Source organism: Apodemus sylvaticus, chromosome 4 (assembly GCF_947179515.1).
Source record: "Apodemus sylvaticus chromosome 4, mApoSyl1.1, whole genome shotgun sequence".
In the NCBI taxonomy this organism is placed as follows: Eukaryota; Metazoa; Chordata; class Mammalia; order Rodentia; family Muridae; genus Apodemus; species Apodemus sylvaticus.
The window spans coordinates 95,573,581-95,645,669 of record NC_067475.1 but is presented as its reverse complement, the minus strand read 5'-3'; positions in this window follow the sequence as shown (position 1 = coordinate 95,645,669).

Genomic DNA, 72,089 nt, shown 5'->3' with positions numbered 1-72,089 from the left:
AGTAAACATCTTCAACAAAATTATAGAAGAAAACTTCCCTAACCTAAAGGAAAAGATGCCCTTGAACATACAAGAAGCCTAAAGAACACCAAATAGATTGGACAAGAAAAAAAATTCCTCCTGTCACATAATAATCAAAACACCAAATTCACCAAACAAAGAATATTAAAAGCAGTACAGTAAAAAGGCCAAGTAACATATAAAGTCAGACCTATCAAAATTATTCCATACTTCTCACTAGAGATTATAAATGTCAGAAAACACTGGGCAGAGGTCATATGGACCCTAAGAGAACACAAATGTCAGCCCAGACTACTATACCTAGAAAAACTCTCAGTTAACATAGATGGAGAAAACAAGATATTCCATGAAAAAATATACACAATTATCTTTCCAAAAATCCAGTCCTTCAAAGGATAATAAATGGAAAACTCCAACACAAGGAGGGTGTTTTTCTATACCCTAGAAGAGGCAAGAAAATAATCTTCTTATAACAAACCAAAAGGAAAAATAGTCATATAAACAGAATTCCAACTCTAACAACCAAAAATGACAAGAAGAATCACTTTTTCTTAATATCTCTTAATATCAATAAATTCAATTCCCCAATAAAAAGACATAGGATAAGAGACTGGATATGTAAACAGGACCCAACATTTTGCTGCATACAGGAAACACATTTCAGTGACAAAGACAGATACTACCTTAGAATAAAAAGTTGAAAAACAATTTTGCAAGCAAATGGACCCAAGAAACAAACTGGAATAGCCATTCTAAGATTGAGTAAAACTGACTTTCAACCTAAATATATCAAAAAAGATAAGGAGCTTGAGAGATAGTTCAGAGGTTAAGAGCACTAACTGCTCTTCTGAAGTCCTGAGTTCAAATTCCAGCAACCACATGGTGGATCACAACCATCCGTGATGAGATCTGATACCCCCTTCTGAAGATAGCTACAGTGTACTTAGATATAATGAAAAATAAGTGTTTAAAAAAGAAAATGATAAGCAAGGACTCTTCATACTCATCAAAGGAAAAACCTACCAAGAACTCTCATTTCTCAGCTTCTATGTTCCAAATTCAAGGTTACCCACATTCATAAAAGAAATTTACTAAAGCTCAATCACACATTGCATCTCACACAATAATAGTGGTAGACTTCAACATCCCACTCTCATCAATGGACAGGTCATGGAAAAAGAAACTAACCAGTGATACAATGAAACTGACAGAAGGTATGAACCAAATGGATTTAACAGATAACTATAGAACATTTTATCCTAAAATAAAAGAATATACCTACCTCTCAACACCTCATGGTACCTTCTCCAAAACTGGCCATATAATTTGGTCACAAAACAGACCTCAACAAATAAACGAAGATTGAAATAATCCCGTGCATCCTATCAGATCACCATGGATTAGGGTTAGTCTTCAATAACAACAAAATCCCACATATATGTGGAAGCTGAACAACACTATACAAAATGATAACTTGGTCAAGGAAGAAATAAAGAATGAAATTAAAGAATTTTTAGAGTTTAATGAAAATGAAACCACAACATACCCAAACTTATGGGACATAAGCAGTTCTAAGAGGAAAATCATAGCTCTGAGTGCATAAAAAAGAAACCAGAGAAAGTGTATACTAGCAGTTTGACAGCACATCTGCAAGCTTGAGAACAAAGGAGCAAATATACCCAAGAGGAGTAGATGGCAGGAAATAATCAAACTCAGGGCTAATATCAACCAAGTAGAAACCAAAAGAACTGTACAAAGAATCAACCAAACCAAGATGAACCCTTAGCCAGACTAACCAGAGGGCATAGAAACAGTATCCAAATTAATAAAATCAGAAATGAAAAGGGAGACAACAGAAACTGAGAAATTTAAAAATTTATCAGATCCTACTACAAAAGCCTATATCCAACACAACTGGAAAATCTGGATGAAATGGACAAATTTCTAGACAGATACCAGATAACAAAGTTAAATAAGGATCAGATGAACCATCTAAACAGTCTCAAAACCCCTAAAGAAATAGAAACAGACATTAATAGTCTCCCAACCAAAAAAAAAATCTAGGACAAGATTGGTTTAGTGCAGAATTCCATAAGACCTTCAAAGAAGGCCAAATACCAACACTCTTCAAACTATCCCACAAAGCAGAAACAGAAGGAACACTACCCAATTCTTTCTATGAAGCCACAATTACTCTGATACCTAAATCACACAAAGACACAACAAAGAAAAAGAACTTCAGACCAATTTCCCTTTGAGTATTGATACAAAATATACTCAATAAAATTCTCGAAAACTGAATTCAAGAACACATCAAAATGATCATCCATCATGATCAAGTAGACTCCATACCTGTGATGCAGGGATAGTTCAATATACAGAAAAGCATCAACATAATCCACTGTATAAAGAAAAAAATCACATGATCATTTCATTACATGCTGAGAAAGCATTTGATAAAATCTAATATCCCTTCATGATAAATGTCTTGGGTATATCAGGAATACCTAAAAATTCTAAAAGCAATATACAAATCAGTAGCCTTCCTCCACTGAAAGGATAAATAGTCTGAGAAAAAAATAGGGAAACAACACCCTTCACAATAATCACAAATAGTTTAAAGTGCCTTGGTGTGACTCTAACTGGGAAAGTGAAAGATCTGTATGACAAGAATTTCAAGTCTTTGAAGAAAGAAATCAAAGAATATCTCAGAAAGATCTCCAATGCTCATGGACTGGAAGGATTAATATAGTAAAAATGGTCATCTTGCCAAAAGCAATCTACAAATTCAATACCCATCAAAATTCCAACTCAGTTCATCATAGAGTTAGAACAATTTTCAATTCATCAGGAATAACAAAAATAAACAGGATAGTTAAAACTATTCTCAACAATAGAAGAACTTCTGGGGAAACATTATCCAGAACCTCAAGATGTACTAAAGAGCAATCTTGATAAAAACTGCATGGTATAGTTACAGTGACAGGCAGTTGGATCAATGGAATAGAATTGAAAACCCAGAAATGAACCCACACCCATATGGTCACTTGATCTTTGACAAAGGATCTAATACCATCCAGTGGAAAAAAAGATAGTATTTTCGGCAATTGGTACTAGTTCAACTGGTGGTTTGCATGCAGAATAATTTGAGGCTTTTCCCCATGAAGATAGCATATGAGAGGCTATTGCTGAAGCCTACTTGCAGTAGAAGACCCCAACATATTAGAGATGCCAGTACCATGGTATGATCATGAAAAATAGTAGCAACAGTGGAGTAGATCAGCCTGAGCTTAGCTACAGAAGATAGAAATGGAGAAGTGATGTTAGCCCTTTGGAGGAGCCCAAAAGATCATATGTGCATCCCAGATATTGCAACAAAAAGGTGTAACATTGAAGTTGCCTTGGAGACATCAAGATATTCTAGAAGCTAGAACTGTGATCTATCTGCTGAGGAAAGCTCCTAATGGACTGGAGAAAGAAGTATGTTGCAGTTGACAAAAATGAAAAAGGAGTTGGAGATCTGAAGACCGCTTTAGCATCAGATACAGAGAAGCAAAATTTGGAGTTTGCCCAGCTGTTTTTCTGTCTTGCTTTGAGGATTGCACTTAAATGATCGAATGAATTTTGGAAGAAAGAGACTTTGATCTTTAGACATTTAACATTTTTTGATACTCCTGTAGACCATGGGGACTTTGGAAGTTGGACTTAAAGTACTTTTTAAATTATGCTATGGATAGATATGGCCCCATAGATTCATGTGACTGAACAAGTCTATGGGAGCCAGGGAGTGGAATGTGATGGTTTGTATATGCTTGGTCCAGAGAGTGGCACTGTTGGCAGATGTTGCCCTGTTGGAGTAGGTGTATCACTGTGGGTGTGGGCTTCATGACCGTCATTCCAGCTGGCTTGAAGCCAATATTCTGCTAGCAGTCTTCAGATGAAGATGTAGAATTCTCAGCTCTGCCTGCACCATGCCTGCCTGGACACTGCCACATCCCTACCTTGATGATAATGGACTGAACCTCTGAACCTGTAAGCCAACTCCAATTAAATGTCACTGTAAGAGGTCCCTTGATCACGGTGTCTGCTCACAGAAACAAAACCCTAACTAAATAAGACAGGTGTTTTCTAAATTTTCTTGTAACTCTTTCCCTCCTTGGTTAGGTTCATTTCAGAATTGCATTTTAGTAGTTTTATATGTTTGGTTGATTGTTTTGTTTTGCTTTGTTTGATTATTGGGTAATGTTAATACTTTCTCAACATATCTTACTACATTTATTTTCACTTACAGAAAACCTACTACTATTTGCTTGTTGTTTTGTTTCCTGATACATTGCTGAAAGTATTTATCAAATTTGTAAGCATTTGGATAGAAATTTTTTGTCTTTAAATACATAAATATACAAAATATTTCAATATAAATTTTTTATTTTAGTAACCATTTCCTCTTACCCTTTCTGTCTGGCCCAGCTTTGCTGTATTTAATTAGTGGAAAGGGTGGACGCCTTTATCTTTGGGGACATTTTACAAAAATTCCTTACAGTCTTTTGTATTTAGTGTTACATTTTCTATAGGGTGGTCATATATAGGCTTTCCTCTGTTGAGAACACCTCCATATGTTCAGGTTTTTTTCTCCACAGTATTTTAACATGATGTGTGTCAAATTTATTCAAAAGTATTTTCTGCATATCATGGGAGTTTAGACATGATCATGGGATTTTTGTTCTTAATTTTTCTTACATACTACATTAAAATTTTTGAGTGGCATATAATGAGCTATCTTTACATTCATGGAATGAAACTCTATTTTTCTTTTAATTTACATTTTATACAATATATTTTTATTATATTCTTTCTCCTATCTTAGGTCCAAAATCCTACCTACCTGCCTGGTTCTATACAAATTTTGTTCTCTCTCTCTCTCTCTCTCTCTCTCTCTCTCTCTCTCTCTTTCTCTCTCTCTCTCTCTGATACACACACACATACACACACACATTCAAAATTAATACAAAACCAATAAAAAATAAAACAAAATGACAATCAAAAAACTGTTGATTTATTCAGTGACACTCCATTGGAGATTATTGCTTTCTATTTCCTAGGAGATATAAATTGCAAATAAAGTATTGTTTGGTTTGGTTTGGTTTTTTATTTTGTTTTTTGTTATGATTAGGAGTTTGTGTCCTCTTCCCCTTTGCAATGCTGCCATTTGGTCTGCTTTCAAGCTCTGTAGGCCTAATGGCCCATCACAATTTTCCATCTCTTTTCATATTGATATCCACTAGTCTAATTAGTGTTGTTTATAGGGACAAGGAAAACCTATCAGTTGCTATATTCCCCTACCCCCATCCATTAGCTCCTCAATAGGGAATCAGACCTGGAAAACTAAGTATACTTTCTTTGACAGAATTTGGAGGTCTTGATCTAATGTAGGTCTTATACAGGTTACCGTATTTATTATGAGTTTGTGATTGTGATAGACATGTCAGCTTTTCACAGTATGCCTCCTATCTTCTTACTCTTACAGTCTTACTCAGAGCCTTGTTGGTACTGACTTTCTAGTCCCATACCAATTTTAGAATCTCCTTGTTACTTTCAAAACAAACCTAGAATTTCTGAAAATAAGAAAAAAAAGAAAAAAAACATTAGTAAAATAAATATATTCATAGAGCAAAATGCATGTACATTGCAAGTTCTTTAACATAAAACTGGATATAGACATTTTCTTAACATAAGTTCTTTCTTACTGGTTTAATGGGAACTTGATTTTATTATGTAGAAATTTGTTGTATATGACAGAAACACTGGTCAAAATTATTTCAATTCTGTCATATGCACCTCTTCAAAATATTTAGCATTTTAATCTATTTTGCACAAGTATTGGGATAAAGTAACAAGATATTAAGGTAACAGCAATAGTTAGCAAGTAATTTATTAAGATCACCTGAGGCAATGATTAGAGTGATAAAAATACATAATAATCATTATTCAAATATAGGAAAGAGGAAAATTAATTTTTCTTGTGAGCCAGTTTCAATTGCTGGATATATATTGTATTTGTTTTCATTTCTAAGGCTTGTTAACATACATCTTGATACTTGTAGTGAGTGTGTTACCTCTCCAAGCTTGCTTAAGCCCATATATTCTGAAAACTTAAATGCTATTTTTCTGCTTGATTAATTTCTGCAGGAGAGCTAACATGCAGGCAGTCATCCCACAGCGCCTGTGGATTTTGTTATGTCATTCATTGACAGGTTCTGCACGGGGATAGAGCATTCCTGCCCATCCTATGCTTCTGTCATTTACTTCCACTGACTTTACCACCAAGCTCTGTGTCCTGTGAAGAGAACAACCAGCAATAAGAAACAAGTATTTTTTTGTACAGACTGACAAGGTTGTGCTTTAGCCCCATTTTGTTCCTTACAATAGAAGGCTTTATAACAACTCTGCTGACTACCAGATGAGTTTACACTACTTGGGATACAATGAAGATAATACAAAAATTTTAGACTCCTTTACATCTAGTTGACAAGAAGCAGACAAAAACTAAAAAGTATATACTATAAAATTTGGTTGTACATTGATTCCTTGAATGAACTATGTTTTTCCCTGAAAACTACATATTTGTAGAAAGTTGTATTTTTTCTCTATTTCTGAGGACCATGAATTTGGCAAACTCATGAGGTGAAAGTGCTAGTTTCTAAATTAAATGACTTCAGCACATTTTAAACAATATTCTTCTTTAATTTCTAATTAAATTTCATTCTACTCTAGGCTTAATTCCAATACTACATTAATGATTGTTACTCTTCTTGATGGTTATAACATTGAGGAAAAACATCTTAGTTTAATTATTAATTAGAAGACAGAAGTAGTGTTCATGCAGTAGATACCATAGTGCAAAATATTTGTTTATTTTCAATTTTCTTTTAATTTGCAAGACTTTCTGTGAGGCTCAATTAGTGACTGACCTGTATACTCATTTAGTATAAATCAAGAATCTTACATGTGTTGTGTATTCATAATACAGTTTAAAATGGAGACTAATCCAGTCACCTGGCTATACCATTCATTTTGAAAACAGAACACACACACAAAGGCTTGAGCACTCAATTTTTTTCAGAGAAAAAATGTTTGTTCTTGGTTAGCTTTTACATGTTATGTATTCTGATTAGCATTATTTTTGCAATTGAAACCTTACATGATATGTGGCTGTGAATAATGTCTCAATGGTTGTTTTCTTTAAAAAAAATCTACACCCATGTGAATTAAAACAGTAAGTTGATATCCTTTTTTGCTATAGTTCAACAGAGAATACCTCTCAAGATACTATCAGATGAGAAGGTGGGATAGCTGTAGAGGTATAGTAGGAAATGCATCTGTATCATTGAGTAGCCATTTGCCTTAACTTTAGAACAACAGCTCCATTATGCTATTCTCAGTATTTCATATGACAGACTGAGTTGCATAGTAAGAACTCATCAATTAACTTTGGTTCTTTTGCACAAGGTGGATAGAACTAACCCAAACTGCAAATTCCTATGCTAATGAGTGAGATTTTCCTAATCTTTACGCATAACTACTCAAAGCAGAAGTTTGTTAGCTAGAGGCCGTTAAAGCAATTGCTTATAGAAACTATTATGGAAAACTAGAATGAATGTTTAAACCACACAACATGCTGACTTTTTAAATGGGACATTTGTTCTCCATAATTTAATTTTCTGGTATATGTTGCCGGGGAAGGCATATGAGTGTCCTTGTATCCAATGACTGTTATGTCTCTTTATATTTTAATGTGGAATTATATTTGGATAATTCTGATATAGTATGACTCACACACTATTTAAAATGCCTTCCTAAAACTAACATCTTACATGTTCATGGACTATATAGGCTCTTAATCCTTATCTCTATCAAAACATTTATAACACTAATATGAGATAATTATAGCCTTAAAAGAACGCAACTACTTTGAATCTTTGCCAGGGAATTACTTATAGAATTTGTAAAATAACTTTTTTACTGACAATCACCATTTCCAGTGATTTAGTTCTATAATCTTGGTTTATTCATCTATACATGTCAATAGAACAAAACTAAAATATAAAGCTCACTTGAAAATATATGTTTTACATTGTGTGACGTTGCAAACATTTTATAAGGTTAACTTCTCATACATAATCATTTATTGATATAGAGACAATTATTCAGCATAATACTATTTAGTTAAAAGATTTCATTTTGTCACTACATAAAAAAGTCACAAGGGTATGCAAAAAGTAAATTTATATGTTATAGTAAATATTTGATCTCAGTTGGGGGTTTTGGCTCTGTTTTCAGTCATTCAGTTCCCAGATGATAGACACAAATTTTTTATATTTTAATGAGGCTTAATCAGCACTATAGCTGAGCAGAATCTACCCTCGATGCTATTATGTCTATTTTCCAATAAATCACCCCAAAATATGACTTGTCATGTTCTGTCTGAGTTGCGAGTACTCTGACTGGCCAGCCCTTATGGCTAATTCTCACAGTTCTTTACCCAGTAGCATCTCCTCCTCTCTCTAACTTCAACTTTCTTCTGGTCCTCCTCATGTCCCAAGCACAGGAAACAAAATCTCACCTACCTATTTTCTGCCCAGCTGTAGGCTACAGACATCTTTATCTAAACAATAGTTTTAAACTAAGGAGCAAGGTTCCATAGCAGCATTTGGTGTACATACAGATTTTCTTGTTCCTGAGGACAACCAGATCTTCGGGAACAGTATTAGTAGGATAATACACAGCAGAAGACCAAATCTCAATAGTTTTAAATTAAGGAGCAAGGTTTGCACAGCAAAGGCTGGTAGACCTGAGAATTCACTCATAGGCCTAGAACTTTTGGTACAGAATTCAGCTTTAAAATACACAGCAACAGACCAAACTTCAACAACTAAGGGTTAAGCAGATGGCTCAAAGGGTAATAATGATTGGTGTATAAGAATGAGGACCCCAGACTTGAATTTAAATGCAGAATATCTATGAAAAAAGCCAGGCATGGTTGCCCATACATATAACCATAGCATTAAGTGACAGAGACAGGCAGATCTCAAAAGCTCACTATCAAGCAAGAATGTCAGGTAGAGGCAAGTCCAAGTTAAGTGTGAGATACTGCTTGAAGGTACTTGACTCCTATGTCTATCTTTCCTCTGGTTTCCACGTGTCATGCATGCAGTGGTACACACTTATGCCCACACACAAAAGAAAGAAAAGTAAAGTTATATATTGTTATTAAGGTAATTATTGTTGAACTAACTTATAAGTGAATCAACTTGAGTTAAAATACAGTAATTTTCTTATGCACCTTGACAAGAATGTCCAGGATTGGTTGTGACACAGAGCTGCCAAAAAAGTAAGAGCTCTATTACCAATGACATGAGTAGCACAAACTCCACTTCTCCACTGTACCCTCTATGCCAGACTTTGTCCCATTTCTCTATTTCTCCTGAATTTGTCCATCACTTAGAGCCATCATATATATAACACTTAATCTTAAGTAAACATATTCTATATAAAACTGCTTTTTCTCATGTGCTGGGTACCATATTCACTGTATTTAGAGTGGATCTTCCTATTTCAAGTCATCTGAACAATATAAGTCTTCACAGAAGGACCCACAATTAACCATCACAACTTATAAACTCATTTTCAGTTCCAATGAGATGTTTGTGCATATGTGTGTGTTTTGTGTGTGTTATGCATATGTTATATGCCTCTATCTCTCTTTCTGTGCATGTTTGTGTGTATTCATACATGTGTGTGGTTTAACCTTAATTGTGAATTTGGTTGGCTCTAGAATCAACTAAAATGGAATCACTTGGCAACTCCAGTTTGTGATCAACCCTTTGTGATCAGATCATTTAAATTAGGTGACCCATCATAAATGTGGATGGTAATTATGGGTGGCAAAGGATAAGTCAAAAAAAAAAAGAAATAAGGAAAGAAAGACAAAAGGAAAGAAAGATGGAAGGAAGGAAGGAAGGAAAGAAGGAAGGAAGGAAGGAAGACATACAAAGAATCAGCTTTAGCTTGCTTGCCTCCACTCATGTTGGCAAATTCATCTATCTTTTGCAACATTTCTTCACAGTAATTAGATACAACTCCTGCAGACCTCCAGTGCTCACTATATGAACAGCTCTGGAGGATTCCTACATAGCACTGAGCTTTTACACTGCTGGAATTTGATTTTTTTTGGAATGATTGTACCCTCACTCTTCCCTCTTGCAATAAGAAAATATGTAACTTCTTTTGATTTTACAGAAACCCACAGTTCTGCGACCTCGAATATTTTAGAGCGATTGTAATGTGGTGAAGAGCCTTTTGATATCCTAAAAGAATGAGCTTTTAGAATGTTTGGATTTTTAGGCCTATTAGACATTTCAAGTTTCTAGCCTTTATATTTTGATAGTAATGTTAACATGATATCTTGGGAATAAGTAGAACAGAAATGTTATTATTTAGTAGTTTCTTTATTGATGTGTCAAATTGACAAGGAGTCAGTTGTCTTAGAAAGTTTTATGTCAACTTGACATAAGGTAGAAACAAATGAGAAAAGCAACCTCAATTGAGAAATGCTTCTATTAGATTGCCTTTAAGCAAGTTAGTGGTACACATTATTTTAATTTTTTATTAGATATTTTATTCACTTACATTTCAAATGTTATCCCCTTTCCTGGTTTCCCTTCCTCCTCCTCCTCAATCCTATCCTGCCTCAACCTGCTCACCAATCCACACACTCATGCTTTCCTGCCTTGGCATTCCCCTACTCTGGGGCATCCAGCCTTCACAAGACCAAGGGCCTCTCCTCCCATTGATGTCCAAAAAGGCCATCCTCTGCTATGTATGAGGCTGGAGCCATGGGTCATTGCATGTGTTCTCTTTGGTTGGTGGTTTAGTCCCTGGGAGCTCTGGTATGTCTGGTTGGTTGATATTGTTCCTCTTATAGACATATGTTCCACTATGTTCATAGCAGCCTTATTTATAATACCCAGAAGCTGGAAAAAAACACAGATGTCGTTCAACAGAGGAATGGATACAGAAAATCTAGGACATTTACACAATGGAGTTAATGGCACATTTTTGATTGCTAACTGACAGAGAAGAACCCAGTCCTGGTGGTCCTGGCTGGTATTAGACAGTGTGCTGATCAAGCTTTATATAAATATACTAAGTTAATAAACAGTGAATGAACACACATGTACATACCACAACTGCACAGTGTGCCTCCATGTTTATGAATATGCAAACACACAGGAACATTCATTTGTATGTTACATATGAATAAATGAGAATAAAAAATCTATATTTTCTAAGTGAAGAAAAATAGGCTTGAGATAGATATGTTACTTGAAAATTATGAAGTTTGATAAATTAGACATTTTTTTATTGTGGATATTTTCTGGGGCAATAATTATATTGAGTGTTTGCCAGCACTAAAATAATTGTTTACCTTCATTAGTATATCAATATGTATCTGTTAAATCAATAAGTAAATGAAAAATGGATTTGAAATTTGAAATCCTTTTGTGTAAACACAATTTATTTATTTACTTACATATTTACTTAATGTCCCAATCACTGCCCCCCCATCTCCTCGAAGTCCCACATCACATATTTTCCTTCTCCCCTTCTTCTCAGAGAAGCCCCTCCACAGGTACCAATACATCCTGGCACATGAAACTACAGCAAAACTAATCACATCCTTTCCCACTGAGGCCAGACAAAGCAGCCCAGCTAGGGAAAGTGGATGCAAAGGCAGGTCAGAGACAGTCCCCACTCCAGTTGTCAAGGGACTCACACGAAGCTGCACATCTACTACAAATGTGTAGGGGGGCCTAGGTCCAGCCCATGCATGTTCTTTGGTGGTTTAGTCTCTGTGAGCCTCCATGTGTCCAACTTAGTTGACTCTGTAGGTCTTCTTATGGTGTTCTTGTTGCCTCCTGCTTTCCCAAATTCAAATTTCCACAAGTCTTCCCCAGTTCTGATTAATGTTAGCTTAAGTCTCTGCATCTGTTTCCATACGATGTTAGATGAAGCCCCTTAGAAGACAGTTAAGGTAAGCTTCTGTCTGCAAGCAGAGTAAAGTATTATTAATAATGTCAGGTGCTTGCTCTCTCCTATCGGGTGTGTCTCATGTTGGGTCAGTCATTGGTTGACAATTCCCTCAAATCCTGCTCCATCTTTATCCATGTACCTCCTGCAGCCAGGACAAATTTTGGGTGGAAGGTTTTGAGGATGTATTGGTGTTCTCCTCTCTCCACTGGAAGCTCCACTGAGCAGAGATCTGTTATATTTCTGTGAGCAGTAGACGATTGGGCTGAGATGTGTTTAGAGTAGTTTATTTTCCAATGGATGTGTGCATTAACACTCAGGGAAAATTTTTGGAGCACCATTGATGGAAATATTTCTTGGACATGTTGCTTAAGTGAGCTATACTTTGAACATCTCATCAGCAATGCTTTCAAATGCAAAAACATCTATCATTAAAACCTTATCAATTGAATCAGTCTGACATTTGTGCTTCATGATCCCTTGCTGAGTTATCTTAGCATGTGCATTATACATAAGCAGTGAACTAAGGAGGAAAAGCTTTGGATCGACTGCATTTGGAAGCACAACTGCAGGAAACAAAGCTCTTCCAAGTATGTACTAAAGTTAACAACAATATTTCTGTGCTTCCAAAGAGGTGGTTGATGTCAAAGGGAAAAAAAATAAGGCTTTAAGAAAATAATACATATACAAAAGACAAACTTATTAATTATTTTAAAAGCACTGAATTATTTTTATCTTCCTATCATAAATATGCTCATCAGTGTAAAGTCTGACTCGTTCTACAGACAGAGGCTCCATTTCAAAGACTTGCCCTGGTAAGGACTGTAAAGAAAAAATACATTTCTTCTTAGTATGGTTTTATCAGTCTTTTATGGTACCAAAATATTCACATGTACTATATTCTAGATGCCCCTATCTTTCTACTTATCAGTAGAAATTACTGACTATTATATGGGCAATAATTATTTTGTTAAAACTGATAACTGCATTTCCTCAATGTTTTATAAGTTTCTATGTTTTACATGCATATTTCTGTTATCTTCAGTACACATGCTGCTATGTGGATTATCTTCTCTTTGTCTAATAAGAATCAGAGACAAAGGACAATTACCTCATCACTCAGTCATTTCAGAAATAGAACACCCAACTCTTCATTTGCTTATTGTGCCGTACTATAATATCATCAACTCTACCCCTCTCACTATTTCACTTTTCCTTGAAACTTCTTTCATCCTTTATCCACTAGCTCAAATAAAAATTCCTCATTGTGATACTGGTCCTTTACAAATATTGATCAAATTGAAAAGATAATTAGGTGATTTAAATATTAGAAGGATCTACCATAACTAATTGATAAATATTTGAATTATTATACTGCTGACATATTGAGAACACATTTTTTTGAAGCCTGATAATTTCTACATTAAAATGGATAGGAACTTAGAAGCAAGAAAGAATCTGGATATGATACAAAATACTAGTATCTCTACCACTTTGGGAAATGAAAGTAGGAGGATTAGGAGTTCAAGACCATCCTCAGCTACATGAGACAATCTCCAATATCAAAGAAACAGCACAGAAAGGTCAAAAGAAACAGGAAGAGAAAGAGCAGCAGCAGCAAGGAAGGAAACATAAAAGTATAATTTTGAAAGATTATTTTTCATAAAAATATTTTAATCCACAATAAAAATCCTTAAAAGTATTTTTTTGAAGTTTAGTTTTAATCTGCAAGTGTTTCTAAGCCTTGACACACAAAAATATTATTATTTCCACTTTGAGACAATTTGAGATAATTAATCCTCAATATATATTTAGTTATTCTATATGACTACCTTCTTTACTCTTTTTGTGTACTTAGACTAAACAAATGCAAAATGTAATACCAAATTTAGGGGTATCAAGTACTCAATATATTCATAAATAATAATACACTATCAAAAATATCATCTTGTCTTTGATGTCTCATAATCTTGAATGTCTAGTTTGGAATTTTTGTGATTTCATACCATTAAAAATTGTGCAGTTTTTTTTCTCATTTTTTTATTCAATATATTTTTATTTACATTTCAAATGATTTCCCCTTTTCTAACCTCCCACTCCCCAAAAGTCCCATATGCCCCCTTCCCTCCCCCTGTTGGGGAGGGAAGAATTGTGCAGTTTTTTTTAAATGCCTCAAGCTAAATCATAGTTCACAAAACACCTGTCCTCTTAGTCATGCGACTGAAATACTTCTTGAGTTAGGGTATTTGATTATCATAGAGTACTATGAAAAATAAGAGGAAATCATTCTAGAAGCATAAAGCTATTCCAGGCAAAAATTTAGCTTCAGCTTCACTATTTAACATTATTACCAAGATGTGCATTTCTCCCAAGATGTTTCCTGGATCCTAGCTACATCAAGAAAGTCAATTTGGATCATGTTCATTGAAGCACTAAGAGATTTGTTTGCTAGTCTTAATACCCAGGAAAAAAAAATCAATATTTGAGTTATAAATGAATCAAGTTGTCTAAGAACAATTATGCTTTTCCACATTCAAACCACATAGTAACTTTTCTTTCTGATTCTCTGCTCACCAAAGACATTGCTGATTGTAATTTTACTTTCAGCCCGGCATATGTACAGATTGCTTCTTAGTCATATTTAAGCCTTTAGCATAGCTTTCTGAAAAAGATAAAATGTGCTGATCTACCTTTGAGTTCAGGCATTAAACATCTGTCTATGGGGACTTGGTTAATGTGAGCCTGTTCCCCTGAGACAAATCTATTCTTAGGATGTTGATACATACAGTCCTTGTGCTTGCCAAGGCTAAAGAGCTGACTGCAGGCAGCTGCAACAAACACTCCAAAGTAATGAGGACAGATGAGGCAGCCTGGAGAAAGCCTAGACCCAGCTTGCAACTCTCATGCCCACAGCAACTTTTATTTCAACTTCAATAGTAAGCATTTACTATGTATTCAGAATCACACTAATTGTTCCTGGGAATTCATTAGGACGCTTAGGCCTCTTTCAAGGAACTTAAAAATTGTGTGTATGAAATAATTTTATTATTGTCCTATGAAAGGCGGTGATTGGGACCTATAAAGATGAAAGGCAGTGTAGTGCTGAGATTTGGATAAGTCATGAGTGGGGAAGCATGTAATTCCTGCATTTTATATTAACAAGAGAATAAAACTGCTCATTTTTGATTTCCGGTGACTAGAGTCATCATCTGAAATCGCATTTCATAATCCCTCTTTCAAACTGCTTTAATGGCCTCTCACTATGCTTAGAAGGAAATATATTTATTTGTTTGTTTTCCTTTTTAGTGAAACAAAGTTTCATATAATATATTCTGATCATATTTTCTCTCCTAAATTCAGACCAGATCCTCCCAACTTGCCCATGCATTCAACCCAAGCCCCCTTTCTCTTATTTGCTCTCTCTCTCTCTCTCTCTCTCTCTCTCTCTATCTCTCTCTCTGTCTCTCTGTCTCTCTCTCCTCTCCCTTCCTCCATCCCTCCCTCCCTCCCCCTTCCTCCTTGTCTTTCTTAATGGCAAAAACAGGGTGTGTGTTTCTTGCTTAGCTTAATCTTCCAAGCCCTATCTTCCCACTTACTACTGTTTTGTGGCAGTCCTCCAATCAACTACACTGGCCTTTTTCTGTCTGAAGCCAAGTTCCCTGGCAAAGACACAGCTACGTGATCAGAGATTGTGCTGGGGTATTTTTGAAGCTATAAGGAGAGAAAGGAAGCTGGAAGAAGCAGGTCTGGGCCACAGGCAAGTGGAAAAGCAGTTACAACAAAGCCCCTGGTGGTCCCAGAAGCACATTCAGATCTCCATTGATCTGCCAGAGTTTTATCAAGTGAGTCACAGTTTTCAGACCTATGGGCCATCTGGAGAACTTCTTTGAATGTGTTTGAATGGCTACACTGACCATCTTGCAAAGCTGAGTTTCATTGGATTTTTTTTTTCTTCTTTGTGTCATAAAACTAATTGTTCCACACAGCCACCAAGGCCTAAATGTTTTAATTTTACTTTTTTATCATTTTGGAAACAAAAATGACTTACAAAGCTCTTATCCAACTTCAGATTCTAAATTATACTAGTCAAAACCCTCATCAGCCATAGCTTATAATTTGCTTTCATAAACCTTTATTAAATAGTTAATTTAGCATCCTTGTATTTATGTTAAATGTAGTGATTTTCTACTTCTTTTATAACGTTATCTCCAAATGGAAAGCTGCATCACATCTGCCCCAGCTCACTGAACAGAAGCTTAGTAAATATTTTTAAATTAATCACCAAGTCTTGGTTCTTTTCTATAGACCCAAGGAATGACTGGTATTTGCTAGTAAAATGATTATAAGTTAATTCTTTCATTTAAAAAAAGGTAACAGTAGACTTTTGTATAAGACTGTATGACCAACATTAACATACATACATACACACACACACACACACACACACACACAGAGAGAGAGAGAGAGAGAGAGAGAGAGAGAGAGAGAGAGAGAGAGAGAGAGAGAGAGCGCTTTAGGTCCTTTTTCAGAACAGTGGTTCTTAGTCCGAGCATTTCTGCTCTATACAACTGAGCTAGGTACCTGGAATTTGTCTTGTTGGTGCTGTCCTAGACTTTGCAGTTTGAGAACTAATTCAGAGTTCCATAAACATACACTGAAATATTTATTTACTATTAAATGAAAAATCAAAAAGAGTTATTATGCATTAGCTTAGTCTTTAGAAACTAGATACGATTGAAATAAATTCAATTGAAATATTCTGCAATAATCTAGAAAATCTACTCCTCATAAGCACTAATTAACATGAACCAGTGGGTGGCCACTTTAGCTAGAGGTAGTCAGGACAGATAAGACAGTCCTCACAAGCACTGTAGAAGAGCTTGGATAGCACTTCAAGAGTAAGGGAAAGTAGGATAATATGAAAAGTTGGTATATTAAAATGTCTATACTATAAGTGATACCTTCCAGAGGATGGTACCAATCACTTTAATAAAACTAGATACAGTGTACCATCTTCAAGTGGCACAGGAAGCTAGTTAACCACCCAACAGCACAGAGAGGACAATCAGCACAGGTGAGACCTGACCTGCATCTCAGAGGATCACATCCGAAATCCTTCCACTTTCTGTCTCTGGCTTGGGACCATCCTCTGCCACAGCTTGCCATATCCAAGTGGCACAGGAAGGTAGCTAACCACCCAGCGGCACAGAGAAGACAGTTTGCACATCTGAGACCTGCCCTGCAGCTCAGAGGATCCCTTTCAGAACCTCTGGCAGAAGCTTTCTGGTTTCTGTCTCTGGCTAGGGACCATCCTCTGCCATAGCATGCTATATCCAAGTCGCTCAGGAAGGTAGCTAACCACCCATCAGTGCAGAGAGGACAGTGTGATACCTGCCCTGCTGCAGAGGAAGCAGCCAGAAACCCTGAGGACACAAGAACCTAAGAGCACCCTGGCACAGGAGTATTCTCTTTTCCAGCCCCACCCAGAATTGATCAGGGCTACAGAGCTACATACCCAAAAACAACCACATGAGAGCTGGTCTCACAGGAGTACCTACATACCTGTGTATACAGAGAGAACTGGTCTCACAGGAATACCTACATACCTGTGTACACAGAGAGAACTGGTCTACCAGGAACACAGATACAGAGGCTTGTATGACAGACAAGACACTGTCAGAGACAGCAACACCAGCTCACACCAAAGATAACTAAATGGCAAAAGGCAAATGCAAGAACATCACCAATAGAAACCAAGGTAACATGGCTCTGTCTGAACTAAGTTCTCCAACAAAAGCAAGTCCTGAATACCCCAACACACCACAAAAGCAAGATCTGGATTTAAAATCACATCTCATAATGCTGGTAGAGGATTTCAAGAAGGATATTAATAACTCCCTTAAAGAAATAGAGGAGAACATGTGTCAACATGTAGAAGCCCTTTAAAAGAAACACAAAAATCTCTTAAAGAAATACAGCAGAACATAGGTCAACAGGTAGAAGCTCTTAAAGAGGAAACACAAAAAACCCTTAAAGAATTACAGGAAACAAACAAAGAAGTAAAGGAACTGAACAAAATCATCCAGGATCTAAAAACAGAAGTAGAAACAACAAAGAAATCACAAAGGGAGACAACTTTGGAGATAGAAAACCTTGGATAGAAATCCAAAACATCAAGGAAATCCAGGACTCAATGAGAAGACTAAACCTAAGGATTATAGGTATAAAAGAGAGCAAAGATTACAACTTAAAGGGCCAGTAAATATCTTCTACAAAATGTTAGAAGAAAAGTTCCCTAACCTAAAGAGAGAGATGCCCATGAACATACAAGAAGCCTACAAACTCCAAGCAGACAGGACCAGAACAGAAATTCCTCCCATCACATAATAATCAAAACACCAAATATACTAAACAAAGAAAGAATATTAAAAGCAATAAGGGTAAAGGCCAAATAACATATAAAGGAAGACCTACCAAAATATACCAGACTTCTCAGCAGATACCATGAAAGCAAGAAGATCCTGGGCAAATGTCATACAAACCCTAAGAGAACACAAATGCCAGCCCAGACTACTATAGCCAGCAAAACTCTCAGTCACCATAGATGGAGAAACAAAGACATTCTATGATAAAAACCAAATTTACACAGTATCTTTCCACATGTCCAGCCCTACAAAGGACAATAGATGCATGCTGACCTCCAGTTGAACCAGCACCATTTGTTGAAAAGGCTATCTTTTTTCCATTGGATGTTTTCAGCCTCTTTGTCGAGGATCAAGTGGCCATAGGTGTGTGGGTTCATTTCTGGATCTTCAATCCTGTTCCATTGATCCTCCTGCCTGTCACTGTACCAATACCATGCAGTTTTTAACACTATTGCTCTGTAGTATTGCTTGAGGTCAGGGATACTGATTCCCCCAGATTTTCTTTTGTTGCTGAGAATAGTTTTAGCTATCCTGGGTTTTTTGTTGTTCCAGATGAATTTGATAATTGCTCTTTCTAACTCTGTGAAGAATTGAGTTGGGATTTTGATGGGTATTGCATTGAATCTGTATAGTGCTTTAGGCAAAATGGCCATTTTAACTATATTGATTCTACCGATCCATGAGCATGGGAGGTTTTCCCTTTTTTTGAGGTCTTCTTCCATTTCCTTCTTCAGAGTCTTGAAGTTCTTGCCATACAGATCTTTCGCATGTTTGGTAAGAGTCACCCCAAGATACTTTATACTGTTTGTGGCTATTGTGAAGGGGGTCATTTCCCTAATTTCTTTCTCAGCCTGCTTATCCTTTGAGTATAGGAAGGCCACTGATTTGCTTGAGTTGATTTTGTAACCTGCCACTTTGCTGAAGTTGTTTATCAGCTGTAGGAGCTCTCTAGTGGAGTTCTTTGGGTCACTTAGGTAGACGATCATGTCGTCTGCAAATAGTGATAGTTTGACTTCCTCCTTTCCAATTTGTATCCCTTTGACCTCCTTATGTTGTCGAATTGCCCGAGCTAGTACCTCAAGTACAATATTGAAAAGATAAGGAGAAAGGGGGCAGCCTTGTCTGGTCCCTGATTTCAGTGGGATTGCTTCAAGTTTCTCTCCATTTAGTTTGATGCTGGCTACCGGTTTGCTGTATATTGCTTTTACTATGTTTAGGTATGGGCCTTGAATTCCTGTTCTCTCCAAGACTTTAAGCATGAAAGGATGCTGAATTTTGTCAAATGCTTTTTCAGCATCCAATGAAATGACCATGTGGTTTTGTTCTTTGAGTTTGTTTATGTAGTGGATTGTATTGATGGATTTCCGTATATTGAACCAACCCTGCATTCCCGGGATAAAGCCTACTTGATCATGGTGGATGATCGTTTTGATGTGTTCTTGGATTCGGTTGGCAAGAATTTTGTTGAGTATTTTTGCATCGATGTTCATAAGGGAAATTGGTCTGAAGTTCTCTTTCTTTGTTGGATCTTTGTGTGGCTTTGGTATCAGCGTAATTGTGGCTTCGTAGAAGGAATTGGGTAGTGTTCCTTCTGTTTCTATTTTGTGGAATAGTTTGAAGAGTATTGGTGTTAACTCTTCTTTGAAGGTCTGGTAGAATTCTGCACTGAAACCATCTGGTCCTGTGCTTTTTTTGGTTGGAAGACTTTCTATGACTCCTTCTATTTCTTTAGGCTTTATGGGACTGTTTAGATGGTCTAGTTGGTCCTGATTTAATTTTGGTATTTGGTATCTGTCAAGGAAATTGTCCATTTCCTCCAGATTCTCCAGTTGTGTTGAGTACAGGCTCTTGTAGTAGGATCTGATGATTTTTTGGATTTCCTCAGTTTCCGTTGTTATGTCTCCCTTTTCATTTCTAAGTTTGTTAATTTGGATACTTTCTCTGTGCCCTTTGGTCAGTCTGGCTAAGGGTTTATCTATCTTGTTGATTTTCTCAAAGAACCAGCTCCTAGTTTTGTTGATTTTTTGTATGGTTCTCTTTGTTTCTACTTGGTTGATTTCGGCCCTGAGTTTGATGATTTCCTGCCTTCTACTCCTCCTGGGTGAAATAGCTTCTTTTTGTTCTAGGGCTTTCAGGTGTGTCATTAAGTTGGTAATGTATGCTCTCTCCATTTTCTTTTTGGAGGCACTCAGGGCTATGAGTTTTCCTCTTAGCACTGCTTTCATTGTGTCCCATAGATTTGGGTATGTTGTGTTTTCATTATCATTGTGTTCTAAAAAGTCTTTAATTTCTTTCTTTATTTCTTCCTTGACCAAGGTGTCATTGAGTAGAGTATTGTTCAATTTCCACGTGTATGTGGGTTTTCTGTTGTTTCTGTTGCTATTGAAGACCACTTTTATTCCATAGTGATCAGATAGGAGGCATGGGATTAGTTCTATCTTTTTATATTTGTTGAGGTCTGTCTTGTGACCAATTATATGGTCGATTTTGGAGAAGGTACCATGAGGTGCTGAAAAAAAGGTATATTCTTTTGTTTTAGGATAGAATGTTCTATATATATCAGTTAAGTCTAATTGGTCCAAAGCTTCAATTAGTTTCATTGTGTCCTTGTTTAGTTTCTGTTTTCCTGATCGGTCCATTGAGGAAAGTGCAGTGTTGAAGTCACCCACAATTATTGTGTTAGGTGTAATGTGTGCTTTGAGTTTTAATAAAGTTTCTTTTATGAAAGAGGGTGCCCTTGCATTTGGAGCATTGATGTTCAGGATTGAGAGTTCTTCTTGTTGTATTTTTCCTTTGACCAGCAAGAAGTGTCCCTCAGAGTCTCTTTTGATGACTTTGGGTTGAAAGTCAATTTTATCTGATATTAAAATGGCTACTCCAGCTTGTTTCCTGAGACCATTTGCTTGTAAAATTGTCTTCCAGCCTTTTACTCTAAGGTAGTATTTGTCTTTGACCCTGAGGTGTGTTTCCTGTAAGCAGCAAAATGTAGGGTCCTGTTTACGTATCCAGTCAGTTAGTCTGTGTCTTTTTATTGGGGCATTGAGTCCATTGATGTTAAGAGATATTAAGGAATAGTGATTGTTACTTCCTATCATTTTTGACGTTATTTTTTAAATTTGATTGCTTAACTTCTTTTGGGTTTGATGAAAGGTTACTATCTTGCTTTTTTCAGGGTGGAGTTTCCCTCCTTGTATTGGTGTTGTCCTCCTATTATCCTTTTTAGGGCTGGGTTTGTGGATAGATATTGGGTGAACTTGGTTTTGTCGTGAAATATCTTAGTTTCTCCATCTATGGTGATTGAGAGTTTTGCTGGATATAGTAGTTTTGGTTGGCATTTGTGTTCTCTTAGAGTCTGCATGAGATCTGCCCAGGACCTTCTAGCCTTCATAGTCTCAGGTGAAAAGTCTGCTGTGATTCTGATAGGTCTTCCTTTATATGTTACTTGGCCTTTTTCTCTTACTGCCTTTAGTATTCTTTCTTTGTTTAGAACATTTGGTGTTTTGATTATTATGTGACGGGAAGTATTTCTGTTCTGGTCTAGTCTGTTTGGAGTTCTGTAGGCTTCTTGTATATTCATGGGCATCTCTCTCTTTAGGTTAGGGAAGTTTTCTTCCATAATTTTATTGAAGATATTTGCTGGCCCTTTAAGTTGTAAATCTTCACTCTCATCTATGCCTATAATCCTTAGGTTTGGTCTTCTCATTGTGTCCTGGATTTCCTGGATATTTTGGGTTACAAGCTTTTTGCACTTTGCATTTTCTTTAACTGTTGAGTCCATGGTTTCTATGGAATCTTCAGCATCTGAGATTCTTTCTTCTATCTCTTGTATTCTGTTGTTGATATTTGCATCTCTGTCCCCTGATTTCTTCCCAAGGCTTTCTATCTCCAAAGTTGTCTCCCTTTGAGTTTTCTTAGTTGTTTCTACTTCTGATTTTAGATCCTGGATGGTTTTGCTTAGCTCCTTCCCTTGCATGTTTGTGTTTTCCTGTAATTCTTTAAGAGATTTTTGTGTTTCCTCTTTCATGAGCTCAGCCTGTTGACCAAAGTTCTCCTGTATTTCTTTAAGAGATTTTTGTGTTTCGTCTTTCATGACCTCAGCCTGTTGAGCAAAGTTCTCCTGTATTTCTTTAAGTGTTTTTTGCATTTCCTCCTTGTTGGCTTTTGTATTCTCCTGGATTTCTTTCAATGATTTTTGTGTTTCCCTTGCAAGGGCTTCTAACTTTTGATCCATTTTCTCCTCAATGTCCTTCATGTGTTCCTGTACCAGCATCATGACCAGTGATTTTAAATCCAAATCTTGTTTTACTGGTGTGATGGGGTATCCAGGACTTGCTGGTAGAGGAGAATTTGGTTCAGATGTTGCCATATTGCCTTGATTTCTGTTAGTGACGTTTCTGCGTTTGCCTTTTGCCATCTAGCTCTCACTGGTGTTACTTGGTCTTGTCAGTGCTGTACTCACCAGTGCAAGCTGCCCCTTCCCCGTTGGCCTCTGGTGCACAGCTTACACTCTGCACTGCCTATAGACAGGGTGCTGTTGTCCAGGCTGTTCAGATCCCGAAGCAGGCACCTGAAGGCTCCCGCTGGGGCCCGCAGGATTTATTGGAGCACACCGACTTCTCCCAGCTGGCCGCCCGGAAGCCCCCACTAGCCTCTTGAGGGACCTGGAGATGTGGCGGCCACCCAGGCTGATCTGAAGCGGAGAGAGTTGAGCTGGGGGCTTCTGCCTGAGGCCTTGCCCCAGATTGTGTCTGTGGACCAGGTGGAACCCGTGTGCACCCCCCAGGGAGCTCCGAAGGTGAATGTTGCTGTGACCTCCCCTGTGCTCCGCTCACTCCGCTGGGCAGCCGATTTCCCCAACCGGGCTGGCGCACACTAGGTTAGCCTTGTCGCCTGGGCCCTGAGTCCAGGCAAACGCCTGGGAGGCCAAGGTCCGAGCAAAGTTCCCCTAGGGCTATGTCTGTTATTTGGGTCCGCCAGGTGACCCGGATGGCGGGCGTGCGCGTCCGTGCTCCGCGAAAGCACCGGGAGAGTCTGTTGTGCTAATAACCTCCTGGGCTGGTTGACACACAGATGGCCCACCAAGCCGCCCAGTTCTTGGGGTCAGTCCTGTGCCTTTTGGGGCCTAGACCCCCGTTTTGTTAGCCTCAGGCTACGCTTGTTAGCAGTCTCTGCCCTCCCGAGCACTCTGGCTCCTGTAGGCAAAATGGCGGCGCGTGCACTGGCCGGGGCAAAAAAAAAAAACTCCTGGCTGGGTTGGCGCCCCGATGGCCACTCGAACAGCCCAGGGCCTGGGTGCAGGCCAACGCCCGTCTGGCTCAGACCCCTGCGGTGTTGGGCCTAGGATTATGTTTGTGTACCTCAGTCTGACCGATCTCTGGAGCCCGGGATCAAGATGGCGGTGAGTCTCTCCTGACTGGCGGGCAGCCGAGTTCTGAAGTGGCTTCCGTGCAGCGAAAGGCTCCGCAGAACCGCAGTTGCTTGCCGCCCGGCTGGTCAGCGAAGGTCAGTGGTCGTTGGCGCAGGGCCTAACTGGACCCTGTGTCGCCTTGGTTCCACCGCTGATGGCCCTTCAGCTGGAGCAGCCACTGCTACCGCCGCCGCCGCCGCCACCGCACGTTAGAGATCTGCAGGAAAAACTCTTAATACTGAACGTCTGTGCTCCAAATACAAGGGTGCCCTCATTTGTAAAAGAAACTTTACTAAAGCTCAAAGAGCACATTGCACTTCACACAATAATTATGGGTTATTTCAACATCCACTCTTATAAATGAAGAGATCAGGGAAGCACAAACTAAACAGAGACACAGTGAAATTAACATAAATTTTGGACCAAGTAGATTTAACAGATATCTATAGAACATTTCACCCTAAATCAAAAGAATACACCTTCTTTTCAGCACCTCATGGCACCTTCTCCAAAAATGACCATATAATAGGTCACAAAGCAGACCTCAACAGATACAAGAAGATCTAACTAGTCCCATGCCTCCTATCAGATCATTATGGAGTAAGGGTGGTCTTCAATAGCAACAAGAACAAAAGAAAGCCCACATACACATGGAAGCTGAACAATGCTCTACTCAATGATACCTTGGTCAAAGACGATAAGGAAAGAAATCAAAGACTTTTTAGAATATAATGAAAATGAAGGCATATCATACCCAAATTTATGGGACACAATGAAAGCAGTGCTAAGAGAAAAACTCGTAGTTCTGAGTGCCTCCAAAAACAAGCTGGAGAGAACATACACTAGCAGCTTAACCGCACACATGAAAGCTCTAGAACAGAAAGAAACTAATACATCCAAGAGGAGTAGAAGTAAGGAAATCATCAAACTCAGGGCTGAAATCAACCAAGTAGAAATAAAAAGAACTATACAAATAATAAACAAAACCAGGAGCTGGTTCTTTGAGAAAATCAACAAGATAGATAGACCTCTAGCCAGACTAACTAAAGGGCATAGAGACAGTGTCCAAATTAACAAAGCCAGAAATGAAAAGGGAGATATAACAGTAGAAACTGAGGAAATTCAAAAACTCATGAGGTTCTGCTACAAAAGCCTATACTCAACAGAACTGGAAAATCTGGATGAAATGGACTATTTTCTGGACAGATAGCAAATACCAAATTTAAATCAGGATCAGATAGATGATATAAACAGTCCTGTAACCCCAAAAGAATTTGAAGCAGTCATTGAAAGTCTCCCAACCACCAAAAATTATAGAACCAGATATTTTTAATGCAGAATTCTTTCAGACCTTCAAAGAAGACGTAAAACCAATATTCTTCAAACTATTCCACAAAATAAAAACAGAAGGAACATTACCCAACTTGTTCTATGAAGCCACAATTACACTGATACCAAACTCACACAAAGATCCAACAAAGAGAATTTCAGACCAATTTCCCTTATGAATATCTATGCAAAAAATAATAAAATTCTTGCCAAGAACACATCAAAACAATCATCCACCATGATCAAGTAGGCTTCATGCCAGGGATGCAGGGATGGTTCAATATATGGATATCCATCAATGTAATCCACTACATAAACAAACTCAAAGAAAAAAACCAAATGGTCATTTCATTAGGAGCTGAAAAAGCATTTGACAAAATTCAGCATCCTTTCATGTTATGTCTTGGTAAGATCAGGAATTCAAGGCCGATATCTAAACATAGTAAAAGCAATATACACCAAACCAGTAGTCAACATAGAACTAGATGGAGAGAAACTTGAAGCAATCCCACTAAAATCAGGGACTAGACAAGGCTGTACTCTCCATATTTATTCAATATAGTCCTTGAAGTTCTAGCTAGAGCAGTTAGACAACACCAGGACAGGGAAGTACATACTTTTTGGGGCGGGGGTGGAACTAGGAAAGGGGACAATATTTGAAATGTAAATGAAGACTATCTAATAAAAAAATTAAAAAAGAAAGAAAAAAGAAAACTAGAGTTAACTATTCTTCAGTCAAAAGTGATATCGAATACAACTCTGAGATGACATCAGCAACAATAGTTATTCAGAATTTTAACTTATTTTGTGTTTTATTAAAATAGGAAATAATTTCACTCAGAAGAGGAGTAGGGATATAGACAAACAACTTCTAAAGTTGCTCACTGGTATTGGTCATCTTGGTGAGCTGGAGAATGATAATATGTCTTGCCTATACTGGCCAACAGTCACTGACCTCATTCCTGGGACAGAAACAGAGGTTCATATTCCTGTGAAGAGTCTCAAAAGCAAATGTCCTGGCTGGATATTGCAGCAACAGTTCTCAGGTATGAAATGGTCATTTGCATCTTTGCTTTGCTCTTCAGACCGGAGGGAAGGGCATAGGTCATGCATACAAACTTGAAGACAAAGGAACTATGAATGACCTGGTATGTCAGGCACCCAGAGCTGCTTTGTGAGGCTTCTGGAATTCCCGTTTTGGGCGGCAGTACTTCTAAGTGGCTTCTCGATGTCATGCCTATGTCCTTCCTCCCTGCACACAAAGCAGCTCCATCTAATACTGGAGAGTCTGTTCACTACAGTGTCTTTACTGTTGTTTGAATTGAAAACTTCACCATTTGCCTGCAAATCTCAATAAGAGTATAAACAATTTAATTCCTTCAAATATTATCCTCCTCAAATATTATTCATATTTCTGTGAAGTAATCATAAAAAACTATTTGTCAAATTTTATCATCTCATTAAATTCTAAAATCATTTTAATAATTTCAAAGTGAATTCCAAATCTATCTCAAGTACACCTTGCTTAATACCATTGAAGGTCACACAATTTCTGAATTTCTGGATATTTTTTATTCTTTCTTACCTTGTAATTTTCCACAGTTTTATTCAGGTGTGAACAGAGCCACATCAGCTCAACTATCAGCTCATTCAAAGTCATCCTTCCGATTGTACTTTTAATATCTCTAGCTGACAGTTTCCCTTCATTTTCTTTTGCCCTCAGTCATAATATTAGTATAATATATTTAATAACAAGTAACTCACTATTTAAACAGTAGGTGGTTGTGGAATCACAGAATCTAATCTTTCTTCCTTTTGAGAAATCTTATTTTGGCATGGCTTAACATGCTTAAAGAAATGATAATTTAAAAGTATCAGCAGCACTCTGTCTCTGGGGTCTCTCATTTTTATAGCTATTGACCAGTGACATTTTTCTCCAGTACAGGTAAGATACAATTACATACTGACATCATTCCAATTTGGTAAGGTCATTTTTTTCCCGAGTGTGAATGGGAGAATCTGTATGCTAGGGAATATGTTGTTGAAATGAAGATGGCAATTTATACAAAACATTCTTAGATCTGAGGAATACTTGGTAATCCTGGTAACAGATTACACACAAGTCATATTTGTCAATCTCATAAGGTATGAGCATGGTGGTCATATAATAAACCAGAAATTAGATATAACACTTGTTAACAACATAGGTAAGCTTGCCCAATAAATTGTTTCTGATTATATGATTTATTTCTTGACAATAAACCGTTTTATATTATTTACATACCTGCTACCCTTTTGGAGACTGGAAAGTATTACTCATTATATTACCCATTATATATGAGTATATCATATTACTCATGTTTCAATGAATAAATAAAAGCTTACATCATAGAATTATGAACTGCATTTCCCTCCAATCTATATTTAATTGGAATGTGACTTTCTGCTTCTCTTTATTCAGTATAGAAAAGTGGAAAGCACTAATCTTGTACTTAAAAGTAACATTCATTATGTGAATAGTATAAGTGTTCACATCTTCTCTTATAGTTCTCTTATTTAGTGTTCATGTAGAATGGCCCATTGATACATGAGGGTAGCATAATCATATCATATCATATTTTCTTCTGTTTCTGTACAGAGGAAATGCTTACACACTAGCAGTTATTAAAATATGTTTAAATCGTTATTCTTCATGAAATCACATTAATGTATGAATAGTGTGGCATCATAAATAGATGTTTCAAAGCAATGTAGTATCACTTAGAGTTATGTAATTAAATCCCACATGCTATGAATGTGTCAATTGCTGATGACATCCAATGACATTACTTAATCTGAACAAAAGTCAGGACTCAGATGAGACTTATGAAATACCAGGAACAATAATTTCAGGTAAAATATGCCATTTCCAGAGGAGCAAAACCATATTTAACTATCTCTGGAAATCTCAGCATAAGATTGAAATAATTTCAACTAAGAAAGGCATGCATAGAAGTTAGTTTTTCATTCAAAGGTTTTAAAGATTTTTTTTATTCTTTCTCTCTATATATTTGTGTATGAGTGTGTCTGTTAGCATGTGTACATTGCCCTACAGAGATCAGAGAGGCTAACAGATTCCCAGAGGCTAAATTTTCATATGTTTTTTCGCCACTAAGATGGGTGCTGGGAAACAAACTTAGTTCCTTACTATGGGTGATAGGTGTTCTTAACTCTGAATCTTCTCCAGGACCACAAAACAAATTCACTATTTTAATCTTTAGATTATAATTAAATTACAAAATTTCTCTCTCCAAACACTCCTTATTCAAATTCATGACCTCTTTTTTCATATATATTATTATATGGGATATATAATACATATATGAAATGTATATATATATATATATATATATGTATGTGTATATACATTACATATATATGCAATCAAAGTTGATAGATGTATCAACATGAATGTTCTAAATATAACCTGTTGAGTAATATGGTATAAATAGCATGTTTATTTTTAGGGCTGGAGCTTTGGTACTAGAAAACAAAAAGTGCACTCTTCCTTAGAGAGAACCACCTCCCCTGCTTCCAGATTTCGTCTATTGTCTGTAGTTTTTTGTGTAGGTTTGAGGCTTTGTAGGTTTTCTATCTTCATTGTGGCCTGCTCATTAATGTTATCCTTATTCTGCCTGTGTTAGATTTTTTTTATATCTAACATATTCTGTCACTAATACACTTAGTGTATTACAAATACAATATTAGATACAAAATATATTCTTAAAATATCTGAAGGATTATTTTCTTTTTTATTATATTCTTTATTTACATTTCAAATGATTTCCCCTTTCCTGGATGCCCCCCCCCCCAGATCCCATAAGCCATCTGTTCCCCAGTCAAACCCCTCCTTCTTCCCTGTCCTGGTATTCCACAACACTGCTCCATTGAGCCTTTCCAGAACCAGGGGCCTCTCCTCCCTTTGATGTCCAACAAGGCTATCCTCTGCTGCCTATGAATCTGGTGCCACAAGTAACACCATGTGTACTATCTGGTTAATTTCTTTGTCCCTGGGAGCTCTGGGAGTACTGGGTGGCTCATATCATTGTTCCTCCTATGGCGCTGCAGACCCCTTCAGCAACTTGGGTCCTTTCTCTACTTCCCTCATTGGGGACCCTGTTCTCAGTTCAATGACTGGCTGAGAGCGTTACCCACTGTATTTGTCATGCACTAGCAGAGCCTCCTAGGTGACAGCTATATCCAGCTCCAGGCAGCAAGTACTTGTGGGCATTGATAATAGTGTCTGGGTTTTGTAACTGTATATGGGATAGATCACTAGGTGAGGTAGTCTCTGGATAGTCTTTCCCTCAGTCTCTGCTCCACACTTTGTCACTGTATCTCCTTCTGCGGGCATTTTGTTCCCCCTTCTAAGAAGGACCAGAGTATCCATACTTTGTTCTTCTGAAGGATTATTTTCAATCACATGACGCAAACCTACAGGGCTATGAGTCCCAAGTGTGAAGACTAGTGATAAGAAGCTATAGAAAACAAAAAGCTAGGATCAGGAAACCTTGAGTACGTTTATAACTTATGCCAAACAAGTTAATTAAATGGAACCATAAACTTTTAAAGATTTCTCTTCAAGATTTTTTTATATCTAACATATTCTATCACTAATACACTTAGTAGCAACAAAATATATTCTTAAAATAGCTGAAGTATTATTTTTCACTGTCTTAGTCAGGGTTTCTATTCCTGCACAAACATCATGACCAAGAAGCAAGTTGGGGAGGAAAGGGTTTATTCAGCTTACACCTTCCACATTGCTGTTGATCACCAAAAGAAGTCAGGACTGGAACTCAAGCAGGTCAGGAAGCAGAAGCTGATGCAGGGGCCATGGAGGGATGTTTCTTACTGGTTTGCTTTCCTTGGTTTACTCAGCTTGCTTTCTTATAGAACTCAAGAGCACCAGCCCAGGGATGGCACCACTCACAAGGTGCTAGGCCCTTCCCCCTTGATCACTAATTGAGAAAATGCCCCATAGCTGGATCTCATGGAGGTACTTCCCCCAAATAAAGCTCCTTTCTCTGTTAACTCCTGCCTGTGTCAAGTTGACACACAAAACCAGCCAGTACAATTGACCCCTTGTCAACTTGACACACAAACACATCACTATTAAGCTTCAACCCTTACTTTCTTATTCATCCCCAAGATTTACATAACATTAAAAGCCCCACAGTCTTTACATATTAAAAGTTCAAGCCCTTTAAAATATCCAATATCTTTTAAATTTCAAAATCTTTTAAAATTCAAAGTCTCTTAACTGTGGCCTCCACTAAAATACTTCTTTTCTTCAAGAGGGAAAAATATCAGGGTACAGTCACAATAAAAAGCAAAACTCAAACAATGATGGTTCAATGTCTGGGATCCAACTCACTATCTTCCAGGCTCCTCTAAGGGCTTGGGTCACTTATCAGCTCTGCCCTTTGCAGCACACAGCTGGTCTTCTAGGCTCCACCTGTCTGTACGCCACTGCTGCTGCTGTTTTTGATGGTTATCACATGGCACTGGCAACTACAAAACACTGCTGTCTTCTTCTGTAACTAGGCCTCACCAATAGCCTCTCATATGCCCTTTTCATGGTGCCAAGCCTCAACTCCTATGCATGATCCCTTCAGTCCTGGGCCATCAATTGCAACTGATGTTGAACCTTCACCAATGGCCCTCCTTGGCCTATCACAGTGCCTAGCCTTGGTGGATTTTCATGACCCCTTCATGCCTTCAAAACCAGAATTACCTTGGTGAATCTTACACAGTACCAAGTCCAGCCACAGCACTTTTATGTGCCTGAAGGAAACTTAAAATCAAAGGCAGTATTGATTTGAAGTTTGCACAGAGAGGAAGAAAAGGTAAGAGAGAAGGCTGTCTTTTATCCACTGTATGGTTTTAGCTCCTTTGTCGAAGATCAAGTGATCATAGGTGTGTGGGTCTTCTGGGTCTTCAATTCTGTTCCATTGATCTACCTGCCTGTCACTGTACCAATACCATGCAGTTTTTAACACTATTGCTCTGTAGTACGGCTTGATGTCCGGGATACTAATTCTCCCAGAAGATCTTTACTGTTGAGAATAGTTTTAGCTATCCTGGGTTTTATGTTATTCCAGATGAATTTCAGAATTGATCTTTCTAACTCTATGAAGAACTGAGTTGGGATTTTGATGGGGATTGCACTGAATCTATATAGTGCATTTGCCAATATGGCCATTTTTACTATATTAATCCTGCCCATCCACAAGAATGGAAGAATTTTCCATTTTCTGAGGTCTTCATTGATTTCCTTCTTCAGAAACCTGAAGTTTTTGTCATATAGATCTTTCACTTGTCTGGTTAGAGTTACACCAAGATACTTTTCAACAAATGGTGCTGGTTCAACTGGAGGTCAGCATGCAGAAGAATGCAAATCGATCCATTCTTATCTCCTTGTACTAAGTTCAACTCCAAGTGGATCAAGGACCTCTACATAAAATGAAACACACTTAAACTAATAGAAAAGTAACTGGGGAAGAGCATTGAGCACATGGGCACAGGGGAAATTTTCCTGAACAGAACACCAATAGCTTATGCTCTAAGATCAAGAAATGACAAATGAGACCTCATAAAATTTCAAAATTTCTGTAAGGCAAAGGACACTGTCAATAGAACAAAATGGCAACCAACAAATTGGGAAAAGATCTTCACCAACACTCCATCTGACCGAGGGCTAATATATAATATATACAAAGAACTCAAGAAGTTAGACTCTAGAAAGCCAAATAACCCTATTTAAAATGGGGTACAGAGCTAAACAAAGAATTTTCACCTGAGGAATTTTGAATGGGTGAGAAGCACCTTAAGAACTGTTCAACATTATTAGTCATTACGGAAATGCAAATCTAAACAATCCTGAGATTTTACCTCATACCAGTCAGAATGGCTAAGATTAAAAACTCAGGAGACAGCAGGTGTTGGCAAGGATGTGGAGAAAGAAGAACACTCCTCCACTGCTGATGGGATTGAAAGATGGTACAATCACTCTGGAAATTAGTCTGGTGGTTCCTCAGAAAACTGGGCGTGATACTTCCAGAGGACCCTGCTATAACACTCTTGGGCATATACTCAGAGGATTCCCTGGCATGCAATAAGGACACATACTCCACTATGTTCATAGCAGCCTTATTTATAATAGCCAGAAGCTGGAAAGATCCCAGATGTTCCTCAATGGAGGAATGGATACAGAATATGTGGTATATTTACACAATGGAATACTACTCAGCAATTAAAAACAATGAATTCATGAAATTCTTAGACTAATGATTGGAACTTGAAAATATCATCCTAAGTGAGGTAACCCAATCACAAAAGAACACACATGGAATACAGTCACTGATAAGTAGATATTAGCCCAGAAGCTCTGAATAACCAAGATACAATTCACATTTAAGTGATTCCCAAGAAGAAGGAAGGAGAGGGCCCTGGTCCTAGAAAGGCTTTATGAAGCAATGTAGGGGATTACCAGGACAGAGAAGTGGGATGGGGTTGATTGGGGAATGGGCAGAGGGACAAGGGCTTATGGGACTTATGGGGAGGGGGAACTGAGAAAGGGGAAATCATTTGAAATGTAAACAAAGAATATAGAAAATAAAAAAATAAATAAAAAGAAAAAAAGAAAAGGTAAGAGAGATATTCCTACAAAAGGAAGGCAAAATAGTTGTATATTCTTCCTTTGTTTGTGACAATTGCATTCTATTTCTATGTCATAAGGAGTCAGACTTTCAATTCCCTATGCACTGTATGGCAATAATAAAAGTAATTTTCATGATGGTGTATAAATGTGGGCTGAATAAGTAAAATGTACAACATTCAGAAATTCTAAGTAGAAATAGTCCATAGAAGCATTTATACCTCATAAAAACAGTTTTAGTGAAAAGATACAACAATAAAAATTTATCAACTTTGTGGTGTTGTCACAAAACCAATTCTTAATTTTGATCATAAATAAGTGTAAAAAGATCTCATAAGAAGTTAGTTTGCCACGGTTACTAATCTATTGAATATTGGTATAAAATTGTGATTATTCTGGAGAATATAAACAGTTACATATGATTCTTTCCGTAAGTTCTTCTTCCTAATCATCTATATCCACCAGTTTAATTAAACATTATGTTGTATTATATCTATGTGAGAGTTATGAAATTAAATGTTATAAAAAGTTCACAATTTTGATAGAAAGATTTAACAGCAATAATTTATACAGAGTATGATTAGGTTTATTATCTTACTGCTAAGTAGCTGAGTTCCTGAGTGTGGAACAGGGGGAGGGAAGAGGGCTTATGGGACTTGCGGGGAGTAGGAACCCAGAAAAGGAGAAATCATTTGAAATGTAAATAAAAATATATCAATAAAGAAAAAAAAATTAAAATAAAGAAAGTTGAAATTAAATATGATGACCATGGGACATTAATACCTCTATGTTACAAAATCACAGGATACATGAAAGCAAACTGAGAAGGTTGTAAAAATATTATGTAGTTAATTTATAAATGTTTATATAAATATTTGTTTTTATTTTCTTGTAAAATATATAATTGAAGGATTAAATAAAAGTATTGTTAAAATTCAGGCATCAGAAATTACTAAGAAGTAGTGAAAAAGTTATTTAATTGTATTCAATAAATGTTACATTAGTTTCTTAATTTCTGGTATTCTTTACCTGAAAGTTAATAAAATATTGTTTCATTAATTCTATTTCATTCATTCTTTCATAACCAGACATCTCTGAAACAAGAATTGATTTACTTATCTTAATATTTTAAAACTATGATACAAAGACTAGTTTTCTTTCTCTAAGCTGTTATAACTTTGAGTATAATAGACAATGGAAACAGAGCCCCAGCTAAGTAAGACAAATGAAAATTAAACAAGATGCACAGGTGAATTATCTAATTAATAACTGTGGTAGTTCTATCATTTTCTTCAATTATGAATAACAGTTGATTAAGAGGAAAGAACATAAACCTAACTGGCTCTCACAATTACCTGCAGTGTAGTTTCAATGGTCATATACTTACAAATAAGTATTTCGTTAGAGTAGCCCCTAATGGAGTCTAGGAAACTCAGAATTTTTAGAACTATATGTAGAGAGATTGTAATCCAGTATCATAGATACTCTGATCATATTCAAAGACCTTCTAAATCTGTGTGATCCGTCTGGAATACAGACATTTCCTTAGTATACATCTATTAATCTACCTGGCTGGAATCCTTTAGTATACACATCTTGATTCCCAAATAATAATATCTAATTGAGGAGCAGACAATGTGACAAGACACAGAAAGATTTGACCGAAAATGAGTCACATATAGGATATGTCCAACTGTCAGCAAAGAAAGCTGTTTACCAGCAAAGCAGGGAGAGTGAAGCCTGTTCAGTAAGTTTGGTCAGTCAGTTGAAAGTGAGTCGGGACTCAGTGCAGTACAGTGGAGTTGAGTCCATCTGTGAGTTCTTGCAAGTCAGTGTAGGTCAGAAGAGGAAGTTGAAGCCAAAGAATGAGAAGGAGCCAGAAAATTAGAACAAACTGCCAGAGTTAATTTGAGGCCAAGCAGAGCAATTCAGTGTGAGGCTAAGAGAAGCCAGATTGAATCAGTCAGCTTGGACCAGAAAGAACCAGAATGCCTGAGTTGAACCAGCCAGTCAGAAAGATCTAGAAAGGGTGAGATAATTCAGCAGTAATTACTCCAATTACACTCCAAGTAATTACACTCCAAGAAGACAATTATATCAAGCGAATAAAAGTGACTTTTACATAGTACATTCTAGATCTCTTGTTTCTCTATGAATCTGATATCTGTAAAATAATGAGTGAAGAATTTAAAATGGAAAAATCAATTCTTTATAGACCATGAAGCTATATCTCTCTTTAAAATAGTCTCTATTATTCCTATAACCCAATCTTTATTACAGCACTTGCATTATTTTTTTAAGATTTATTTGTTGTACATATGAAGATTTATTTAATTTTACATATGAGTTCACTGTAGCTGTCTTCAAAGAGATCAGTAGAGGGCATCAGATTCCATTACAGAGGGCTGTAAGCCAACATGGGGTTGCTGGCAATTGAACTCATGACCTCTGGAAGAGCAGTCAGTGCTCTCCAGAGTCATCTCTGCAGCACCAGTACTTTCATAATTTAACTATGCATTTTGTTATGAAAAAAGGGGAAAGAGGGGGGAAAAGTAGTAAGCAAAAGAAAAATGTAAGTATTCACTAATTACAAATTTGTCAGTATACCTTGAAGTTAAATAATAAGTAATTTACTCTCATAATTATGGTTGCTTTATAAATGAACTTTGTTGTATAGGGAAGAGTATGAATGAGACATTCTCCCTTTAGAATATCATACTTCCACAAATTTCTAATTCCCTCTCATCACTGAAAGAGTATCCTCTGATGATAGAAGACAAGGTATCTCTTACTTTTTGCCACTTTGGAGCTCTCTGACTGAGAGATGTGATGTTGGATTAAGTTTAGCATACCATGTGTGTATTAACATGGTGATTTTGTCTTTTTAAATAAACTATGAAAAATTCTTCTAAACTATAGTCTAATATCTGCTAAGATGTCAAAATAATAATTAAAAGTGGTAATATTCTATGAATTATGGAGAAGGGAAATAGACATATCTATTTCAAAATACTTATTACATTGTCCATTAGTACTTCCTTGAATTTTATGTAAAATATTCATGCCAAGATTTGAAAAGTCACATTTAAAGTTATCTTTCATAGAATGGGTGAATATTTTCATTTAATGGAAAAGTCAGTATGACAACCATTTTTATGTCAACTTGACACAAGCTAGACTCACCAGAAAGAAAGGAATCTCGATTGAAAAAGTGTCTTCACAAGGTCAAGCTGCAGGTATTAGGGCATTTTCTTAAATAGAGATGGATGGGGAGGGACCCAAATCTCAATAAGTGGGGCCGTTTCTGGGCTGGTGGTCCTGGGTTCTCTAAGAAAAGAGCCTGAGCAAACTAACTGAAGCAAGCCTGTAAGAAGCACCTTTCCACTATCTCTACATCAGCTTCTGCCTCCAGGTTCTAGCCCTGTTTGAATTTTTTATACAGACTTCCTTTGATGGTGAAGAGCAGTATGGAATTGTAAGCCAAATAATCTCATCCCTCCTCCATTTTTTTTTTGGTTATGGTATTCCACAACTAAGATAGTTTATTTTTTTTAACCTGACATAAATACTTTGTACCTTCTATATATATTATTCATTCAAAGGAGGAGGAATCTAGTAGAATGATTAATAATTTAAGTATTCCTGATCATATTTAAAATGGGGTAGTCTATACACCATAAGAAATAGTATAATCATAAAAAAATTAAACCTTAAAATTTTATATTTTCAAAAAGAAATAAGTTAAACATGTACTTAGTTCAAAAAAGAATTTATTGAAATAAAGCAAACGTGGAGATAGAACCATGAAAAATTACTAATTATATCATCATATTGATACTGTGCTGTGTTTACTCAATGTGATTTTGATTCTCATTGCCTAATTATTAACAATTAGGAAACAAATTTGACTGTAGTCATTTTTTTTAGACATCGAGTACTTAACTGTGGTTTTAAACACTTACTACTCTTGCATCATATTTAAAACTATTTCCATTTTTACTATACCATCTTTAGTATGCTGAAGAATAAATAATATTAGCCCTCTCTTCTTAAACTTGCTTCAAATTTAACAAATTCCCATTGCATTTTACTGGATAAAATAGAAAAGTCTTATTTCACAATAACATTACTGAAAGTAGTGACAGAATTTACTCAAGCATTTTGGCATGTTTGCCCAGTGATAGCTCATACTTGTATATGATTTTGGTTACTTGGAAACTAAGAAGTGAGGTCCTCAGGACTCACTCAGGCATTTGGTACTTGAAACTGCTTCTCTTTCAGCCGAAATTGCTTCAGGAAAGCTAAGTTGGCATTGCCACTTGGTAGGATGACTTTTTCAAAGACCAGTGCTCTCTTTGAGCATCGGGCAAGCTTAGCTAAGTAAAATGATCATGTGGGAGCATGGCATGCCTCATCACCTATGCCAAAGTCATGGAGTATAGCTTTTGTGGAATAAAAGTAGAACTGAATAAATCCAGCTAATTTGCAACGCGAGTGTCCTTGCACTTCACAATGTGAGAGTATATGGATATGCACAAATATACTATATGATATATTGTGAGTGTGTCCATCTTTGGAAAACATAACAAAGCATGGTCTGATTAGCTGTCTTTATTCCACTCATTTATCCTAAAACTCAGACACCTTTCTTTCATATTATTTAAGCACTCAGTAAATATGTAGGTATCTTGTTTCAATTCTGGTTTATTTTCTTTTTTGTTTAAAGGATTTATTTATTCATTTTATGTATGTGAGTGCACTGTTACTCTCTTCAGACACAACAGAAGAGAGCATTAGATCACATTTCAGATGGCTGTCAGCCACCATGTGGTCGCTGGGAATTGACCTCAGGACCTCTGGAAGAGCAGTCAGTTTTCTTAACTGCTGAGCCATCTCTCCATGCCACTTCAATTGTTTTGATTATTAAAAAAAATTTTCAGAAAAATTCCAATGCATTTTTATGTATATAAAGGGATAAACGTGTATAAGTTAACAATCACTATTCAGAAAATCATTATATATTTGGGTAATTTTATTTACTTCTATGATGCCTTATATATACATACATATATGTGTCTATACAAATATGTGTATATTTTTATCAAAAATATTTTTATATATTTGTTTATTATGAAGAGAAGAATTATAATAATTTAATTCAATATAAAAGTTACAACTTCAGGTCTGAAAAAGAATCACTGTTCTCTGTAAATCAATTTCAGCACACATTTTTTAAAAGGGTTCACATAAGTATCTTTTGAGATTGATGATAAAACTTCTTTGATACTAAAGTAATTTTCTCAGAAATATTTCATGCTGGTAATCTCTGTTGCTCCTTGTCACCTAGAGTGGGGGCAAAGCCTGTGTCCATATAAATGAGTGGGAGAGGCTTCATGAAAGATTTATTTCTGCTGCATCATGTTTCTTATTTATTCCGAACAGCCTGCCCATTTGCCATAAGCTTCCTCACATTTCAAAATCAGCTAGTCGTCTTCGAGAAACAAATTGTGCTATTTACTTCTGTCCTTAGAGAAAACAAATGGTATAGTGCCGGAGATGTCCAGAACAATAGGAAAAGCTGGTGCTGTGCATTGCCACAGAAAAAATAGATCTTTGTAAATAACTCCCAGCAGAATTGGGGCAGGTCTCTGAGCTGCACAGTTAGATACTTTTTTTCTTTATATAACTTTAAAGTACTTCAAAAGAAAAAATCAACAGAATATTCTTACGATGATGTATACACTGGCCATAAAGTCATGGAAATCAAACTTTTATACGAGCTATAGTTTTAGCTATATTTCTGTAAAATCCACTGTATGTAGATGTCTTAGTCTAAATTAAATTTCAATGGACAAAAGAACATATATACACATACATATATTTACTATTAAAGTTTAATACCAAATAATTATATAGCAAATAAATGAAAGGGAAAACAAACTTTTTACCTGGAGAAGTAGCTCAATAGCAGAGTGTTGTCCAGCTTTAACATATATGTCTGTTCAATGTTTCGTGCTACAAAAACATAATAAACAAATGAGAAAATATTTATAAAAATGTTTATAAAATTTTGTTTGTGTGCACTCACTTCTATGTTTATATAATACAAAAGATACTTGATTGGATAAAAAATATATTTCCACATAAATCTTACTTTCTATTAAATAATGATTGTTATTTAATTTTAAAATTTTAAATGTTTTCAAGCAAATTTTAATTTTGAACTTTGAAATATTGGAAAGAAAAGGTAAATTCTGTTACAGACTCATGATATATGTTAGCCTTGTTTTGTAGTAACTTTTGTTTTAAAAACTTTCTAGCCATAATATTCAGGTGACAGGCAATTTTTTTTGACAGGCATTTTTAATTCCTATTATATAGACAAGAAACTAAAGATCAATACGGTTTAAAAAACATCTCTTAGCTTTCCCCCACATTTTAAAAAGAGAAATGAAGCAATCCTAAAATAATGGGTGCAATAACTGCTTTGGAACTTTTAAGTGATTAACTGATATTTGATATTGGCCAGTTTGAGACTCTCTAAACCTCTATCACATGTCATATATAAAGTGCAAATTGTGGGGTCCTAACATATCCCTCAGAGTTAATAATTCGAAGAACTCTGAATATACTGTGAGGACAAGGCTCTAAACATTCCAAGGGAAGACACACATAAGTCAGAGAACAGACACAATGTTTCTACTTTACCAATAGAGAAATTCTGATAACACTCATTCTATAGCAGTAGGATGTGGCAAAGTTCATAGAGTGTTGCCAAGCAAGACAGAGATTCTGAGGTTTGACACCTAGAACTTGCAATAGAGCCTGGGATTTAAGAGCATGGTTGAACACCATGTGATGGATGTCACTATAGAATTTATACTGTAGAAGTTATGTAGATATAAGAGGTATATGCTTATTTTACTGTTCCTTGTGATGGCTTGAATGTTGAATGTCCCCATGGACTTATATTGTAAATGCTATCTCCAGCATGTGGATGTACATTGAAGGCATTCAGCCTTTAGAATAAAAGAGTTTGCTTGGCAAAGAAGGTCATAAGAGATGGATAAATATCTCCCATTCTCTACCCTTCTGTCTGTATGTCTTGATCTGTCATGATGCTTCCACAAGCTCCTCATACCCCAACAGCTTCTCTATTTTCCCAAGCATGATGGACCATATCCTTTGTCTCAATAAGCCAAAATAAATATATCCTCCATTTTGTAGCTTAATCGATGTTCAGAAATGGTGGCATAAGTGTAACTAGTTTGTTAATGTAGATTATTGGAAATTATCAAAAGTCATTTATGTAGACATATTATAGAGGTGATATATTCCAAGGCTTTTGAAAGTCACTCTCAAGAGTTACAGCCAAGGATGGAACTTGTCAAAAGTATATCTCTCAGTTTTAGCCATATTTTAAGACTTGAAGGGTGTTGAAGTTTAAAGTGAAGTACTAATAAATAGTACTAATAAATTCAGAAGATACATTTCAAAATAGCCTTGCTTTCATGTTCCACATAGCTGTCACTCCTGTTTTTAATTTGGATTATAGTGTAATGTAAGCAAGCACAAGAGACAAGCCAGAAGTTTTGGAAAACAGAAAAACAAAACAAAACAAAACGAACAATAAAAATCATAATTTTCTCAGACAAGAAGTAGGTATAATGTTAGCATCAAGGAAGACCAATCGCACAAGAGCTGATGACCATTACAAGTATTCAGGTACCTCATACTGGGACAATATATGTTTGATGGCAACTCAGAAGTTGGCTAGACATCATTCATCAAAGGTTCAAGGATTTTAAAATTTATATGGAAAGCCACTGAGTCATATAGGCAGGCTTGGAATTCTAATGAGACTTCAATGAACAGGTGATGTGTGAAGCTATCACAATAACATCCAAGATAGGACATGGGTTCTGGAAAACTGGAGATGCCAACGTTCTGAAAACTATCAGGGAAAGTAATAGAGACCAACCAGAGCCAGCCAAGCAGTGAGGCCATGTGGGGCTCAAGATAAAATACTGTAATTCCAGAAGATGTGTTTTAATGTAAAACTAACAAGTTAAACTTGGGACAGTTAAATTTGATTGTGAACTTAATTACATTGGGATGACCTAAGTAATTAGGGGCATTTGTAAAGAGGAGCCAATAAGTGAGGAAAACTGCTGATTTGAATAGATCATCCAGTAAACTTGGGGAAATGATGAAAGAAGGGAAGGAGAGACATATCATTGTACTTCTTGAACACAAGTGTGTTGGGTAGCTCTGTTCCATCAAATATTTCCCAACCATGATGGGCTGAAGCATCTAAATACAAGAGCCACTATGAAGACTTCCTCCAGAAATTTTGTCATAAGAGAAAAAATATCTAATACAGTGCTTCATAGTTTCCAGCCCAATATTCTTTCTTTCCTTAATTCTTTGACAACTTCAATAATTTAAGAATAACAAAAATATGTAGACAGAAGTACAAACTAAATCTTGGGAACTATACTAAATCTTCATGATCATCCTATGATCTTTTTGTTTCACATCTTCTAATATTTTATTTTTATTTAAATAATATAATATTTATTTTCTTATATTGGAAAATTCATTTTCCTGAAATCTACAAATGCTAGGACTCCAGAAACAAGCTTTGTTGTTTTCAGTGTATTATCGATCACCATCATCATCATCATCATCATCATCATCATCATCTTCTTCTTCTTTCTTTTCATCAACTTCATCATCATCAGTTATTATCATCATCATGTTCACTATCATGATGCAGTCATTTACTTGAAAATAAGTGTTACAAATTGGAAATACAAAGTACAATAGAAAGGACTTGCTAAGCACAGCTATGGAATGAAAGCTGTCAGTGATTTCACTGATGTTTAAATTTTTCACAAATATATTGTCAGATAATTGATACTTTATGATGAATTTGTAAGAAAATATACAGAAATGCCTATATCTTCATAATATCATTTCTTTAGAAAAATTAAAAAATGAAGATTATAAACAAATCAGAACTCATATCTAAGAATTTTCAATATTTATAGGTTAATTATTGTGTAATTAGTTAAAAATTTAATGAAAAAATAATAGCTGATGTCAAAATTCATTAAATATTTGTGGTTGCCCGTATGTTTTACAAAGTAAACATATATCCTCTTCTCTATTGCTTATTATTTCAATATTACTGCTGTTACTTCTGAAGTATGTTTCAAAATATTAAAGTCTCATAATTAAAATTGCTCATTAAAGTGTAAATCAAAATAGAAACTCATTTTCTCTTTTATGAGCTCATTAGGCAGTTTTTAAATTCAGATTTAAAACTACATTTTTTACTTCTGTGAGTTGAGTCATAATAATTAATTAATTGTTGTATAAATTATTTATAATATTTTCTATTATTTTAGAAATTCTGTTGTGCAGCTTAAAGACTTGCTGTAGCATTCAGAAATAGAACTTTTTAAAATTACATTTTGGGCCTGGAGAGATGGCTCAGCCTTTAAAGGCTGGGCTCACAACCATAAAATATAAAATTACATTCTGAGATTGAAACCATTTTTTAAGAAGCAAAGAGAATATGCATAAAGTTTACTAAATTATGCAATATGGTTGAATATTTATTAAGATTGTACTATTAACCATTTGACTCATTTTATGTATTTCTTGTATTTTATCACTCCCGTGTGGTGGCCTTATTATTTCACTAGCCTCCTGCTAAGAAGAGGTTTAACTGACTCTGCTATACTGTGTTTTTGTGTAGAAAATATTGTAATTACTTTAAAAGAGTTCTGTGAGTTTCTCAGAACTCTTTATCAAAGAAGCTGAAATTTACATATAAACTCAGTTTTATATTAGGATCTACGTTTTTATACTTTACATTATTTTTGAAGATGGATTTTTCTGTAAGACATATGATAATTTAGATTTGACACTCCTAATTCCCCTCCATAAACACTGTATTAATAGTATGATATCTAGGGGATGCCATAAATATTTTAAAATTTTGTGATTGCTGTTAGCATATTCCTATTTTTAACTTTGCTGGACATTCACTGTCATCTATGACACTCTGCTTTAATTCTCATATTCCAAAGTTTTCAATACACCCCTAGACCATTTTCTAGTTTTTATAATCATAGGCTAGAGCCTCCCATCATAGAATATTAGGTATAAAAGTGGAAATTACTGACATACATATGTAACACCTAAATATGTAAAGTTTTCTATTTAAATCATCTTATTAATTAAGTATTTTATATCATGTAAAAATCTATTTTGACAATATTAAAATGTGGATAAACTTTTGGTGTGTTAAACAGTTCTTTTTTTCCATCAGAAATATAGAAATCATTTTAGATATATCTATAATGTAAAAATGAAAGACCATTTCCTGAGCCCAGTATGTGGTACTTCTTTTCATTATCAGAATATCACCTTCATAATTATTATGTTCCATAAGTATATTAAGGGCTCCAACAACAGTAATTAAGTTTACAGAAAAGAACTGTGAACTCAGCTTCTTAGATGGCTAAATTAGCTTTTATGGTATTAGACTTCAGACAAGAATCACAAACTCTGATAACAATTTTAAAATTATTACTTGAAGGTGTGACAGAGTAAATGGAAGCAAGAATACACAAAGAGAAATACAGGGTTTGTAAAAAGAAAAATAAAACTATATAGTATTTTTCTGACTTAACACCTTCTTTCTTAACCAAAGTAATCACATTTATATTGGCCATAGAAAATAAGAGAGGTGTCCAAAAAGAGAAAATGCTTAAAAGGGAAATTTCTAATTTCCCTTTAAAAACTCAACCCATGAGTGGTCAAATGGGAACCATTCATCCAATGATAACTAACTGTCTCTGTTAGGATTTTACTGCTGTGAAGAGACTCTATGACCTAGGCCAGACAAGGCAGCCCAGTTAATAGAACATATATCATACACAGGCAACAGCTTTTGGGATAGCCCGTGTTCCAGTTGTTCAGGACCCACATGAAGGTCAAGCAGCACATTTACTACATATGGGCACAGAGACTTAGGTTCAGCCCATGTGTGTTTGGTGGTTCAGACTCTGAGATCCCCGTGGATCCAGATTAGTTGAATTGGTTGGTCTTCCTGTGGAGTTCCTATCCCTTTCAGAGCCCATAATCCTTCCTCCTGTTCCTGTTCTTCCATAAGAGTCCCCAAGTTCCATCTACTGTTTAGCTGTGGGTCTCTTCATCTGTCTAGAGCTTCTCACAGAATAAGATGTTACTGTCTGCAAGCATAACTGTATTATTAGTAGTGTTAGGGATTGGTGTTTGCCCATGGGATCTGTCTCAAATTGGGCTAATTGTTGGTGGCCAATCTCAGTCTCTGCTCCCTTCCCTGTGCCTTTGTTACTTGTAGAGAGGATAAATCTTATGTTAAAAGTTTGTGAGTGGGTTAGTGTCTCTATCATTCCATTGGAGGTGGCCTCTTTAGGTTTTATATCTCTAGTGGAGTGAGTCACAACTAAGTTAATCCCATTGATTCATGGACAGCTTCTTTATCCCAGATCCCTGTCTCATCCTGGAGATGCCTTCCCAGCCTCCTCCCACCTCACCATCAATTTCAGATTTTTATGCAAGCAAGGAATCTCACATAGAACAGGAAATAAAATAGACATAAGAGGCTGATGGAGGGAGGAAATTGGAAGGGAGGGAATGTGAGAAGGGAGATGCCTGCGGGTATGGGGAAGGAGAGGAGAGATGGCTAGATGGCTATAGAAATAAAATAGATTTTATTTTTGCATTTAAATGTGAAAGGAATGTAATAATAATGAATAAGAAGAATGTAACCCTTGCAATACTAGACTAGTAAGTATTAGAAAGAATCCAGCAGTTTTTTAGAACAGGAAATTCTCATATGTGAAAGGTAAAAATTACATGCCGGGTGCACTGCAGAGCAGGGAACAAAAATTAGGGCAAAGAGTGTGGCAATATCAAAAGATGTTTAGAAAAGCTATCCAGACCAAAATAGTCTGAAAAGAATGCATGAAAGAAAAGAAAATTACAGTTACTAAATCTTAGATGAACAGTGTTGGGATACATTTATCTAAGCTTTAAACATCAGTGTGTCCTAGTTCATAAAACGTAAACTTTCAAGTTATAATTTTATTGGAAACAGTAGTGCATTCCGTTTTAGCTAAACAAGAACAGTTTCAAAAATTTTGATATATTTAAGTGTGAAGAACAAATACTTTCAAATATGTCCTCAAATCATTATCCTTTTTAGCATCCTATTGACATATGAAGCCCACAAATACATATGGCAAGTCTTTCCACAAGCCAAGGATGCTTTTTGTTATATACATAGAGAATACAAAGAAGTAGGCACAAATCCTCCTATCTGAAGAGGATTTGATAGATGTTGGGAAAAAGTAAATCAATTTCCTTCAGTGGTTTGACAGATGTTCACACTTGAGGGCAGTCATATACCCAAAAGTAGGTAGAGAGCACATAGGAGAATTGATAGGTTTGAAGTGTGTGTTGGCAAGAAGGGACATGGGAAGTTTGCCAGTTAGGTAGGTCAGGACAGTTCTAGGAAGAGTTGAGGGAAGGGGTGATATGATCAAGACACCCTCTACAAGATTCTGAAAGAATCCATGAATGTATTTTTCGAAAAATGTATAACAAACTATGTTATACTATGTGTAGGATGAAATTGGCAAGTAGTAAAATTTTCTCTTGACTTTACTTCCTTCTGACTATTTTAATGTGCATGTTGTAAAGTTTTTATTGAGATACTATCAAACTTTTTAATGTTACTTAACACAGCTTTGTAGTTTGCTATTAAGGCTTTGTGTGAATTACAGGATTGGTTTTGAGGAAAAAGGTGATGGCTACTTAATCTTCCCATTCTTCTTTATGGAGAGATAGTTAAGTGTACCTTCACTTTCTAATCAAACCTGGGAAAGATGCTGTAATGAGATAGATAATGGGTTTAATTTATTTCTTGGAGCTTGTCCTGGAGCTTAGGATGTGTGCTTAGGAAGTCTAAGGAACTAGATCTATGCCTAATGGATGGTGGGATGGCCAAATATTTCCCACTGTTTAGCAGTCATTGATTTCTCTTTGCTATTGTTCTGAAAGGGAGAAGGAATATGTGTTTGTATGAATCATATCTTGATCTCCATATATCAGGATGAAGGCTTTTTCAGAACCCAGTAAGGATGATAGGCTCATAATTGAGCTTACAAGTGCAAGGTACAAGGTAACAAATAATTGTTTGTTTATGTTATACAGACAAGAAAACAAACAAAAACAAAACAAACAAATAAACAAACAGAAAAACTGATGGTGTGAAAAACAAATGAGACTATCTTAAAGGAGCATAAGGCAAAGCCATGAGAAATAATGTTTAGCTTCAAACTCTCGGAGAAGTCATATGGTGCAGGATTTGTTTAATGATAGTATACATTGATAAATGCATTTTCTTTGTTCACTGCTTCCCTGTTCTAAATAAAGAACAAAATAGCTTACTAAATATGGTTTTGGAGTAAACACTCTTAATTTTATTAGTTATACTTAAAATGAATGCAATCAGGTAAGAATTCTGACCAAGTGCTAGAAGTTTACAGAAGAAATTAGGACATGTTAACATGCAGTATTTTATTTCCTTTGGGTATAATAATACATTTGCAAGCGCTCTCTGAGATCCAGAGAATCTGCCTTCAGAGTGCATGGGTGGCAGATCCTGAGATAGTCTAGATGACACTGTCAAAACTTCTGCTTTGCAGGATCTAAGCTTTGACTCTGCATTACACAAGCATCACCAGCTCTCTCTCCTTTTATGCTTAGATGATGATCCCATTTTATAAGCACTTTTAAATATGTTTCTAATATATTAGTGTGGTTATGCTTAAGGCTTTAATAAATCATCTCTCTACAACTTTTTTCTTACCTTTCTCTTAACATTTTATCAAAATAGCAGTCAGCCATGAAAGCATTTCTGAATAATACTTCTTCTCATTAGGAAAGTTCTGTATCTTTCACCTTTTTCTTGTAAAATGAAAGTCAGTTTAGATATTCTTGATATTACCTTATTAAATGCTACATCAAATTTTCAACTCTACTATTAAATAACACAAGACTTTAAATCTGTTCCAAGTGTAATCCGGATACAACTAAAGCAGAGATATAGCTTGTCTTGTTTCTAACTTAATGTTCCTATCACAGTCCAATATGAATCCCTGAGAGAGGAAAGCCAATCAGTATAAGCTGAAAATGTTGACATTGAGACTGATTATGCTTCCGTTTTATTATCTAATCTGCTATTATCAAGCAGGTCAGAAGCAGGAGCTGATACAGAGGCTATGGAGTGATGTTACTTACTGGCTTGCTTCCCCTGACTTGCTCAGCTTACTTTCTTATAGAACCTAAAACTACCAGCCAGGGAGGGCACCACCCACAATGGGCCCTCCCCTCTTGATCATTAATTGAGAAAGTGCCTTACAGCTGGATCTCATGGAGGCATTTTCTCAAGGCAATCTCCTTTCTCTGTGATAACTCCAGTTTTGTCTTAACACACAAAACCTGCCAGTACATATGGGTTTTAATGTTAGGAAAGAACATATAAATTAAATTCATACATAATATCCTGAAAGAAAACAAAACTGAATGATAGTTAATTTATGAATTAAAGTTTCTTGATTTCTAATGAATTGGCCATGAGTTAACATGAGTTAAGTCTCCTTTTCAGTGTTACTTGAGTTCTGCCACCAACAGATGATAATTCTGTTTTTCTTTCAGTTTTTTTTAAATATTTAAACTCCATATTTTATTCCCCCACCTCTGCCACCCTCCAAGTATTCCACATCCCATATCTGCTCCCACTCCCCTGTCTCCATGAGGATGTCCCCAAACACACCTCACCTGACCTCCAAACTCCCAGAGCCTCCAGGTTCTTGAGGGTTAGGTGCATCATCTCTGAATGAACTCACACTCACTCGGCAGTCCTCTACTCTATGTGTGTTGGGGGCCTCATATTAGCTGGTGTATGCTGCCTGTTTGGTGGTCCAGTGTTTGAGAGATCTCGGGAGGTCCAGTTTAATTGAAACTGCTGGTCCTCCCACAGGATTGCCCTTCTCAGCTTCTTTTCAGCCTCTCTAATTCAACAACAGGTGTCCATTGGTTCTGACTATGACAATTCTTATCCCATTGAAGCAATTCAGGAATACTAGAGTGTTGTTTTTCTTTTCTTTATTTCTATCTCAGGATTCCATATTTTCTCTCACAATAAGCATTCTTCTTTACTTTTTTACATTCTGCAGAATTATTTATTTATTTATGGTAACTTATTAACATATTTTTGTTAATTGTATGTTTTGTTTGTCCAACAAATCACTGAATGCTTACTAGCAGTTTATTTTAAGTGAATTCATTGAAACCTGTTGATGTAACTTACTCATTACCCAAAAAGGGCTTCTCTGTGGATCATTTAAGAACAGCCTTCTCTTCTTTATTTCTTCCTTTTTTAAAAAAAAATTAAAGCCAATTTTTGAAATTTACACAGTAAAAAATTATTGAAAGCATATCTTTATGCATTTTTTGAAGAAAGTGGAAAATTTTCAGATTGTAGCTCTCTATGTGTACAGACTAATTTTTACATTATTCTGTAAAAAATATATTATAATTATATTGTAATTGTTACAATTGTAATAATTGTATTTGCATTCTCTAAATCAGTATAGTTAATGTACTCAGGTTAACTTCCTATTTAGCTGATAGTAATTGGAAATATTAATAAAGACCTGCAGATGACAATCAAACTAGTTCCAATCACTGCATCCAATTTCTGGAATAGCACAGAAAACATAGAGAATGTTCTTCCAGTCATTGGGTCAAGAACTTTCTGAACAGAAATCCATAATCACAGAAACTAGCCACAAGAATGAACAGGCACAATTTCACACGACATAAAAAATTCTGTCAAAAGAAAACCTGTTTAGGGACCGCAGAATGAGAAAGAAAATGTTTCAGATACTTTTTTGTCTTGGTTTCTTTTGTATTTTTGTATTTATTTTAAGTATTTGTAAAGCTGTAACGTCTTGAATGAGTCATTGAAACCTGTTGGTGTGATAAGCCATGGTCATGATATACCATGACCAAGGAAGAAGCTTATTTGAAAAGTTAATTTAGTTAATGTATGGTTCACAGTTATATAGGGTTAGAAAGCAGGGTCAGCAGGCCAGTGAGCATGGTAGCAACCACACAGGCATGCTTCTGAAGCAGTAACTGAAAGCTTACATCTTGGTACAGAAGAAGGGGGCAGAGACAGAAACGTTAAAGCCTGCCTCTACTGACACAGTTCTCACACCTTCTATTCCTTCTCAAAAAAAAAAATCCACTAACAGGGAGTCAAGTATTCAAACATATGATCCTGTGTGGGGCATTCACATTCAAGTCCTCACACCATTCAAATAGGGACTAAGAAATAGAATCTAAAGAACACTTCAAATATTAAGATAAAATGAAACAAAACGCAACAAATGGTTAATAAAAATAAGTTTTTAAATAAAAACTACAGATGGTCAATAACTATTTATAAAAGTGTTCCCCATTCATTGGGGAAATGCAAATTAAAACGAATTTGAGTCATCACCTTACCTTAATCAGAGCAGCAATCATCAAGGCTCCTGACAAGTTCTGTTGAAGAGCATGGAGTGGAAAGAAACCCTTATTTCCTGCTGATAGGAGCACAAGTCAATACAACCATTATGAACACCTGTATAAATATTTCCTAAAAAGAAACAAATAAATAAAAACAGGGCTGCCACATGAACCATGTTTTCTTATCTCCCAGGCAATTCCATACACTCACTACCATAAAGATATTTGCACATCGATGTTACTGCTGTTCTATTCATAATAACATGAAATATATAATAAGGTAATATATACCGAAAAAGAAAGAAAACCTCATCTTTTCTCCTAAATGAATATCATAGATATCATTTACATGCCTATATTTATGTTTATAAAATCATATACAGAGATACTATATGAGTATCCCAGGTATTGTACGTAAATATGCCTAAAGGTGAGAGTTAGGATAAAGTCTCATATTTATTAAGAAGACAAAGAGAGGGCAAAGCAATGTTAAATAATGAAAAAGAATACGATGTAGGCAAAAGGATATTGAGTCATTGAAGCAAATGCAAAATTATTTTTTCTAGTTTCAACACAGACATAATTTTCTCTCTGGTGGACAAGTAACATGAACTATCGATATATTGAAGTAGCAAGAACAGTTTGGTTTTTGTTTTTGTTTTTGTTTTTTAATTCCAGAACTTGGTTCCCTTGTTGTTACACAGTGTTTCAATACTTGTTCAGTATTTTCTTCAGAAAACAGAAGCTACTGACAGTAATGAGCATTTCTTACAATTGCATAGGTTACAACTTATGTATTAAGTTCCCGTGTACTTCATGTTTGACCTGTGTATGGCCTGGGTTAGTTAGTTTGTTTGTTTAGTTTAATGTTGTCTTGTTTTGTTTGTTATTACTTATATACATATTCAAGTTGGTTTGATGGTTTTAGGATTTCAAGGATGCTGACTGTCTTCCTGAACCTTCCAGGCAGACAGATCTACGAATCTTACTATAATGCTTTGAGGAAGCTAAGTTTCAGTTTGAGTTAATGGTTCTAATTCATACATTGGATTTTCTATTAGATGAGTAAACATAAGAAAAGATTACCATTGAAAATGAATTTTAATGCATCTGTAAAATACTTGAGGACTATTTATCAGTACAATGACTTATATATTGTAACTCTTTCTTAGAATTCTGTCTGCCAAACTTTGAAGTAATCTATTTTTTTAAGTTCTTTTAAAAAAAAAATCCAGATGGAGCTCAGAGAATACTGCAGAATTGATGGAGAAAGGATTGGAGGAGGCAGAGGGTTCAAGAAGAGCATGAGAGAGCTGGAGAGATGGCTCAGAGGCTAAGAGCACTGACTGCTCTTCCAGAGGTCCTCAGTTCAAATCCCAGCCACCACATGGTGGCTCATAACCATCTGTAATGGGATCTGAGCCCCCCTCTGCTGTGTACCTAAAGACAGCTTCATATGCATAAAATAAATTTTTTTTCAAAAAAAAAAGAGAGAGAACATCATGAGAAAACCCACAGAATCAAGTAGCCTAGTCTTGTAAAGGCTCACAATGACTGATTCAACAATTGGGAAACCTTCACTGGTTTGACCTTGGCTCTCTGCATATATATTACAATTGTGTATCCTGGTCTTCTCCTGGGACTCCTAACAGTGGAATCAGGGGCTGTTTCTCACACTTTTGCCTCCTTTGGAGACCCTTGTGCTCCTTCTGAGTTGTATCTTCCAGTTGCCCAGGTTTTTGTTCTGTTTTGGTTTGGTTTTATTTGTTTGTTTGTTTCTCTGTTTTGTTTGATATTATTTATATACATCTTCAAATGTATTTGATGATTTTAGGATTTCAAGGATGCTGGCTATATTCTTATACCTTTCAGGCAGACAGCTCTAACAATATTCCTATAATGCTTTGAGAAAGAAGTGCCTAGTTTTACTACAACCTGGTATACATGTGTTTTTGATATCCCTAGGAGGCCTGTCCTTTGAATTGAGGGAAGAGGAGAAGCAAGAGAGAAGGAGGGGAGGATGGAAGGAAACTGTAGATGTATATGAGAGACTAAACAAATAATTTTTTAAAAAAATCTACTAATCTAAATCAAATATCATTTTCTTAAAGTAAATACATATTTAAATCTTATTACCATTAATTTGTCAAAATCACATTTATTTAATATTAATTTAACAAATTTCTAATAAGATTTAAATAGATTCCATGTAGGTTGATATAGGTATTAAGACCTGTTGTGTAAAATTCAAAACAATATGTATATAAACATGTGTCCCCTGAACATTCATGCAATATGAGCAAGATAATAAGAGTAGAATAATATAAGTTCTAGAAATTAATTTTATAATGACATTTATGCTAATTTTAATAGAAATAACATTATAAATTTAATATTATAAATATCTCAATTATTTTTAGGAAATTATTTGTATGTAGTATTTTCCTTTAGTGAATTCATTTTTCTTTTGATATTCAAAAATCTGTTAATCAGATTATTGGTTTTTTTTATTCGATATATTTTTTATTTACATTTCAAATGATTTCCCCTTTTCTAGCCCCCAACTCCCCAAAAGTCCCATAAGCCCTTCCCTCCCCCTGTTCCCCCACCCACCCCTTCCCACTTCCCTGTTCTGGTTTTGCCCTATATTGCTATACTGAGCCTTTCCGGAACACTCCGTTCTTGTACCTCATTTGATGTGTGGATTATGTTTTGGGTATTCCAGTTTTCTAGGTTAATATCCACTTATTAGTGAGTGCATACCATGATTGATCTTTTGAGACTGGGTTACCTCACTTAGTATGATGTTCTCCAGCTCCATCCATTTGCCTAAGAATTTCATGAATTCATTGTTTCTAATGGCTGAATAGTACTCCATTGTGTATATATACCACATTTTTTGCATCCATTCTTCTGTTGAGGGATACCTGGGTTCTTTCCAGCTTCTGGCTATTATAAATAGGGCTGCTATGAACATAGTGGAGCATGTATCCTTATTACATGCTGGGGAATCCTCTGGGTATATGCCCAGGAGTAGTATAGCAGGATCTTCTGGAAGTGAGGTGCCCAGTTTTCTGAGGAACCGCCAGACTGATTTCAGGAGTAGTTGTACCAGTTTGCAACCCCACCAGCAGTTGGAGTGTTCCTTTTTCTCCACATCCTTGCCAACACCTGCTGTCTCCTGAATTTTTAATCTTAGCCATTCTGACTGGTGTAAGGTGAAATCTCAGGGTTGTTTTTAATCAGATTATTGTATATTACAGTAATTTTATAAGCTTCTGTTGAATGTGCAGGTATATATATATATATACATATATATATACATATATATATATACATATATATACATATATGTGTGTGTGTGTGTGTAACTGTGTGTACATTCACATATAGTTATATATACATATATGTATATATAGTCTCTTTTGTACTGTATTTATAAAACAATACTATAATTAAACATGAACTCTTAGTACTTACTTACCTAAATTTCAAGATAATAAAAAGCTCCTGTAACAAATATGATGTCTTCCTTAGGTAAAATTACACGTTAAGATTGATAGATGAGATGTAATTTAAAAAATCCAGAAATCAGCCCTGAAAGGAATTTTACTGAAGACAGGAAAGTAATTTTAAAACAGATATTAAACATTTATACTTGCCTATAGTAGAAGTGAGATCTTGACCTTGTACTAATGCCAAAAGGTAATTTTACAATGATTTTAACTTAGCATTGTGGTAAATGAAGAACTTGAGGCAGAAGGATTCCAGTGAATTTTAAGGCAGCCTGTGAAACAAACCATGTAACAATTCAACCTGGGCTATATTTTAAGACACTTTTAAAAATAAGAAATGGGAGTGGGTGAGTTTAGAGTTAAGTATAAACATTAAAATTATGTAAGTCCTAGAAGAATGTGTAAGAGAAAATCTTTATGACTGTGGACTCTTACAACCTTCTTCTTTAAACTTTTGTTCAAAATTTCTTATTTGAGTCACTATTAAATAAGATGAATGTAGGAAATTTGTTTTCCCACAAGCTACCAAAACTGTACACACACACACACACACACACACACACACACACACTAACATGATAAATTCATAGATATATACATTGACTAAGTCTTAAACCAGAGCACTTAAATATCTTCTGTGATTCTGCCCTAATTATACTGAACATCTGTCAGAGACTTTAGATAGAACCAATCATGACACACAGAAAAAAAAAAAGAAAGTCAATGAAAGTATGACTAATGATGTGCTGCTATACTTGTAGATCAGCGCCTAGCTCAAGCAACATCAGAGAAACTTCCATTAGCAGGTCATAGAGTTCACAGAGACTGAAGCAGCAATCAAATCGTGGAGCACCCAAGGGTCTGTGCCAGGTCCTCTGCATATATGCTGTGGGTGTTCAGTTTAAGGTGTTTCTGGAACTCCTAACAGAGTGTCTCAAACTCTTTTGCCTGATCTTAGGACACTTTTTACTCCTAATGTGTTACATAGTTCAAAAAAAGGTATGTGCCTAGACTTACTGTATCTTTTTATGCTTTGTTTTGTTGATATCACTGGAGACCTCCTTTTTGTTCGGAAGAAAAGCAGAGGAGCAGCGGATCTGCAAAAGAAGGGAAGGCTAAACTTGGAGGAGTGGATAGAGGAAATGATGTGGTCAAGATGTATTATTGTGTGAGAGAAAAGTAAATAAAATAAAATAATAATTGTCACAATGCCACCAAAACAAGAATTCTGAGCTCACCACCTCCTCTCTCCTCTCTTTTGTATTTTGTAGACATTTGAAATCTTCATTTCGTATTTTTCAGTGTTATTTGTTTTTATTTATTTTGCTGTGATGAAACATTTCATTTCTATCACCAAGCACACTTGATTGTAAAATATATATTACATTGCATAAAGTTTATCATCATGATGATTTTAAATATGCAGTGCTATGAAAGTAAGCATATTTAGTGTTTTGTGATCAATATCCACAACTCTCTGCTTTTTCCAAGATAAACTTTTCATTTGCACAGCAATTTTTGCATGGAGATTATTATACAGCTTTCTTTTTCAAGTTTCTTTTCATGATCACCAAGGCTTTTCTTACATGCGATATATAAAAACTGAACACTCCTTCCCATGAAATTATGTTCATTTTGGGTTAGAAATTACTTATTTTATTAATTATCATTCCTAGCCATGTCATGTGCCCTGCTTTGGGAGAGGAACTTGGTTACTTGTACCATTTATGGAAATGTTGCTTTTAGTTCCTCAGATGAAGTAATGAGATCAGACTGTAAGTACACTGAGCCTCGAGTGTTTCCTTCTCTGTTTCAACTGTCTCCATGACTAGGCTTAGAAGATCCTAGCCTCTGCACCTTCTAATATTCCAAACTGACTAATTCAATCAGGCTTTTTTCGATTTCGGACTGAATTACTCTGCCTAACCTTATACTAACGTAGAGAATGTATTCTAATCTTCTGGCTCCTTCTCATCCTCTGACTCTTTCTGCCATCACGTACTATAATCCAGGGTGTGTTGGCATTCCAACCAGTTCATATCTTTAAATGTGATCCCTTACAAGAGCATCCATGTTTCTGGATTAAATTTCCTCTACACATTTAAATTATATTTACATTATTCTTGATAATCATTCTTTGACTAATAAAAAGCAAACAGAAGTTATATTTAGAGCCAAAACATTAACATCATGTGAGTTATTCACTCTTTGGCTCTTCCAATTTTAACATGAGTATTTCTTACCCCAGGATCAGGTTTCCTTGATCTTTGATCATATGGGAAAAAAATGAATAGCAGAGAGATAACTATAAGCTAACACTGACTACAAAACCCTAGGAGGCACAGCGAATACTAGTGATAAGGATTGAATGTGTACCTCAGCCCCATGCACTACATTTTCTTTAAAAAAAAAATTTTGTCTGTTTCACAAAGTAAAACCTCTCAAAGTAAAAAAGCACTTAGTTGGTCCTGTTATCTCTAGTAATACCAGAACTCATAATAATACCAGATAGATAGCTGATACTTAAGTTATTGTATAATAAACATAGTGATGGATTAAAGCATTGAACAAACTTATACAGACATGCTGTATATAAAACAGGAGCATTGTCTTTATAAATTTGAAATATATTATATATTCAGTAGCTACAATCAAACTATTGTAAGAATTACGTTTTTTAAACTTTATTAGTCTCCATCTTATTTAGCTGAGGGCTTGGCATGCAGTAGGTGCTTAATATAAACCTTCCAACTGCAATCAAATTACCATTCACCAAGAGCTGGTGTCACAGAATACAGGAGCTCAAGCATGTTTCTGAATTATTAATGATTTTCCAAACTGACATGAATTTTAATCTTCTTAGAGATTATGGAAGATATACTTTAATTGACTCAAGCTATCTACTGATGATATGAATACTAATAAGTCCCCTCTAGGCTCCATTTGGAAAGATCCTGAACTCTCAGTCTTGTTAGCAATTTACAATTAAGATTAGGTTTGATTCAATATTCCAGCAAAGATGTTTTGGGCACATATTATAATAAGCATCATACAGGCTGCTATGAAAAAATAATTTAAAAGGTAATTACAGATGCATATATACTGTATCAGTATGCAAGTTAAATGGCCCAAGTTAAAGTGAAAAGATATATTTGAATTAGAGAGAACCTCAGAATCTTTATTAGAGCCATCATATACATATAAACTAAAACTTTGATTTAATTTCATGTATTTTTTTTTGAGTTTCTCACGTTCGTTCCTGCTTGTAGGCTCTATGTAGTAAGGTGTCTGAAAGGATCTTTCTATCAACAAGCTTTCAATCAACAACTTCTTGTGAAAACAGAAAATAATAAAAGTACCCTTTAGAACAAAGTAGCCATTAAAGGGTAGAGAGGTTAGTCAGTTGCTACAAGTGCTTGATGCACAATTTTAGAGACCTGAGTTCAGATTCCAGCACCTGCATAAAATGCTTGGGCATGTTCTTAATAAAAACGTTATATAACAATAACAATTATTGGAGGAGAAGTAATGAATTTGTAAGAGACTTGTAGGGGGTTAGAAGAAAAGGTGGAGAAGCAAGAGAAAGCAGAGCACGTTCTGTAAATATAATATTGATAAAATTCTCAATAAAATTTAAAATAAAATCAACTTTCTTAATTTAAGTGTACTACATTTTAGAGAGTTTATCTGTAACTGGGAAATACAAACTAAAAGCACTAATAATATAAAGAAACAGATGTATAACAGCAAACTCATGTGGGTATCTAACATAGGTCATACATGCAGTTCATTCAGACAACACATGAACTGTAGCTTTCTAGAATAAGTATGAGTTTAGAATACATAACTTGATAAAATAACAATTTCTAAGATGGAATAAAAGTGCCCACCAGGATACCATTATTGTTTGTGCATCATTTTTACTAGTTAAATTATATTTCAAAAATTAAAAATTAAAAATAGGCTGGAGTAAAGGAGAAGCAATTGAAGCAATTCAGATATGAATTAATATTTGAAATAATATAACCAACCTCAAATAAGATCCACATAATTATCTAACATTATATGTCTATCAGTTTTCTATGTTTACTATTATTTTAGATATGGCAAACACTATGTCACCATAAATCATGTAATAATGGAAAGCTCATATGTCTAAAATTTCTAATGGATCATATTAGTATTTTGAAATACAGTATTGCTTAGTATTCTCAACTTTTTCTTCACAGATTATTATATGTATATTGAGGTAAAGTTACAGAGATTATCATTCATCTTGTCTAATTCAAGTGCTCAATAAGAATGCTTGAAAAAAAGAAATATATTAAAAATGTTCCAGGCACTATTTTTGCACTTTGCCAAAAGTAATACATATATATATATATACATCTCTCTCTCTCTCTCTCTCTATATATATATATATATATATATATATATATATATATATATATATATATATATATACACATATATATATGTATATATATATTCCAAACACATTTATGTAGTTTTTTCTTTAAAAAGAAAATGAAAAAATATGCTGCCTTACTTCCTTAGTTGAAGATCTTTAGGAAAAAGGAGAAAGAGCCAAGTCAGTAAGTCTTTAAAATGTTGACATTTATTATTCCAGGAAAAATTGTGGGGTGCTTAAGTTTGTAAAGACTGGGCAACAACTGTGCTATGCTTTCCCTGCTTGCTGCCAAGAGTTGAAGAGGAAGAAGTGGCCAAGTCTCAGGGAAGGCTGGGTTTTCATAGACTAAGGTGCACATGCAATGAGCAGTTTGTTCGCCTAGCCTGAAAGTAACGTGTCACTGGAGGCTGGTACATAAAAAGTTCGCAGTTATGAGCAATCTGAGCCTGAGACTGATGTGCACATCTAGGGAATTCTTTGAGCCGCAGAATGATTTAAGCCTTAAAAGGCAGAGGCTCAAGCACTGGGCAGCTCTGTCTCGGCCCTCCTGGAATATTAATGCACTTTAGCAAAACATACCCACATTATGCCTTAGGTTTTGTGGTAATCGGTTCCCTTGGAAGTAATCTTTAAAAGATGTTACATAAAGTTTTTATTGCATGTTGTGATTCTGTAGGCCAGAATTAGGTAGTAACATGATATAAAAGAATGTGAGGGCGTCAGAGGTGCATGAATCTGCTGTTCAGTAAATGTACGGTCCTTCTAATGGGACCTCCTAAGGAGATAAACAGCACATTTCAACATTTCAGGACTGACCAACCATCAGGAGAACAAAAGAGATTACCTATTCTCAGTGCAAGGATTTGTTTAGGGAGCATAACTTTAAGGAGCCTGAGAAAAGCAGGAGCTGCCCTCACCTCACGCACTACAGTTACCTCAATGGCAATGTCCCAGGGAAATTTGAGGAGAAGAGATCCACCAGGAGGTATAGAACTAACTGGTCACTAAAATGAGAAACCAGCAAGAGCGACATGTACAAGGGACATTCCACACCAAGTTCTCCCTTAGAACCCTCAAGTTTATGACCCTTTTGTAAGGGTACTTCTGAGATACTTAGAAATCTTTATAGCAACTAGCTCAGATGATGATTCAAAGTATTAATCAAAGGCTTGTGAGATATGTTAATTCTTACATGTATGTGTATTTATTGTGTCTATATAAATGCATATAAACATACATATTTCTAAATATATTAATATAAACTTCTTCTTTATACAATTTTCCTAATTTATAGTACAATTTCACATCTAATAATTATATGTTTCAAAAATATATTTAAGATATATATATATATAGTTTTGATTTTATTCCTATCCCCTCCCTTCCTCTGTCGCGGCTTAGGTCGCAGCCTGCTACCTAATATAAATTGCAACCCTGTTCTCATCCTTCACTTTCCTAGGAAATCTTAACGGTCAGGTGCAGCAGTAGAACCATAATGCTTCTCCTACAATGCCTCGAAAATTAAACCACATGAGGATTGATAGAAACACCCCTCAGCTAGTAAACTGAGCCCTTTAAAATTGCCACTTATTAAAGATAAATTGTGTTTTCTACCCATCAATTCTCATAAATTTTACTAACAGTGCCAGTGCCCCAGCCTGCTCATGAGACCTGGATATTTAAACAGGGTGTCCTGGACTGAAGGAAGGTAACTGATCACCTACGCTGAAAGGCAGGATACTTGCAAAGTAAGACAATCACTTAAAGCCATAGGAAGACTGAAAGGGCCAAGGCCTGTCAGCAATTCTGGACTACAGGAAATAAAGTGTCCACTCTTTTCTGATTTGGTGACTAGTCTATTTCTCTTTATCAGAGATGTTTCCGAATCTCTTCTCCCTCACCTTATCTTCCTGTCTGCAGTTAAGATTTTTGTTTTGTAAATGTTTGTTCTCTATATGGCACAATTTAATTTTCACTGTTATTGAGTCAGACTCTTCCTAAGTTTCTGATAACTATTCATCACACGTTTCCATGAATGGAAAAGTTTATGAAGGTCTCTAAACGATGTAAAACAAACAAAAAGCAAAAATAGACAAACAAGCAAAGAAAAAACTTAATTTTGTTGTTTTTTTTGTTTGAGAGGACATTCATTTGTGTTTCCTTGTTTTTCCAGCTGTGGATTTTATTTTCTCAAAATTCAATCAGCTTGCCACCTACCCTCCACTGCTCTTTCTATTGTTGAATAGGTTGCTGCTTTGAAGGACTCTATTGTTTTACCCATGCCAAGCTGAGATAGCAATAATTCTGCAACCCTGCTCTCCAGTCTTTTGAGTCTAACTGTACTTTTTATGATTCCTCTCTACCCTTAAGCTGGAATATTGACAGAAATCAGGATTTAATTACCATTAACAATATAACTACATTTTTGTCCTTATTAGACCACCAACACTAAGAATCACTAAGGTTCATTATATTCCTCTGGAAAAAAAAATGTTCTACTTTTAAACGTTAAGACAACAAAATCCAGTTTACTTAGTACAAAGTATGGATACAAAAATAATGGTCTGAATCTGGAAGCACAGAATATTATTGAGAGGGGCCAGTTCCGCTTACTGGTTCATCCCAAATACTCTAGAAACCGTTAATATACATTAGCTAATACTTCATCATATAGTCATGCTCATAGTGGTTATATCCCAGTCAATGGGTTATTGTTCTGACACCATAACCAAGTTCTTCAAGGACCCTCCCACCCTCTTAGTTTAGCTATGTTGGGACATATAAAAATGACAGTGGCTTCTACAGATATAAAGTAACTACATCACTTCTTTTACCATAAAATATATTTTGAGTTGGATGCAATATTTCCCTTAGATCAGATTTTTATAAACCAGAGAAGCAGAATATGATGCTAGGAAAAATACTTCATCATGGAAGGCAAATCCTCAACCAGACTGTAAGGAACAGATACACAATGTGAGTTTATAATAAATCATATCTTGTTTAGTCCTGGAAGATGCCAATTGTATGACACAGAAAAAGCCACTGGAGCAGTGTCTCTTGGAATCAGTGTATTTAGTACAGTAATTAAGTATAGGGATTAGAAGGAAAATATTAAAATTATTATGATTCTCTTTTTGATAGTTGCCTGAAAGACATTTGAGTCATTTCAATCATTTAGAAAAGTTACATTCTTAGCAGTGAAGTGTTCTATAAAAGTTTTACACTTTAACACCAGTTACATTTTACTTCATGGGATATAGTGAAACACATCAATGAACCTGTGATTTCAAGGATCAGGGAAGAATATTGCTAGAATGCCCATCCTATCAAGCCTAAAACCAGCCACAAGGGATTAGTAGAGTTTTACAGTTGCAGCTTAGTAACTAGGACTCTGACTTATTTGGTGATAGTTAGATGAATATTCTAGGTGTATTCCAAAGTATTAATCAATGTCAGAACAGAGCAAAGAGCAATCTAGCAGACATCTCCCATCTTGGCCTCTTATAAACTATCCTGCATATCATCAGACCCAAACTACAGCTCAAAAATGGAAGTGCTTTACATTTATGTGAACTGTTCTTATCTTGTTAAACGTTTGGTCATCTACTGCTTTACTCTTAGCACCTCTTTCCTGTTTATTATAAAATTCAAATACCCTGACATTTCAGCACTGACATTAACTTTTCCATAGGGAGAATCCAGCTTATAGTAAAAATTACACTTGTTCGGGCATATTGTTCCAGTCTGAACAATACCTTGTGATTGACTTCCCTCACTCAACTTTTTCCAGATCCTCTCCACTCCCAACACAGCAAACTCTATGCTCTTTCTCTCTTTAAAACAACAAACAAACAAGACACAAAATAGCATAGACTCTGAGTTGTGGAGGCCAACTTCTTCTGAGTGTGAGACCTGCCCTAGAGGATCATGATAGACTCTGTGGCAGCTTGCTGATTTTTTCTCTCCCAGTTACCATCAATTTTAACTTGCTCCTAGTCTGGGCGTGGCCCACCTCTTCTTCATAATAAGGGCTTCTTAACTGGGAAGAAAGGGCACAAAGAACCTAAACATATGCCTCTAAACTGCAGAATTTTCTACTGTGTGCAAACACATAAGGAGTTAAAATAAGAAAACAGACTCAGCACTTGCTCATATACAAAATAAACTCCTGGGTGACTTCACAAGAAAGAACAAGGAATCCCAGGAGTGGTGGTTAGATGTTTAATATAAACACCTTCCAATTTGAAAACAGGAAAACCACAGTTCAAAAAGAAGTGCTTAAAATGTTGACTATTCCTCTACCAAGCATTCAAGATGGAGAAGAGGAAAGGACAAACATCAATAGCAAAAGGTTGTGACCAAATCTGGGTCAAAGTCCATCTGCCATTCATAATCTTTGCAATGATTCATGGCTTCCTAAATTTTTCCAGTTTGTTCAGTTTCTAATTTGCCTTTCACTTAAAATAGGTGCTTACAATATTGTAAGTCATTTAGTTTACATACACTAGGAAATGAAGTCTGGTGTATTTGAGATTCAAATTCATTTTTTGGAAAACAAAAAACTTCAGTTTTTCTTTTCCCAATAATTACTTAGAGTAGTAATTATTTTTCATAAATTACAGGTTGAACAATTGAAAGAATGGAATGTATAAAACTGGTAAGAAAAGGTCTAAATGTATACTTTGATAGAAAATGTTTTGTTTGATATTAAAAAGAAGTGGTGAAGCAAAAGAGAGCCAGAGAGACAGGATAAAATTAAAAAAAAAGCAGGCATTCAAATGATTATCAAATTGTGATTCTCAAAACCCAAATGGGTTATTCTGTGCTTTGATTTAAATATCTATTAATTTAATTTTAATTAACTATTTTTGTATTGATGACTAGAAAATGCTCAGTATAGCTAATCACTAAGTAACTTGAAATATAAGTTGAGGTGCCTTTTACAAAGATTTTCTTATAAATGTTAATTATATGAATATGTGTATGCACATGTGAATATGTGTACGTGAGTTCAGGTGACCTCAGATTTCGGAGATCTGTAGCGAACCTTACAGGCAGTTGTGAGCCACCACACATGAGAGCTGGCAACCACACCTGGACCTTCTGCAGGAGCACTCTCTGCTTTTGACTGCATAGCTTTTCCTCCCTCCTTCAAACTGAGGCTTTCCAGTTGTTCTGCGTCAGATGTGGCTCCCTTGTGAGATAAGAGCTGGAAAACATATTCTCCCTTGGTTTCAGTTGTCTCCACGCTGTATAACTCTCCTGTTCTGCTTCTTAGTCTTACAAGAACAGTTTTGGATTCATGTTTTTCTTTGCTATGCTTTTGACACTGGACCAAATAGCCTTTCTTGTCCCATATTCCATGGTTCTGAGGCATTCAGTGTGCTTTCTCAAAGTAGTTCCTATAGATTTCTCTCTCACATTCAAGAAGAAAATTAATCTGCAGTTCTGGCTTATATCGATATAGTTCCATTCTTCTGCATGAAGCTCTTTGGTTTTTTGTTTGTTTGTTTTTTGTTTTTGTTTTGTTTTGGTTTTGGTTTTTTTGAGACAGTGTTTCTCTGTGTAGTCCTGGCTGTCCTGGAACTCATTCTGTAGAGCAGGCTGTACTTGAACTCAGAAATCTGCCTGCCTCTGCCTCTCAAGTGCTGGGATTAAAGGCGTGCACCACCACTGCCAGGCTGCATGTAGCTCTTTAATGATCTAAATGGTCAGAAAGAAAATTAGTGGCATATGCTAAGAATTTTACTTAATTAGCTTATTAATGTATTACTGTATAATTCACTCTACTCCCTTGGTCAAACACATATGTTTTTATATAAATCCTATGCTGTTTTGATTGTGGTAAACTTGTAGCATATTTTGACATGAATTATTTCAAGCTTTTCTCTTTTTACTCACAAATGCATATGCTCTTCCAGACTTTTGTGATTCCCACATAAACCTTAGATTTTTTTCTAATGGCTTGATTATTACCATTGGTATTTTCATAGGGTTTTCTGGAGTCCATAATTTTGTTTTCCTAGTGTTACTAATTTCCTTTGCTCAACTGTACAAAATATGTATGTGGTGGGAAGGAAAAGTAGTTAAGATGTGTCTTCAACTGAGTGCCTCAGAAGTTTAGTTCATGGTTGTTTGGCCCCATGTTCTTCTACAGTATACCATGGTGGCAGGTATATGGTGAAAGTCAGGTGTTCCCAATTGTCCACTAAAACAAAAGATGGGTGAGAAAGAAAGGAATGAGAGTGGGGAGAGAGCACAGTAAGCTTCAGTTCAGGTTTGCTCATTTGTTGGCTTTTGTTGGATTGTTTTTGTTGGTTTATTTTTGTTTGTTCATTTGTTTGTTTTTGCTGGTTTGTTTTCGTTGGTTTATTTTTGTTAGTTACCTGTGTGTATGTGTGTGTGTGTGTGTGTGTGTGTGTGGTTTTGTTTGGGGTGTGCATTGTGGTAGGTGGGCTTCAGATCCAATTCAAAAATGTATATAGAAATTTTAGCAAAATTAATTTTGCATGCCGTCAGACTTTTTTTTATTCCATTTGATTACAGTTTCTTCTCCCGATGTTACACCTATCTGGTTAATATTCATGGATATCTAATTCCTGTAATTATTTGAAATGAGAAATATCTCTGGATTTGTAGTTCAGATAATTCATTATTGGTCAGAAAGAGTGTCCCTACATATATGACAGGTATTAAATATCATTGTAATATTATTTAAAGGCTATAATTTGTTTAAAATTATGTTAGTCTTCTTGTATTCATAGCCATTTACTCTGAGATTCAATTTCTATAAAGAAGGAAAAAAAAACAAAGATGAGGAAATACACTTTGTAATTAAAAGCTCCAGGACTTCCCTAGCTGCCTTTAATTGAGAAGCATCAAATAGCTAGGCAAACTAACCCTGTGCCAATAGCAAACATCTGGAACATACCATGTGGATACATTAAGTCTACATAAAGAATGCTGACATGCCTGGCTCTTGAAAGCATAGACACAGTCAGGGATGTGTGGAACAGTTTGTAGCTGATTTCTCTTTATCATAAGACTCAATGAACTCTAGCTAACCCTGATTTTTTTTTTTTTTTGCTATCTTTACAAAAATGAGAGAAATTTCCCTGGCAGATGAACAGTTGTGGCTATTGCTAAGAGGCAAATGTTTGTCATTTAAAGTCCTGAAGACTGTGACACATACTAGGCAAGAGTGTTTGACCCAAGGAGCTAACTGTAATTGACTCAAATTCCTTCCACTGGTGGTCGGGTGGTATAACTTGAAACCCTGGTATAGGCTTCTATGAACTGGGCTTCTCTTTGTATATACTTTCAATAATGGAAATAGTATAAATAACTCAGATGATAAGGCTACAGAGGCAGCTGAGAGTGCTGGTGACATAGGCCAAAGGAGAATGCTTAACAACTATGAGCAAAAGAGACTTGACTTGACATTTGATACAACCAGAAAGCATCAGAGGTAGACATTGTAGTTCATGCCCATTATGAGTATAGGATGATGCCTGAGATTGGAAATAATGAAACAGATGCAATCTAAGGTACTTTTGCTTAGCATGGGGGATTTGATATATATATCTAGAGAGAGAAAGAGAATACAAAAGAAACAGAGAAAAACAGAAAGGTGAAAATAGAACAATAACCATAAACAACACAAAAGAGTTGGTTATATATCGATATTTAAATGAAGTAAATAAAAGTATCTTTAAAATGTGAGTCAATGTCTCAGATTTATTTCCTGATGCTGTGATAAAATACTCTGACAGAAACAATTTAAGAAAGAATGGCTTTATTTGGCTTACAATTCCTGGTTACAACTTATCCTTGTTAAGAAGTCAGGTTAACATTAATTTGAAGCAAATGGTCACATTGCAATCCTCAGTGGATAAGAGAGAGTGAAAAATTCATGCATGTATTCCTATGATTTGCTTACTTTCTCGGCTCATAAAATCCACTATACTGTCAAAGGAGTGATCTCACCCATGGTGGCAGTACAAATGTTTTCCAACTAATAAAGATAATCTCCACAGACAAGCATTTAGACCTGCCTAAACTTAGACTATCCCCAACTGAGACTACCTAGTTGATTAATGTATAATTAAAGCTAATCATCATAATTAAAAAGATACCCCTTATGTTCAATCTTTAATTGCCCAGTTAATTTGCTTTTTCTATAAATACCTTTTTATACAAAATACAGTCAAAACTTTTGCTACCTTTTAAACTGCTTATTTACCTTATTCCTACTTCATTGGTAAATTTGATGCCAAACAGGAAGGTATTAAAACTTAATATTTTTAAATATTAAAAGTGTTTAATTCCTCTTTATTAAATATCTATTTAAGGTAGTTAAACTGTCTATTTTTACTAGAATAAATTTCAACTCTAAGGAGCTTTACATATTTAGTTGTCTTCCAGATTCAGCTTTAAACATACATGCAAACCTTGTCATAGATACATACACAAAGCACATGTATGAGAATTCAATGATTATGAGACTTTTGAATATATTTTGTCCAAGAGATATATTAAAATATATAATGTATCTTTCATATGCAAAATTTAAGCTTTTATAATGATTAAAATAAATGTAAAAAGATGGATCACCATATATCTGACAAAAGACTTATTAGTTAGTCACATCTTCACTGAAATGTCATCCTTTATCTGTTATTGCCCAGTAAAAAAAGAATAAAAATCCTTAAACATTTTCATAACTCTAGAACTACAGTATAAATCAATGGCTATTTTCTAACCAATTTATATGTTCTAATGTTCAAAAGTGGACATTTTGTACTAAAAGAGATTTTATACTGATTAGCACATTTGAAGAGAGGCAGGAGATAAAACACAAAACTAGACAAATATTGCCTTACCATCACAAGTACTTGTTCTGTGAAACAGAAACGCTTCATTTTTTTTAAAGTTAGTTGTTCAAACTCCATTGTAACATTGGCAATGTCCTATAAATAATCACCAATCTCTAGGACGTCTTATGTATTTGGAATTACTTTCCTTTGGTTGGCACAGTAGGCCTCTGACAAAAATCTTTCTTTTATTTGGGTGATTTTGTTGATGATTCAACACTAACCAAGTTAAAAGGAACACTGGTATAGAAAACCGTTTTCAGGTAACTCTCACTGTCTTGTTGAATGGCTTTTCTTGCCTTTTATGATCTCTTTGCCCATTTGATTTTGTGAAGTGTATTTTTGAAGATGAAAAAAAAGTTCTAATGTTTTCAAAATGGGCCTGTGTTGGGCTTTCGTTCTAATATCAGCCTTTGAAGCTCTGTTGGCTAATTCATCACCCTTAGAAACTTCGTCCATTTGTGAGCTCTGTAAAGAAACTGAATTCTTAGCAGGCATTCATATGGCTTTAGAGAAGTCAACTATGTTTCCTATGAAAAATTTTAGTTCTCAATTTAAGTAGAAAACTTTTCCTTTTAAAATGTTCTCTAGTGCATGATACATAATAAATATATATTTAGTGATCTGTATTTATATAAAGTCTAAAAGCTACTGTCAGATGCATTTACTGCTATTAACACAAAGCATGTACAGACTGAATTCTAGATGAAACAGGAGGTTTCAAATCAATACACCTTGGATGACCTAAACTATACCCTTTTTATCCCAACTAAGTGACTTATCAGTCAATAATATTAAATATGCTTCATAAACAAAAATATCAGGTGAACCAGAGCAGTAATTTTTCTTCAAAATATAGTGTATTCAAAATTAAGGAAGAAAGTATAAGCAATTTTAGTTAATGTCTCTTCAAATTCTAGGGCACAAATTAAAGAAACAAGAGTAACAGCACATAATTTTTCAATAAAGCATTGTGGTTACTATAAAAGAGTTGGAATACATTGTAACACTTTAGTAGTCTAACAGATTATCTCTTTGTTAAAAAAAACAAGAGATATAATAGAATCCTAAAACTATATATATATATATATATATATATATATATATATATATATAATAGTAATATTAAAGAGACAAGGATATTCATACCTACATCCAGAGAGAGATAGTGATATATGTTACAGAGTTAAGCTCTAAATAGTGGGACCATATCAGAATATTTCAACATGTTGAAGAGCTAGTGTGTCAAGGATGATACTAGCACAACTAAGTTATTTACCATAATATTATGATAACCTGTAGTTTCACTCTCAAGAGAGTCCTTGATTATATCTGAAGCCTCATGATCCTTCATTGTCCACATCTCTTTCAGAATTCTAATAAGAATCACCTAAAAAGTTCTTATACCATACCAGCACCCCTATGGCCGATAGTTCAAAACTTCACCACAAATGTCCTAAAAATTAGCTCTAAAGAAGCATGAACTATGCGATAACATTCATCACAGGAAGAATCCTCTCCCTGGTCTAATTTTCTTTATTACTTGCTCTTCCCATCTTTATGACCATATAGATGATGATAAGATACAAGATGGGAAAAAGACTTATTTTGATCCACAGCTTGCGAGTGTCTAGCTCAGAGTAGCCATCCATCCCAGCAGGAAAAACAAAGCAGTGGGGACCCATTAGTAGCTATGCCAAAAGGAGTTTCAGGCAGCTACTAAAGCCCTGGCAGCAGTCAAGCAAAGAGACTGTGCTAGAACAATGAGTAGCCAATAATCCATCAGACTCACTCATTGGTGACTTATTTTCTTAGGTGAGTCATCTATGCATTTTTCCATAGCTTCCTAAAACAAGGTCAACAGCAGTCTTTTAAGTATTCACAGTCCATAGTTGCAGGGGCAGGGGGCAGTGACAGCTCTAGCTTGATTATGAGGAAGTAAGTCACATTATGTCTGCAGTCCATAAGCAATGAATAAACCATTGTACTTGGTAATATATATAAATTCAAAGTCTTGAGCTCATTGGTCAAATTTGAGTCATACCATAGCAGTGGAGATATCCATACTAAAATCTACCACTCAGACAAATGCACCCAAGCCATATTCACCCAAACAATTTAAAATGTGAGAAAATGCAATTAAGCCAAGAAAAGATGCCACATAAAAGAAATAGGGGGACTAATAAATAAAAATTTTCAATTTTCATATTTCTCCCATTCTCTTTTCTTTCTTCTTTTCCTCCAAATTCTATTGTTTCTTAAAGTACTAACAACTCCATAAATCATAAGAGTTAATTTTCTAAGAAGGAAATAATAAGCCTTCTCAAATCTATCACTTTTTACGTAACATAAATATATGAGCATAGTATGAAAATAAGATTAGACTCTCATTTTTCCACTGAACATGTGACAGAATGCTTCACTTCCTTGAGAGACAGAAATTTATAAAATGTCAGTTCTTATAGTAAACAAATGAAAGCTGTGTGTACAAAGGCCTTCTGGATTGGTACATATGAACACGTGAAATCCAGCATGCCTATACTTTCTGAGATGATGCTTCTTTCCTCTAAACACATTTGCACTTGAAATTTGTTAATCTACCCACCAAGGAAAGGTCTTAGATAGGGCTCTTACAAATTATATGTGTAGTTTCTGCATATTCATGTTATTTTAAACTCATGGTTAATATGTCCTTAGACTTTCTGGATTTTTCTATCATAGTCAATACACGGACACCCTAAATAATAAGCATAAAATTGTTGAAAATGTCACCAATATGTTTACAATTCATAATTCCTATAAAATTGTAGAATTTTTCTTTATGGGAGCCTAGAATATTTGTTACTCTATAGTTTTGTATCTATAAGGTCCTGTCCCAAGATTTCTGCTGATATAGATAATATCCTCTACTGAATTTTTTTTTTTAAGAAAAACATCATTGTTATTGAAGTCAAGCCAAATTCTAGTTATCTGTCTCTCTTTCACTCCTGAAATAATGCCACACTCTAGTAGGCATTTGCTGGCTATGCCTGTGAGGGTCACTATGACCTTTTTACAGTTGAAATGCTTACATATTATATTTCATGATAATGTGTCTGGTGATACCCACAATTTTAACAGCAATAATTTGTATTGCTATGGGAAATCCTAATTAGCAGCAAATGTCCATCCTTGATAACCATATGCTACAGAAAGCACTCTTTATCAAGATTCTTAAAAATATTGGTTTCTTTCACTCCAGTGATTTCTCAATTTGTTTAATGAGGTCCTATGAGGCATTTTTGGGAAATAAAACCAGACTTTGAGGTATAAAATGTTAGATTAAAATTTATTCACAGTTTTACTTTCATGAGCTTAGCTCTCACATAACTAATACTATATAAAAGAAATTCCATGAAATCTACGTCTTTTGTTATGAAGTTCACTTATATTCTGAATTCAAGGCATCAAATCAATAGATAATTACGTCTGAACATATATAATCTTGCAGGAATATTATGTTCTAGTTTATGAACGAGAATTTATATTTTAGTTATACTACACCAGCCTTATAGAGCTTTTTATCCTATTAGCAAAAGCCTCTTTTTTTCACTAATACCTCTGGATTATATTAGTTGTATCACCCTAGTTTGCATTTAATTCAGTACCATAAGGAATAGCTACAGTGTTTCCATCCTACATTAGGCTAAAATAAGTACAGACAGTACCCTGAAGGTAATATGTTTAAGGAAATGAAGATCACCATTCAGGCAGACTAGATGCTCCTCTGTTAGGTAAAAGAGAACCTTTTTGTTATGGTATAAGATAAAAGAAAATTTGATAGCCTATGGTCATCAGAATTGTCCACCCAATTATTCCTCCCAAATACCTTAAATACCAAATTTTCCATCACAACAAATAACTATAAATTAATAACTATCATTTGTAGATCACATCTTAGCCATTGGATTAAAACCAAAGAAATGAGTTTTGTAAGATATTCTTTTTTAAAATATGGTTTAGGCTTGGACTTATGTTTTACAATCATTTTGATTGGTTTCAATATATATACGTTCTTAGGTGGTGTCAAAATTAAAATCTCCAGTAATGCCCATGTTCATTCTCTTGTATTTTATGGATTTGTTTAATTTATTTTAATTTTTGTATTACAGTTTTTCTTACTTCTCCATTTCCTGATATTATGTATTTGGTAGTAGGAATTGAGATAAATAGATTTCAGATTTATTTTAATTTAGTCAGGAGTCAAAGTAGATTTAAGATTCATTGTTGCTATGGTTACCCCCAGCACTATATACCTATTAATTTCTTCACTGGCATTATGTGTTTGGAATGGTAGTTAGTTAGAGGATCTTCCCTCAATGTCTGCTCTGCCCTTTGCATTTAGCCCACTTTGTAGTAGGTGTCATTGAAAATACATGTCTCTTGTACTTCCTTTATCTCTGGTCTATGATTATTTGCTCCCAATAGCCTGATCCCAGGATTGGGATTTTCTGATATCTCAATTAGGCATGAACATTAGGGACCCTATGGTTCCCAGTAAACATTGTGTCCCTAACATTCTCACTCTTTCCAGGCTTTGGCATCTTCCTTCTCATGTAGTTCTTCCCTCCTATCACTCCTGAAAGTTCTTGTTTATGTCCTTTTTTTCTTTCTCTAGCTGCAATGTTTCTTCACTAATGCCATATATACAAAAATAATTTTAGCTTTTCCACTTAATATTATTTACACCATTATTTTTCATGAGGCAAAAATGAAGTAGACAAATTTATAAGCCTGTGATGATTCTCTCTAGAACAGCATAAGGATATTCATTTAGCTTCTCAATGCAAATCCTAGATTATATTTCAATGGCAGTTTTATTGTTTTACATGGAATAAAAATTCTTGTTGTTAGTTTGGCAATGAGAGAAATCAAAATGTATATGAGCATTTCAATTTGATAATGTTTTCATAAACTATAGACATTTTGACTTTTTGAGAAAGTTAAAATTTTGCAGGATAGCAATCCATTTATATGCCACGAAGCATGTATGAAAATCTTTGCACCCTAACAATCTACCCAAGCACTTTATTCTTCATATATAACTCCCACTGGTCGGGCGGTGGTGGTGGCATACACCTGTAATCCTAGCACTCTGGGAGGCAGAGGCAGGCGGATTTCTGAGTTCGAGGCCAACCTGGTCTACAGAGTGAGTTCCAGGACAGCCAGAGCTATACAGAGAAACCCTGTCTCAAAAAAATCCAAAAAACAACAACAACAACAACAACAAAATCCCTCCCACTGGTCATTCCTTAGCCTCCATGAAACTAATTGGGTATCTCATCAGAGGCATTTTTTTAATTCTTTATTTAAAAGTCATTCTTTGATAATTTCTTTTAACATTTATATTTTAGCTGTATTTATTCTTATATTTTCATCATTTAAAACCATTTTTAAGTTCAAGTAAATTTTGATCATATTCTCCCCATTGATCACGTTCCTCCAAATCCTTTCATCATCCCTACTCACCCAAAGATAACTTCTTTCTCTAAAGAGAGACAAAACCTCAATACAAAAGCAATCCTCTCCAAAATCTAGAAAACAAAATGATAAAACATCAAATGAATGTACACATGAACATGCACAGAAACATACACACACACACACACACACACACACACACACACAGAGAGAGA